The sequence below is a fragment of the Sapajus apella genome, unplaced genomic scaffold (genome assembly GCF_009761245.1).
Source record: "Sapajus apella isolate SASKATOON/1434 unplaced genomic scaffold, GSC_monkey_1.0 scaffold50, whole genome shotgun sequence".
In the NCBI taxonomy this organism is placed as follows: Eukaryota; Metazoa; Chordata; class Mammalia; order Primates; family Cebidae; genus Sapajus; species Sapajus apella.
Genome location: NW_022436990.1, coordinates 2848728 through 2920816, shown reverse-complemented (window position 1 = coordinate 2920816; position 72089 = coordinate 2848728). Strand labels below are relative to the sequence as shown.

The 72089-nt window shown below is 34.6% G+C and overlaps 2 long non-coding RNA genes across 2 annotated transcripts; one reads left to right on the top strand and one right to left on the bottom strand.

The window, feature by feature from the left end:
• Window positions 1-40821: 40821 nt before the first annotated feature.
• On the top strand, window positions 40822-46151 carry LOC116526220. Its single transcript, XR_004258032.1, has 3 exons — window positions 40822-41721; window positions 42266-42489; window positions 44489-46151. It is a non-coding gene; the product is annotated as an uncharacterized LOC116526220 (long non-coding RNA).
• Window positions 46152-50619: 4468 nt separating this feature from the next.
• On the bottom strand, window positions 50620-71139 carry LOC116526219. Its single transcript, XR_004258031.1, has 3 exons — window positions 71005-71139; window positions 65174-65185; window positions 50620-50630 (listed from the first exon to the last, which is right to left on the bottom strand). It is a non-coding gene; the product is annotated as an uncharacterized LOC116526219 (long non-coding RNA).
• Between the last annotated feature and the right edge of the window lie 950 nt (window positions 71140-72089).

Here is a 72089-nt window from a genome sequence, read left to right as displayed (position 1 = left end):
TGTTTAATATCTTTTACCAGTGTTTTATAGTTTTGTGGATAGGTCCTGTGCATATATAGCTATATTTGTATCTATTTTACTCTTATACTATTATTAATAACATTGTGTATTCATTCTTAATACATAAGAAAACAATTAAGTTTGTATATTGACCTTGTATATTGTGATTCTGCCATACATACTTATTTTAAAAACTTATTCCAAAAGGTTTTTTTTTTTTTTTTTTGGTTGATCCTTTAAGATTTGCTACATAGTCAACAGTGCCATCTGAAAATAAGTATGTTTCATTTATTCCTTCTGAACTTATATGGTCTTATTGAACTAGGTAGGACTTCCAGTAAGATGTTGAATGGAAGTGGTGAAAAGAGGTGTCCTTGCCTTTTTGTTGAACTTAGGAAGAAGGCATCTAATCTCTTACATTAGATATAACATAGCTCTAGATGTTTTGTAGATGTTATTAATAAAGTTAAGAATGTTTTCTTATCATGAATAGATAATGGATTTCTGTAAATAATTTTTCTATATTAACCGATATGATCATATGATTTTTTCCCTTAGTCTATTTAAGTAGGGATTACATTGAATAATTTTTTTTAAATGTCAAACCGGCCTTAAATACGTAGAATAAGTTTTAGTTTTTTTTATGGTATACATCTTTATGCATTAATATACTCAATTTGCTAATATTTTGTTGAAGGTTTTTGTGTTTGTATTACTGAGAAATATCAATCTGTAGCTTTTTCTTATAAAGTCTTTATCTGGTTTTGATCTTTTGGCTTCATGGCTGCTATTTTCTGGAAGAGGTTGCAAAGAAGTACTGTGCATATTTAGCTATATTTATGCCTGTTTTACTTTAAAACTATAAAATTTCTTGCAGACTTCATCAGTTCAGAGCTGGAGCCTGGTGTTTTCATTTTTGAAAAATTATTAATTGATTCAATTTCTTTAACATATATATGACTATTCAGATTCAGATTTTCTATTTCTTCTTCTTCCTTTTTTTTTTTTTTTTTTTTTTTTTTTGGTTTGAGACTCACTTTCACTCTTATTGCCCAGGCTGGAGTGCAATGGCACAATCTCGGCTCACTGCAACCTCTGTATACCAAGTTTAAGCGATTCTCCTGCCTCAGCCTCCCAAGTAGTTGGGATTACAGGCATGCACCACCATTCCTGGCTGATTTTGTCTTTTTAGTAGAGACGGGGTTTCTCCATTGTTGGTCAGGCTGGTCTTGAACTCCTGACCTCAGGTGATCTGCCTGCCTTGGCCTCCCAAAGTGCTGGGATTATCAGATTTTCTGTTTTTTCTTTTGTGAGTTTGATAGTTTGTGTTTTTTAAGCAATTGGCCTATTGCATCTAGGCTATCAATTTTGTGAGCATAGAGTTGTTTACAATGTTCTTTTATTAGTCTTTTAAGATCTACATGATTAGTAGAGATAACTTCTTTTTTATTTTATTTCTGATATTGATTATCTTTATCTCTGTCTTTCGCTCTTTCTTTTTGTCTTAGTAGCCAGGCTATAATTTCATCAATCTATTGATCTTTTCAAAAGACTATTTATGATTTTCTTGGTTTTCTCTGTTATTTACTGTGTTTTCAGTTTCTTTGAGTTCTGTTTTATTTTTTTCTTTTTCTACTACTTACTTTTTGCTTGCTTTAGGCTTCAACTGCTTTTCTTTCTCTTGTTTCCTAAGGTGGAAACTTAGGTTATTGATTTTAGAACTTATTCTCCAATATAATAATTCAATGCTATAAATCCCCCTTCTAACCACTGCTTAGCTGCACCCCACAAATTTATATATCTATATGTATATATTTAGACAGAGCCTCACTGTCACTCAGACTGGAGTACAGTATCATGATCTTAGTTCACTGCAACCTCCACCTCCTGGGCTCAAGCAATCCTCCTACCTCAGCCTCCTGAGTAGCTGGGACTATAGATTTATATGTATATTTACATATAAATTAAGATTTCCTTCTTTTTAAGTTATGTACATCTAATATTTCATTTTTAAGTTATTATTTAATATATCTAATATCTGTTATGTAATATGTGTATTTTAGATATGAAGTGCAGAACCAGGAAAGCAGTCAGAATGTATTCCCAGGCTGAGGGCAGAAGGACATATGGTGGCTGGTAGGAATCTACTGGCAGGAGGAATGGCCAAAGATCTATCCATTTAAAAGGCATGGTTCTCTAAAATAATATATAAACCATGCAACTAACTGGGTATCAAATAGAAATGTTTTATAACCTTAATGCTCCCTGCTCTATGTGGTAATCTTGTGCATCTCATTTAGATACTAAAGACTGTGTCTCATATGCAGAGGAATTAGCTATACTCAGTGTTCTGGAGTCTACCCTAAGGTATCTGAGCATCTTCAGTGTGTGTATCCTCAAAATTTTAAGTAAAAAAAATGCAAGGTGTCTTATTTGTGTGAGTCTGTCTTGATAGTTCAATCTCTTGTTATCGTTACCTTTTAGAAAGGAAAGGTAAAAGGCAAATATTCTGGCAGTTGAGCATCAGGTGATTCTCTTTCTTTCTTTCTTTTTTGAGACAAAGTTTTGCTCCTGTCATACAGGCTAGAGTGCAATGGTGTGATCTTGGCTCACTACAGCCTCTGCCTTCAGGATTCAAGTGATTCTCCTGCCTCAGCCTCCCGAAGTAGCTGGGATTACAGGTGCCCACCACTACACCCAGCTAATTTTTTTGTAGTTTTAGTTGAGATGGGGTTTCACCATGCTGGCCAGGCTGGCCTTGAACTCCTGACCTCAGGTGATATACATGCCTCGGCCCCAAAAAGTGCTGGGATTACAGACATGAGCCACTGATCCCGGTGGATGATTCTTTTTCTGTTTAAAGTTTCTGAAAAGAGTTGTAAGTATGTGGGAAATAGCATACGATACCTTCAGTGTATGGTAAAGAATCCTACCATTATATTGCTATGGAAATGGTGCTAGTATATTGAACTTTCAGTGCCTCAGAATGTGTATCTGATATCCAAAGAAAACAAAATATGCTCTAAATATTAGACTAAGCTTACAAACAAGAGATATAGCATTTTTACCTTTTTGTTTAATTTGCTTGATTTTGTATTATAGTTTTTCATTCCTCTTGTTAACTTTCATAAATGAATAAAAATCAGTAAACCAAATTAAACAAAAATGAAAAATATTATATCAGTTGAAATTCTTTGGAACAATTATAAAAGCAGAAATATGTTTTTTCTATTTCTAACATATTAGAAATTATGTTTCTAAACATCACATACTGATTTGTCTAGTTTTTCCCACCCTCAAAATAGTTTATTTGGTATTTTGTTTTGTTTTAGGGACAGGGTCTCACCCTGTTCCCCAGACTGGAGTACAGTAGTACAATGATGGCTCTCTGTAACTTCAGACTCCTGAGTTCAAGGGATCCTCACACCTCAGCCTCTCCAGTAGGTGGGACTACAGCCATGTTCTGCCATACCTAGCTAATTTTTTTATTTTTATTTTTTTCAGACGTAGGGGCTTGCTTTGTTGCACAGGCTGGTCTAAGACTCTTGGCTTCTTTCTGCCTCACCCTCCCAGATTACTGGGACTATGGGTGTAAGCCACTGTGCCTGGCCTCCAAAAATAGTTTTACTTTGTCAATCCTTATTTAAATATATTAATTATATTTTGTATTCTTAACACATTGATTATTATCTTCTAAAGTATGCTTTGCTGTTAATTTTCTGAGTTCTTTACTGGCAAGTTTTGTTTCTTTTGTGTTTTCTTATTTACTTCTGAGTGAGGATTTTGGTTCTAATGAGCTTTGTGTATAATGTTCTAAAAGTTATTTTCTGTTTAATTGTAGTGTTGATTTTCTACCATATTGAAGAGTCTGAGTGTTTTATTAATTACCAAGTGGTGGTTTTCTGTCTTGCATTTGTCTTATATTTTGTCATTATTTTTCAATTTATTTTTTAAAATTTTGTCATTATTTGTAACAAGACAATTTCAGTATCTTGTAATTATTTTAATTTTTTCCCCCAGACTTACCAATAGATTTTGCCAATGATACCTGGAAACTTAAAAAGAAAGCACAGTCTCTGTTAATAGACAATAGAACTCTGTATGTGAATCTGTGGATTACTGTTGAATGTGTTTCTTTAGTTTCCCCTTGAATTTCAAACAGATGTCAAAATAATAATTTGCATGCTACAACATGACCACTATGGATTCAATCTTAGATCAAGAAAAAAGGCCCCAATTAAAAAGAATGAGGAACAGGAGGAGGCAGTGGCAGTGGTATGAGAAAAGCAAATGGAACAATTTTAGAAGAAAATATAGAAATTTTTTAATGAATCCAATATGGGGAAGAATTTCTTAAGCCATAAAAGTGACAACCTTCAAAAAGAACATGATTGATAAATTCCATTACATTTTGTTAAAAATATTGCACATCAAAAAACACAGAAGAAAGAAACGAAAAGACACACCATAATCTCAGTACAAGATACTTTTCATACAAACATGTAACCCTCAGAGAATTGTTATTTAGATTATTGAGAAAATTACAAGTCAATTGAAAGTAAAGAAGTCAATAGGAACATTGACAAACACAATAATAAGCATTTTGCAGTAAATAGGAATGGTGAATAAATGAAATAAATAGGTTTCAACTTAATTATTAAGACAATCCTAATCTAAGTCACAGTGACATAGCATTTTACATGGCCTAGGATGTCAAAAATTAACTAATAAGTGTTTCTAAGCATGTGAATCAAAGAAAACTCATATACTAATCTTAGCACATAATTGGTACAGCTACTTTGGAAAGTAACTGGGAATTACTTGTGAAGCTGAGCATGGTTATCTGTATGCTTCAGCAGTTTCACTACTAGCATTGTAATACAGATATTATTCCAGTAATACCATATGCAAAAATGTTTTCAGTTAACAGTAACTATATTAGCAAAAGACAGGAAAAGACTCAAATTATTTTGATAGCAGAATGCACATAATGGAATATTGTTACACAAAGTAAAAATTCAATGAACAATTACTTGCAACAATTTAGATGTACTTAAAAAAATTATGCGGAGTGAATTTTATTTCTGAATATGTCACAACATTCATTTTTTATAAACATTATAAAATTATCAACTTTTTTTTGTAATTAATGTATACTCTTAAAAATCAGGTAGGAAGATTGTTTTGAAAACTACAAAAATGGATGTATTTGAGATGTATGCAAATGTACTAAGTAGAGCTATTATGGGTAATCTAGTATTTTAGTTGGAATTTGATGTTGTAGATTTGTATTTCAAAAATGGTGCTACATGTTAATTATATTTTATATTTTGCAAGCATCGTATTAAAAAATTAAGTAAATTTTTTAAATTCCACAGTTGGATCTAGGGCTATTTAATCTATTGTTTTAATCTATAGACTTGTTAAAGGATTTACAGAATAAATAATGCTGTCTGAAAAAGATTATCTTCCCATTGTCTTGATTATTTCTAGAGATAAACTGAATTTCATTTTTAAATTATTAGTGAAAACATGAATAATTCAAATATGTAAATATGTTAATTTTAAATATTCGTGGATAAGTCCATAGATTCATTTTATTTAACCATTTTTATTTGACCCTTTTCAGTGTATAATTTTAGTATTTCTAGAGAAACAGCAGTTTTAAGCCTCATTATTACTCTTTACTCATCTTAAAGAAATAGTAAAAAAGTAACCTCTGCTACTTTTCTAAGTAAATAATACAGTCTGTGATAATTGACTTGTAAATGTGTGACCCTAATACAGATATGCAGAAGGATACATTATTTTGTGATAAAATGAGGTTAATGTTGTATTCTATTTGTTTCTTTTCTCTCATGATTTTAGATAGTTTACATGCTTGCACAGGTCTGTATTTTTGCCTGCTATCAAGCTGATCTTTGCAGAATAGTGTTGAGCAAGTAAAATGAAGGATTATCCATATAAATTAAATATTTTGGCTTAATTATGGTTTAATGTTTAAAAAATTATTGCCTAATAATTTATTATGTAAACAATCATTATAAGGTTTGTTTGAGATGAAGTATCGCTCTGTTACCCAGGCTGGAATGCAGTGGCATGATCTTGGCTCACTGCAACCTCTGCCTCCCAGGTTCATGTGATCCTCCCGCTTCAGCTTCCGGGGTAGTTGGGATTATAGGTGTGCACCACCATGCCCAGCTTTTTATGTATTTTTAAAACAGGCTTTCCCCATGTTTGCCAAGCCAGGCTGGTCTGGAATTCCTGAAATCAAGTTATCCACCTGCCTCAGCCTTCCAATGTGCTGGGATTACAGGCATGAGCCACCACGTCCAACCATACAACAAGATGTTTTGATATATGTACACATTGTAAATGATTACCATAATCAAATAATAAGTATATTAACTACCTCAAATAATTATCTTCTTTGATAATTATTTGAGGTAGTTATTTGTTGCAAACACTCAAAATCTACCCTCTTAGCAAATGTCAAATATTCAATACATTATTATTAACAATAGTTATCATGTTTTACATTATGTCTCTAGAACTTTTTCATCCTATAATGACAAGTCTGTACCCGTTAATCAACATTTCCACATTCCCTTAACCCTGACCCCTGGTAACCACCCTCTCTATGGCTTTCTGGAGAGGGCATCTTCTGTGGCTCCCCTCTGCTCTGCCATCCTGGGCTGGTGCTACTCCATTTCTGCTGATTCCAAAGAGTTCCTTAAGCTGAGACTGGTGAATTAATTCCCTCCTTCCCTCCCTTCCTTTCTTCTTCCTTCCCTCCCTCCCTCCCTCTTTATTTATTTATTTCTTTGAGATGGAGTCAGGCTGGAGTGTAGTGGCACGATCTTGGCTCACTACAACTTCCACCTCCCAGGTTCAAACAATTCTCTGCCTCAGCCTCCCGAGTAGCTGGGACTACAGGTGCCCACCACTCTGCCCAGCTAATTTTTTGTATTTTTAGTAGAGATGGGGTTTCGTCATGTTGGTCAGGCTAGTCTCAAACTCCTGAACTCAGGTGCTGCACCTGCCTTGGCCTCCCAAAGTGCTGGGATTACATGGACCACACTGGCAATGTTTTCTTTAGATATATGTCTGTTGAGGCTATCTGTTGATTTTCTTATTCTGGTTATCTGTGTTTTTTCTGCTAAGTTGTGGAAGTAGTAATATCAAATTACCATGTATCTTGATATTCTCTCCTTATCATATATATGGTTTGCAAATATTTCCTCCTATTCTATAGGTTGTCTTTAACCCATTACTTTAAATATCCATGATTAAATGGGTAAGTTAGCCACTTCTCTGAAATGAATTTTATGAACTATATTATAATTATAATTCAGCATGCTTAATAGGTGTTCACAGTTTTACTTTTTGGATGATACTAAAATGGCATCAATTAATTAATTAAAAGCTGACTCATTCCAGAAAGTATTTGAGGGAGCTGAAATAAAACACAAATAATATAAAATCAGGACAGAGATTAAACAACAACAAAAAGGTAAATGAAGTCATCAGTGGAACCAATACACAAAAATGTACTACCAGGTTCTGCACAGCTGGTAAAGGTGAGTTGAAGCTCAGGGCTCATTGTTTTTTGCTCCAAAGCAGAGAGAATATAGCCAATTATAAGAGGTATGGTGTTCATAAGTTAAAACATGGAAGTCAAAATGGGATTAATCAGTAATATCAGAAGCCCTCGTGTCATAGATCGCCAAGAGGGTATGAAAGTTCATCTTTGTTCAGTTAAGAAAAAAACAGCTTTCACCAACCTAATCATGAAATAAATTGAATCAATTTTTATCTTATATGTTGCTTTTGTAATTGTAGGATTGAGGAAATGGCCAGTTTGTAAATATCTTTCAAACCTGGAATGGCAGTTGTTAAACATCTCTGAAACACAATTTGGGTTAACCCTCTGAGAATCCAATTGATGAGTGAACGTCTAAGATTGACCAACCCACCTCTATTTTTACACCTTGTGCAAACATATTTTTAAAAGTTTTTATTTGTAAACATTTGGCAGCCAAAATTTTTAAAAAAGGGCATGGGAAAATACTAGCCATCCTTTTCCCCAGTGATTTCCAGTACCTAAACTATATGCTAAAAATCTATTATCAATTATCCAAGACTTATTCTCTGACTGTGAGACATTGGGAAACTGTTGATTGTTGTTCTTGGGTCCCAGACATCAGCCCTCTGAGGTAGGATGTATAACGTTGGTTTTCCAGGGAGGTCCTAGAGCTGTGCTGTTCAACATGGTAGTTGCTGCCCACATGTGGCTATGGAGCTCTGGAATGTGGTTAGTCTTAATTGAGAAGTACTGTGTGTAGAAAGTAAAAGACTCACTATGAAAATAAGAAAAAGTGCCAGATATCTTCCTCATCATTAAAAAAAATTACATTTAGACATGATAATATTTAGACATATTGGATGAATAAAATATATTACAATTAATTTAACCTGTTTTCTTTTTCTGTTTTTGTGACTACTAGAAAATCTAAAGTCACATATATGGCTTACATTAATTTCTATTAGACAGCACTAGTCTACAGGTATAATGAGGTTGTGAGGTTGATCATTGTCCCAGCATACAAGAACATCTGTCTTTGACTTTACTGACTGACACATTGTTAATGAGATTTTATGAAGAAAATGTGCATTACCCCAAATATCCAATCCAGAGATGGATCACATTGTTAACATAATTTTGATATGTTCTCTTTTCCCGTGTGCCTTTTGTGCATGCTTATATAATGTAGACATATATTTTTGTGTTTTTTTAAATCTTAAATTACATTATGAGTTTTCTCCTATATATTACTGTATATTGACAAGCAACATTTATGGAGATATAGTATTCCAACCATGCAAGTACCATAATTTATTTAAGTATATTTCTAGTGTTGGACATTTAAATCATGTTGTGCTGATCACTATTATAAATAATTCTGTAATAAATGTATTCTACACACGCATTTGCATAGCTTATGTTTTTCCCTTTGTATAAATTCCTAACTACTGGGTCAAAGAATAAAACACAGTCAAGACTGTTGACTCATATTGGCAAATTGTTTAGCAATGGAATTTATCTATCAGGAATATATAAGCATTAGTTTAATTTTACTTATGCTGGTATTGAATAGGATTATTTTAGAGTAGCTTCCATTGCATTTGAAAAATTTTTAATAAAACAATTTAAACAAGCTCTCCTAACCATGTGCTTTTTACGAGTCTCATAACTAAAAACATTATTACAATAGGTTTAAATAATTTGACATTTCTGTCTTATACAAAATAGATTTAAAAATTAGTTCATATCCCCGTGATAGGAAATTGTGCATCCTCATATTCTTTGCCCTTCGGTGTTATTTTAGTTTGAGCTTGTTAAATATTTTTTGAAGAAAAATATTGCATACAATATAATGATCCTTCTAGGCTGAATCAACCAGATTAGTTAGAGCTCAGGGGAGAGTTTGCAAAACAATATTACTACTGTTGCCTTATACTTTCCTACTTGCTGTTTTTATTTTTATATCAGTGAAAGTACACTGCATGCCAAAGGTTTATAAAAAATAAAAGAAATGCCTCCAGCAAAGTACATTTTATGTACTTTAGAATTAAGCAAAATATTCTACCAATAAAATCTGATGTTTGTTTTCAATTGTTAAAAGGTCTTAAAATTCAGAGAATGCATTTAAAAAATATGAGTCAAATTAGGTAAACCCAAAACTTCATCTAAATTAAATTATTCTGTTTCATCTTCACATATTAATATTTACTTAATTAGTAAATTAACTTATTCTCTAAGGCTGGTATGCTATTCCAGCATTTTCTGTATTTTAAATGCCTACATACACATTGATTTCATTATTAGATTATCTTAGTATTATCTGTTTTATTAATTAAAAATGCAATTAAATCACTGTTATTTAAAAATCGATAGTCATATAGCTTAAAATAACTCAAATAATCATAAAAGACTAACCCAAATATTTTGTCTTTTGACCCAGTAATTTTACTTGATACATTACTAGCCCAGGAGAGTTTGGTAGAAATCATAAACAAATTCAGTAAAGTTGCAAGATGCAAAGCCAACATGCAAAACTCAGTAACATTTCTATAAACATATAATATTTTAAAAATATTTTTAAAATCACATTTGCAATAGCTACAAAAAAAACCTAGGAATAAATTTCACTAAGGAAGTGACAGATTTGTATACTGACAGCTATAAAGTATTGATCAAAGCAATTAAGCTAATAAATGGAGAGATAACCTATGTTCATAAACTGGGAGAATTAATATTGTTAAAATCCACATTACTAAGTGCTCCACAGATTCAGTGCAACAGTTCTCAAAATACCATTGATATTTTTCACAGAAATAGAAAAAACAATCCTCTTTTAGTCTGTTATTGATGTACAGGAGTGCTTGTGATTTCTGCACATTGATTTTGTATCCTGAGACTTTGCTGAAGTTGCTTATCAGTTTAAGGAGAATTTGGTCTGAGACAATGGGGTCTTCTAAATATACAACCAGGTCATTTGCAAATAGAGACAATTTGATTTCCTCCTTTCCTAATTGAATACCATTTCTTTTTCTTGCCTGATTGCGCTGGCTAGAACTTCCAATACTATATTGAATAGGAGTTGTAAGAGAGGACATCCTGGTCTAATGCCGGATTTCAAAGGGAATGCTTCCAGTTTTTCCCCATTCAGTATGTTTTTGGCTGTGGGTTTGTTAAAAATAGCTTTTATTATTTTGAGATACTTCCTTCGATACCTAGTTTATTGAGACTTTTTAGCATAAAGGACTGTTGAATTTTGTTGAAGGCCTTCTATGCATCTATTGAGACAATCCTGTGGTTTTTCTTTGGTTCTGTTTATGTGGTGGATTACGTTTATAGACTTGCGTATGTCGAATCAGCTTTGCATCCCGGGGATGAAGCCTACTTGATCATAATGGATAAGAGCCCACATAGCCAAGACAATGCTAAGCAAAAAGAACAAAGCTGGAGGCATCATGCTACCTGATTTCAAAATATACTACAAGGCTACAGTAATCAAACAGCATGGTACTGGAACCAAAACAGAGATATAGACCAATGGAACAGCACAGAGGCCTCAAAGGCAATGCCACACATCTACAACCATCTGGTATTTGAAAAACCTGACGAAAACAAACAATGGGGAAAGGATTCCCTGTTTAATAAATGATGTTGAGAAAACTGGCTAGCCATGTGCAGAAAACAGAAACTGTACCCCTTCCTGACACCTTACACTAAAATTAACTCCAAGTGGATTAAAGACTTAAACATAAGACCTAACACCATAAAAACCCAAGAAGAAAACCTAGGCAAAACCATTCAGAACATAGGCATAGGCAAGGACTTCCTGACTAAAACACCAAAAGCATCAACAACAAAAGCCAAAATAGACAAATGCCATCTAATTGAACTCCAGAGCTTCTGTACAGCAAAAGAAACAATCATTAGAGTGAACCAGCAACCGACAGAATGGAAAGAAGTCTTTACTATCTACCCATCTGACAAAGTACTAATAACCAGAATCTACAAAGAGCTAAGATTTACAAAAAAAAAAAAAAAAAAAAAAAACACAACCCCATCATAAAGTGGGCAAAGGATAGGAACAGCCACTTTTCAAAAGAAGACATTTATGCAGCCAACAAACATGAAAAAAGCTCATCACCACTGGTCATTAGAGAAATGTAAATCATAACCACATTGAGATACCATCTCACACCAGTTAGAATGTCAATCATTAAAAAATCAGGAGACAACAGATTCTGGAGAGGATGTGGAGAGATAGGAATGCTTTTACACTGTTGGTGGGAGTGTAAATTAGTTCAAACTTTGTGGAGGGCAGTGTAGTGATTCCTCAAGGACCTAGAAATAGAAATACCATTTAACCCAGCAATCCCATTACTGGGTATATGTCCAAAGGAGTATAAAACATTCTATTATAAAGATACATACACATGTATGTTTATTGCAGCACTGTTAGCAAAGATTTGGAACCAACCAAAATGCTCATCAATGATAGACTGGGTTAAGGAAATGTGGCACATATACACCATGGAATACTATGCAGTCATAAAAAAGATGAGTTCATATCATTTGCAGGGACATAGATGAAGCTGGAAACCATCATTCTCAGCCAACTGACACAAGAACAGAAAACCAAACACCACATGTTCTCACTCATAAGTGGGTGTTGAACAATGAGAACACATGGACACGGGGAGGGAACATCACACGCTGGGGCCTGTCTGGGGGTTGGGGGATAGGGAAGGGATAGTAGAAGGTGGGGGTATTGGGGAGAGATAACATTAGGAGAAATACCTAATGTAGATGATGGGGAGCTGAATGCAGCAAACCACCATGGCACATGTATACCTATGTAACAAACCTGAATGTTCTGCACGTGTACCCCAGAACTTAAAGTACAATAAAAAAAGGAAAAAGAATTAGTAAAATTTGAATACAAATATATGTGATGTGCCAATTCCAAGCCTAGTCATCAAAAGGCCTTTGTGCTCTTGTTCTTTCATTGGAACTGAACTCCAGGTGAACATATCTTAATCTGGACTGCTGGAGGATGTGAGACTACCAAAAGAAAAATCAGTGCACCTCTGCCAATAACCTGACAAATCCAGATGTAGAAACACCTAACTGACCCAAAACTGATTGTAGACTCTTGGGGAAAAATGGGCTGAGACCAGAACCACCTGCTGAATCCAGTGTTAATTTTGTAACCACAATAAGCTGAATAAATGTTGGTTTTATATTTTAGCCACTATATTTTGATGTGGTTTGTCACTCAGCAATAGCAAAAAAAATTGTGATTAAAAACATGATAAAAGTAAAATGCTAGGCAGCACTAGCATGGAAGTCAGGATGGGTTCCTGCATATTAAAGTACTCTGTGCTTCTTTTATATTAAAGAGATGAAAAATTCAGCTAACTAAAGTAATTGTTTCATGTTTTATGCCATGAAGTTTCAAAGTTTAGATGAATGGTGAAATTTCTAGAAAAATATCACTTACAAAAATTGATGCAAGAAGAATAAATTACCCTTTATGAAAGAAATATTAATATTAAAGCGTTCAGAAAAAGAAAATCAGAAGCTCAGAACTCTTAAAGGCAGGTTCTATTAATCATTCAAGGAACAAATCACTACAATCTATTATTATTATTATACTTTAAGTTCTGGGGTACATGTGCATATCTTGCAGGATTGTTACATAAGTACACACATGCCATGGTGGTTTGCCACCTGATTCCCCCATCACCTACATTAGGTATTTCTCCTAATGTTACCCCTCCCCAATCTCCCCATCCCCTGCTATCCTGCCCTTAGCCTCCCATTCCCCAACAGACCCCAGTGTGTGATGTTCTCCTCCCTGTGTCCATGGTTCTCATTGTTCAACACCCACTTATGAGTGAGAACATGCAATTGTAAACAGTGCCACAATGAACATACCTGTGCATATGTCTTTATAATAGAATGATTTATAATTTTGGGGGTATATACCAAGTAATGGGATTAATAGGTCAAATGGTATTTCTATTTCTAGGCCCTTGAAGAATCACCACACTGTCTTCCACAGTGGTTGAACTAATTTACACTCCCACCAACAGTGTAAAAGCATTCCTGTTTCTCTATATCCTCTCCAGCATCTGTTGTCTCCAGATTTTTTAATGAATGCTGTTCTAACTGGCATGAGATGGTATCTCAATGTGGTTTTGACTTGCATTTCTCTAATGACCAGTGATGATGAGCATTTTTCCATGTTCGTTGGCTGCATAAATGTCTTCTTTTGAGAAATATCTGTTCATATCCTTTGCCCACTTTTTGATGCGGTTATTTATTTATTTATTTTATTTTGTAAATTTGTTTTAGTTCTTTGTAGATTCTGGATACTAGTCTTTTGTCAGATGGGTAACTTGCAAAAATATTTTCCCATTCTGTTGGTTGCCAGTTCACCCTAACGATTGCTTCTTTTGCTCTAAAGAAGCTGTTAAGTTTGATTAGATCCCATTTGTCTATTTTGGCTTTTGTTGCCATTGCATTTGGTGTTTTATTCATGAAGTCCTTGCTCATGCCTATGTCCTGAATGGTATTATCTAGCTTTTCTTCTAGGGTTTTTATGGTGTTGAGTCTTATGTTTAAATCTTTAATTGATCTGGAGTTAATTTTTGTATAAGGTGTAAGGAAGGGATCCAGTTTCGGCTTTCGGCACATAGTCAGTTTCCCCAACACCATTTATTAAACAGGAAATCCTTTCCCCATTGCTTGTTTTTTTCCAGTTTGTCAAAGATCAGATGGTTGTAGATGTATGGCATTACTTCCAATGCCTCTGTTCTGTTCTGTTGGTTTGTATCTCGGTATTGGTACCAGTACCATGCTGTTTTGTTACTGTAACCTTGTAGTATAGTTTGAAGTCAGGTAGCCTGATGCCTCCAGCTTTGTTCTTTTTGCTTAGGATTGTTGTGGCTATGCAGACTTTTTTCTGGTTCCATATGAAGGTGAAGGTGGTTTTTTCCAGTTCTGTGAAGAAGGTCAATGGTAGCTTGATGGGGATAGCGTTGAATCTATAAATTACTTTGGGCAGAATGGCGATATTCACGATACTGATTCTTCCTACCCATGAGCATGGAATGTTTTTCCATCTGTTTGTGTCCTCTCTTATTTCCTTGTGCAGTGGTTTGTAGTTCTCCTTGAAGAGGTCCTTTATGTCCCTTGCTAGTAGTATTGCTAGGTATTTTAGTCTCTTTGTAGCAATTGTGCATGGGAGTTCACTCATGATTTGGCTCTCTGTTTGTCTGTTATTGGTATTTAGGAGTGCTTGTGATTTTTGCACATTGATTTTGTATCCTGAGACTTTGGTGAAGTTTCTTATCAGCTTAAGGAGATTTTGGGCTGAGATGATGGGGTTTTCTAAATACACAATCAGGCACCTGCAAACAGGAATACATTGATGTCCTCTCTTCCTATTTGACTACCCTTTATTTCTTTCTCTTGCTTGATGGCCCTACTGAGAACCTCCAATACTATGTTGAATAAGAGTAGTGAGAGAGGGCACCGTTGTCTAGTGTGACTTTTCAAAGGGAATGCTTCTAGTTTTTGCCCATTGTATGTGATATTGGGTGTGGGTTTGTCGTAAATAGCTTTTATTATTTTGAGATACGTTCCATCGATACCTAGTTTATTGAGAGTTTTTAGCATAAAGGGCTGTTGAATTTTGTTAAAGGCCTTTTCTGCATATATTGAGATAATCATGTGTTTTTTGTCTTTGCTTCTGTTTATGTGATTGATTACGTTTATAGATTTGGGTACATTAACCAGACTTGCATCCCCGGGATGAAACTGACTTGTTTGTGATGGATAAACTTTTTGATGTGCTATTGCATTCAGTTTGCCAATGTTTTATTGAAGATTTTTGCATTGATGTTTATCATGGATATTGGCCTGAAATTTTTTTTTTAGTTGTGTCTCTGCGAGGTTTTGGTATCAGGATGATGTTGGTCTCATAAAATGAGTTAGGGAGGATTCCCTCTTCTTGTATTGTTTGGAATAGTTTCGGAAGAAATGGTACCAGCTCCCCTTTGTATGTCTGGTAGAATTTGGCTGTGAACCCTTCTGGACCTGGACTTTTTTGGTTGTAGGCTGTTAATTGCTGCCTCAACTTCAGACCTTGTTATTGGTCTATTCAAGAATTCGGCTTCTTGCTGGTTTAGTCTTGTGACTGTGTAAGTGTCCAGGAGTTTATTCATTTCTTCTATATGTACCAGTTTATATGCATAGAGTTGTTTGTAGTAATCTCTGATGGTAGTTTGTATTTCTGTGGAATCGGTGGTGATAGCCCCTTTGTCATTTTTTATTGCATATATTTGATTCTTCTCTCTTTTCTTTTTTATTAGTCTGGTTAATGGTCTATATTGTTGATCTTTAAAATAAAACCCTAGTTTTATTGATTTTTTTGAAGTTTTTTTTTTTCTGTGTGTGTCTCTATCTCCTTCAGTTCTGCTCTGATCTTAGTTATTTCTTGTCTTCTGCTAGCTTTCAAATTTCTTTGATCTTCCTCCTCTAGTTCTTTTAATTGTGATGGTAGGGTGTTGATTTTAGATCTTTCCTTGCTTGTCATGTGGGCCTTTAGTACAGAACATAGAAAATGATAGATTCCTCAAATCATTCTATGATGGAGTAGATATGGGATTATGTAATCATAAAAGGACTGCATCAAAAGGCAAACATACACATCAAGTTCACTTTTGCACATAAATGCTAAGATTCCCCCAAAACATTGCCAACTGAATCTAGCAGTTTGAAAAAAACATTATGTAATGATCAAGTTACATAGATCCCTTGAAGACAAAATGTTTTATCACTAAAAGAAACTATAGATCAAATAAACACATTAACATTCTCTCAATAAATGTAGTCTTATTTTCTATTTAATAATTGCATTAACAGTGAATCTTTTTTACATTTTGCTTATTGATCCAGATTTGTCCTTACAATGATATGATTAAGCTTTTGAAGTGTCTCATTGTTTTCCTTTATATTAAATGACCTATAACTTTTGTGTGCATGCGTGCTTGTTTGAGTTTATATGTCTTGGGTGGGTGTAAGTGTCTAGGAATTTACTCATTTCCTGAATAAATTCCTGTATGTGTATGTGTTTGTGAGTATGTAAGTATCACCCTGCTATTTATTGATATATAATGATTGCATATATTTCTGGGGTACATATGATATTTTGATACATGCACACAATATATAATGATTAAATTAGGGCACTTAGGATATCAATCACCTCAAACATCTATTATTTGTGTTGGTAATATTTTAAATCTTCTCTTCTAATGATATTGAAACTTAAATTATTGTTAACTATAGTCACCCTACTGTCTATACAACACTAGAACTTATTCCTTCTAATAGTTTTTTTTTTTTACCCATTAGCCAACTTCTCTTCATCAAGTAAAAACTGTACATATTTAAGGGATACATGCATGAAGTTTATATATATATATGCACTGTGGAATTGCTAAATCAAGCTATTTAAATATGCATTACCTCATGTATTTAGCATTTTTATGTGGTAAGACACTTCAGATTTACTCTTAGCAATTTTCACATATACAATATACTGTTATTAACTATACTTGTCATAATTCACAAGAGGTCTCTAACTTATTCCTCCTAACTGAAATTTTTTATTATTTGACCATTGCTCCAACATTCTCAGCCTCTCATAACCACCATTTTATTCTCTGTTTGAGTTTGACTTTTTTAGATTCCATATACATGTGAGATCATGGGGTACTTTTTCTTAGTGCCTGGCTGATTTTGTTTAACATAATGTCTGCCAGATTCATCGATGTTGTCATAAATGTCAAGATTTCATTTTTTTTGAAGACTGAACAGTATTTCATTGTGTATATATACCAGTTTTTCTTCATCCATTCATCCATTGCTAAAATTTAGGTTGATCTCATATCTTGGCTATTGTAAATAATGTTGCAACAAACACAGTACTGCAGCCATCTTTTCAACATATTCATTTAATATCTTTTTAAAATTTTATATCTTTAAATATATACTCCATAGTGGGATTGTTAGATCGTATGGTAATTCTATTTTTAATGTTTTGAGGAAACTCCATAGTGTTTTCTGAAAGGGCTATGCTAATTTACATTCTTACCAACGGAGTACAAGAGTTTCCTGTATTCTACATCCTCACCAACACTTGTCTTCTTTCAACATTTTTTTTGTAATAGCCATTTTACACATGTGAAGTGATATCTCATTGTAGTTTTAATTTGCATTTTCCTGATGATTAGTGATTTTGAGCTTCTTTTCATATACTTAGCAATTTACATTCCTTCTTTTGAGATATGTCCATTTAGGTCCTTGGCTCATTTTTCAATCAGGTTATTTGTTTTCTTGCTATTGAGTAAAGGAGTTCCTTATATATTTTAGATATTAACCACTTATCAGTGTGTGGTGTGAAAATATATTCTCCCAATCTCTAGGTTGTCTTTCACTCTGTTGTTTCCTTTCCAGTACAGGAGCTTTCTAGTTTGATGTAGTCACACTTGTCTAGTTATAATTATGTTGCCTGTACTTTTGTGGGCATATCCAAAAGCTCATTGCTGAGAACAATGTGAAGATTTTCTTCTATGTTTTGTTTCAGTGGTTTTATAGTTTCAGGTCTTACATCGATGTTTTTAATTCATTTTAAGTTGATTTTTTATGTGGCATAACATAAGGGCTAATTTCATTCTTTATATAAATACCAGTTTCCCCAACACAATTTATTGAAGAAGCACCTTTATCCATTGCATGTTGTTGGGATATTTGTTGAAAATCAATTAATCATAAATAGATAAATTTCTGGATTCTCTTTTCTGTTTTATTATTCTATCTATCTGTTTTTATGCCAGTATCATATTTTTGATTAGCTTTACAGTAGATTTGGAATTCAGGTTGTGTGATACCTCTGGAATTTTTTCTCAAGATTACTTTGGTTATTCAGGGTCTATTGTACTTTCATCCAGTTTCAGCTTTCTTCATATGGCTAGCCAGATTTCCCCACACCATTTATTAAACAGGGAATCCTTTCCCAATTGCTTTTTTTTGTCAGGTTTGTCAAAGATCAGATTGTTGTAGATGTGTGGTGTTGCTTTTGAGGACTCTGTTATGTTCCATTGGTCTATATCTCTATTTTGACACCAGCATCATGCTGTTTTGATTAGTAACCTTGTAGTATAGTTTGAAGTAAGGTAGCCTGATGCCTCCAGCTTTTTTCTTTCTTTCTTTTTTTTTTTTTTAAACTAGGATTGTCTTGGCTATGTAGGCTCTCTTTTGGTTTCATATGAAGTTTAAGGTGGTTTTTCCAATTTTGTGAAGTAAGTCAATGGTAGCTTGATGGGGATAGCATTGAATCTATGAACTACTTTCAGCATTATGGCCATTTTCACAATATTGATTCTTCCTAACCATGAGCATACAAAATCACAATTTTCACCTATTGCCTCTTCATGCTAATCATCTAGTTCTATACAAGTAATTGACATATATTCTCAGTGCTGCTTAGATGTGTATTCTACTTCTTATTTCATTCTCTGAATCTCTTAACTCCTTCATATTTTTCATTCCCATGCTCAATGTTCTGATTCTGGCTAGTATGTTTGAGTTTACATGAGGATTTACTGATTCTCTATTCATCTGATAAAACCATTCAATTCAAAACTTTATCACTTACTTAAACAGTATTTCATTTCAAACCATTCAATTTTAAATTTCAATACTTACATACAGCATTTCATTTCTAAAAGATTTTTCTCATGTTTTCCTATCAATTTTTGATAGTCTCTCACTCTAAAATCAATGTTTATTCCATTTTAAACTTTTTAAAAGTATTTTATATTATGTTATATTGCACTCTTCTGTATCCATGCATTATAACTTTTGGGTTTAAGTTCATCATTTGTTCCTGCTGTTTGAAGTCACTCACAATTTTATTAGTGTGTTTAGTCATTATCTCATTGTAAACTTTTTTTTGTACTTTCATCACTGCAACTCTTGAGGAGCATGTGCCTTTCTCCAGAGTATTTGTATGTCAGATTCCATAAGAAGTTAGGGGTCACTGCAATCTTAGAACCATGTTATCCTATGTTAAGGATACTTGGCTTAATGTGGAATTCTCAAATTAGTCATTTTAGTGATCCCTACCCTATTGATTGCTAACCAGTTACTATTTTCTACCAGGTTTCAACATTTTTGTAAATTTATTTGCATATGAATATAAGGTTGGCTCTGGAGATTTAAATTACTTTCTAACCAACTCAGTGATGCATATATTATAATTTGTCATATTTGATCAAATATACAGTTGTATTTTAATAGAAGAGCTTTTTAAAGTATCTGGTTTGCCATCCTGTCATGTGAACAAGCATAAAAGATTATCATCCAGAATTGTTATATGCAAAGCACAATTTAAAATGGCGCATATAATTATCAGTATAATTAATTTTTATAATAAATTTTATTCATAAATATTTCATATGAATAAAGTATTTTTTAATAATTTGATATTATTGTCGATGTTACTGTATTTTTCTGTCCCGAAAGGATATCAAATATTCAGATATTAATGGACCGTTAACTACATCATTAGCATATGTAATAAATACCTTGGTGATTAATATAGAGAGAAACTGTTGCATAATAATGTGCACAAAAATTAGACAACTTAGGGGCCGTGTTCTTTGAACTAGTTATTTAAATTCTCTAAACTTCAACTATCTTTTATTTAATAATGCTAATAATAACATTAAGTACTGTTTATAAGTTGAAATTCTGAACTTAGTCTGAAACATAGCACATCTAAAATATTAAAATTAATATTTCCCACTTCATAAGCATTTACTTATTGGACACCTATGTGCTACGCATTATTTTGTGTTATTCTGGGGAATAGTATGGCTTTCAAGAATTGCATATTTTTTCACATTTGAAATTTTATTGTAGAAAGAGTATGAAATTACACAAAATGAATTCAAGAAAACAATGCGTACTAAGGTTTTAAAAATGCATACTTAGCCAACTGATGCAGGAACAGAAAACCAAATACCACATGTTCTCACTTATACGTGAGAACAAATGATAAGAACACATAGACACCTAGAAGGAAACAACACACACTGGGACCTTTTAGGGATTAGAGGGTGGAATGAGGGAGAAGATCAGGAAAAATGGTTACTAGGCTTAATACCTTGGTGATAAAATATTTTGTACAACAAACCCTCATGACACAAGTTTACCTATGTAAGAAACCTCCCAGAACTTAAAATAAAAGCTAAAATAATGTTTTATAAAGTATGTTATGATGAATAGATGATTTATTCTAACACAAACGATGTGATGAAAACACCAAAATAAAGGATGAGAATTTTATGTGATAATTGAGAAGGCTTTTATAAATATTAAATAAAACCAAAGAGCAATTTATAATAAAAAAAAAATACACCAAGATGAGGCATCTTGATAACAACATAGAGCAAGGAGAATAAGGGAAGGAAGATTCAAGAAAATCTTGTGTTGGATAAGTAAGAAATAAAGACAGCTTATAGATTCCAATTAAAATAGGAAACAAGATATTAGTATTTCCTTTCATTGCTCTATTCCTCCAGCAATGCAGGACATTTCCCAGAGTGGCCTTGGCATGGCCCAGTTCTCCCCACTTTCTTGTGTGTAGTTCTCAAAAGTAACTGTACAATGTGCTAGGAGTACAACATCCTGAGACAAGGTGAGACTGACTGGAACAGCATGAGTTCAGTGCCAGTTCCACCCTAAATTGAGGATGTTCTTCAATGCTTTCAACCAGCAACTCACATGACCTCAAGATATATAACATGGGGATGGTGGGCTACTTTCCATGCTTTCTCCTCTGTGGTGTGAGTGGAAAATGCAAGAGGAGACTTCCTCTGCCCTGGGCAGCTTTACTGAGCTTTGGGGCCAGCTCACAGTGAATCCTAGGCTTCTGTTGTCCCTTGCTGCCTAGCTGTAAGTATTACTAATAAAACTCAAATAAGTTGGTAATTAGTGCACATTGAACCTGCTACAGCAATTTTTTTTTATAATTCCCTTTATATTGAAGAATTGAAAGATTATGGAATCTGAATTGAGTAACTTTGTGCTGTTTAAGAAGATATTTGCTAGTAAAAGGTTTATAAACATGTACTAGTCTTAGAAATTCTATAAATTATATTCTTCATGAAAGAGAATAAGAGCAATTGTAAGTTATCAGATATTCTGTCTCTTCAATATAGTGGTGGATGAAATATGTTAATTTAGTAAATTATAACTATTTGGCATAATAATCTTCTAAATCTGTGGTTCCTACAAAGTTGTCTGTTTTAATTTCATTAAAAAATGATGTAAGCTAGTAAGCTCCATCCAACATTATTTATTTGTCAGAGTTGCTCAGGGCAAAAATTTCCTGGACAGCAAAAAATAAGATGGAAAACTTTAATGGGCCAAGACAAACTTTTTTTTTTTTTTAAACAGAATCTATGTAGTTTCTTTCATTTTTATTTTAACATATAAATATATTCCACCAGATTATAGCTGAATTGTAAGGCAGAAAAATGAGATGCTTACTGGAGACTTAGGTGGGAGGCATTAATTTGGTTTTTAACTGGAGTAAAATTTAAATTTTACTATACTGAGTAGAATTTAAATTATCATATTGCACATATTACCCCTGTCTTTCAGTTTGAGGGTATTCCATTCTCTCAGAAAGGAGTACAACTTGATTTCATGTGCTCTCCCAAGAGGCAAAATTGATTAGTTTCTTACAGCTTTATATTCTTGTCTTTTTTTAAAGGTTTCCTACAAGCCTTTTTAAATGTGTCTGATAACTGATGGTCATTCTTCCTTGGAGATCATCTGTAAATGAGAGCATGCTGGTGGTGGTGGTATGGGTAGTACAAAGGAATAGAACAAATAAAAATCTATTTCATGAAGAAGGGGATTATTTTATGCGTTGTGTAGTTACCTTTGTGTAATCTCTTATGCTTTTATTTATTTATTTGAAATAGGGTCTTGCTTTGTCACCCTGACTAGGGTACAGGAGCAGCCATAGCTCACTACAGCCTCAACCTCCTTAGCTCAAGCTATCCTCCCACTTTGGTCTCCCAAAGTACTAGGATTACAAGTGTGGGCCACTGTGCTTGGCCCCTTTATGTTTTTTAATTGTGATTATATTTCCCTGTGTGGTATTTTTTAAAGTGTACAAATGCCAAAAGTCTATTAAAAGAAGTTGATATTTCTATCTGTACTGAGTCATTTGGTGGGAACAAAATTACGCTAAGAAAAGCAAGGGATCAGCAACAAATATATAAAGAGGGAGAGAAAGGAATTTTACAACATATCAAAATAGGGATAGCAGTATTTTACTTTTAAAAAACATTCTTGGGTTACAACATACATGACAAAAATTCATCTATTTTAAATGTGCAATTTAATATTTCTCAGCATTTTTAAGAGTTGTGCAACCACCATCATACTCAAATTTTAAACATTTGTTACAATCCTCAAAGGAATCCTGTACCATTAGCATTCACACCTTATTCCTCTTTTCCCTCAGTTCTAAATAGCTACTGATCTACTCTCTATCTCTGAGATGTCTATTTTGGAGCTTTGATATAAATTTATTAATGCAAGAATATATTATCTTCTGTGAATGGCTTTTTTCACCTGGCATGCTGTTGAGGGCAATTGTTGTTACAGCGTTTATCAGCACTTCATTAATTTCACTGCTGAGTACTATTCCACTGTATGGATATACCATATTTTGATGATTCATTCATTAGTTTATGAATATTTGGAATGTTTCCACTTTGTGGCTGTTATTTATAATGCTGCTATGAACATTTGTGTGCAAGTCTGTATGTGGACATATGTTTCTGTTTCTCTTGGGTAGATACCCAGGAATGGAATTTCTAAGTCTATGCTTAACAGTTTTGAGAAATTGTACAACTGTTTTTCAAAATGGTTGCATCAATTTACATTCACACCAGCAAAATTTTAGATTTACACATTCTTGTCAACATGCATTGTATGTATCTCTCTTAAGATAACCCTTTAATGAGTATAAAATGCTACTTCGTTTTGGTTTGCATTTTCTATTGTATATACTTTTGAGCGTACTTTTATGTGCTTATTGGTCATTTGTATGTCTTTTTGGGAGAAATATTCATTCAAATCCTTTGACAACAATCCATTTGGATATTGAATTTTTATGTCATTGAGTTTAAGAATTCTTTATATATTATAGGTGTATAGGTGTATATATATATAGGTGTATATATATTATAGGTGATAAAGATATATATATATCTTTATCAGATATATGATTAGCAAATATTTTCTACCACTCTGTGAAATGAAATATTTTTATTATCTTGATAGTATCGTTGGAAAGTTAAAAGATTTTAATTTTGATAAAGTTCAATGAATAATTTTACTGCCATGATTTTGATGACTTACCTAATAAATTATGGTCTAACCCAAGGTCATGAATATTTATTGCTATATTTTTTCCAGGAGTTTTATGGTTTTAAACCTTATATTTAGACCTATAATCTATTTGAGTTAAATTTTTTTGTATGGTGTGAGGTAGGGTCCCAATTTTATTTTTTAAGAAATGGATGTCTAGTTGTCCTAAAAACGTGTGTTGCAAAGAGTACCTCATTGAAACTCAATTACAACTTTCTACCAAAATACCAGTTTACTCTCAGAGGCCCCTGTGATTTTTACTGCCATTATGACAAAAAAAAAAAACACATACCTCTTATAAACTTCTATGTTTTGGGGTATATGGAATATCTGGGATATTTACTGCTTGAAAATGGGCTTTATTCTTATTTTCTCCACAGAAATATGGTACTTTATGTACTCTAGAACAGCCTATGTTATTGTGTACAAGTAACTAAAATGTCTTATATTAGTAATTGATAGAAGAAAAATAAAACTGGATGCTCCATCTAGGTTTGGGCTACCAGCAGGATGGCACGTAATTTTTGAAATTTATTTTCCTTCTGCTAACAGAGAACAATAGAGGAGAGAATACTAACAAATTATTTTAAAAGAAAATTTCAAGGCTTCCTCATGTATTTTGTGAAGAATGGAGACAACAAGTAGAATTTTGTTTATTTAAGATAAAATTTTAATGACTTTTCCTTCTTATAATGTCACAGGGTGCTACTTCACTAGCCAGAAATGTTTGTGGCTGGTGGCACTCTTGCCTGGGTTTTGCTCAAGCCTGCTGGGCTCATTCAGCCCACTCAACCTGGAAGGCTGCACTTGCTGGCACTACCAGCCTAGATCTCATGCCTGCCAAGGGTGAGCCAGGTGTGGAGTGCTGAGGGTTGCATGAGTGAATGAGCATGGGGTCCAGCCACTGCAGCAGGATAGGCAGCTCCAGGTGGTGGCACTGGTACTGGATCTCTGCAACCTGCAGCTGGACGAGGTGTACCGCAAGCAGCTTCCACTTCTGATACCGGGGAATGCAGTGGTGCCTGGAAGCTTGGAGATGCCAGGAACCACAGAGACCCAAAGAGGATGTCACAGCTCTGCTTTGGGGAGCTCCTAGGTCTGGACTCCCTGAAAGGCCACAGCTCTTCTCTCCTTCTCTCTTCTCTCCTTCTTGTTGCTGGCAACATGGCAAGTAAGGGGCATGCTTCAGCCCTGTTGTGTTCCAGCTCTTGTAGTCCCATTTGGTGGGTCCCAAGTTCCTGTTCTGCCTCCAGGAAAAATGAGGTATGCAGACAACTGGAGGGTAAGGTGAAGAGGTGCTTTATTTAGTGAAAGTAAAGCTCTTAGGAAACCCAAAGTGAGTAGCTCCTTTCCGCAGGCAGGTCATCCTGAGTGTAGCTCTCAGTGGAGAGGAGACCCAAAGTGGATGGCTTCTCTCTGCAGGTAGGTTGTCCTGTGGAGTCTACAACCTTCAGCTGACAGGAGACCTGCAGTGGGTAGCTCTTCTTCACAGGCAGGTCATCCACAAATCTGCCTGAGTCTGGCTGAGTCCAGTGGTTTTTATGGGCATCAGACGGGAGAAAGTACATGCTGATTGGTCCATACGCAGCCATGGGTAGGCCTGGAAAAAGCACCATAAGTTCTCACTCAGGTCTGCGGAACTGGAAGCCCAGTCCCCAAGCTTCAGGCCATCCCAGGCCGAAACATGGGGCTCCATTGGGGATCTGTTCCTTCTCACCCAAGAGCCTATCTGCCTCTCACAGCCATCAACCTGCTTCACACGCACCCAGTCTGTTTTTGCTGTGGGCGCCTGCAGGCCCATGCTGAGCCAACCTCAACTCCATTCGGCCTCCTTCCTGTGCTTCTTGATACCTGTACTCTGGAGGGGCTGAGGCAGCCGGGTATCAGTGCTGCCTCGGGTGCCCACACACCTGGCTGGGTGGCGACAGCACCCTGGTTTGGCCTCAACTCTCCTCCAAAATCAAAGTGGGCGCTGGGATCAGGGAAAGGCCGGGCAGCGGGAGTAGGCATTTCTGAGCCTGCAGGGGAAGGGCGGCTTCCCAGGCCCCGGGAACACAAGAATGCCCAGATCTGCAGCCATAGTTGGTCCTAAGAGGGTAGGGCTCTGGCTCCTCCAACTTGGAAGGGGGCGGGGTTTCCACCTGTTCCTGCTTCCTGTAGGCTCTGTGGCATGTGCAGCCCTGCTGTGCCTCCCCCACTGCAGCTGGTATCTTCACAGCGGTGGCTTTAGACGGGTTGCTGCCATCAATCAATAAATAAACCCTAACGCTTAGTTCGGGAAGCTAAGCTGCTGAGCAACAATGTTATAAAAGGCTATTTATTCCGGTAGCAAAGGAAACCTTTCCAGATTATGTTGTCTTTAAAGAGAAATTCATTTTTTCTTATGAATTTAAATTATTTTACTCCAGAAACTCTGTGTGTGTGTATGTATGTGTTTGAATGTGTAGGAATGTGTATTTTGTTCAAGGTTTACATGGTGAAGACCTGAGGACAGAAATAAGGAGATCTGGAAACGTACCCAAGGTCTGTACTGATCTGATTTGCTGAAGAGCCTAGAGAGTGATATTCTTCTAGAGAGAATAATTAGGACTCCAGTGAATGTATGGTACCTTCAGGATGGGAGGAAACTGCTTCAAGAAAACTTGTTAATTAGTGAGATTGAAGTTTTATTCAACAGGACAGTGGAGGATTGAAAAGGTCGTACGGACTCCAAGGAATTAAAAAAAAAAATGGAACACAGTCCTCAACATAGGGAAGTTGGACTAGGAAATGGAGAGGATCTTTGAAAAGACCTATGCAAAGTGTTTAACATTCTTCTCAATTTTTTCTTGGCCTTTGTTAAGAGCAGATTTACTCTGTAGTTGCAAGAATACTTTTCTTGACTACATTGTTTTGCTAGCTAGATATCAAACTTCTAGTTTAAAAAAGTGTTATGATGTTAAGGAAAATTTAGAAATTATGTAAGTACGGGGTTACATTCTTCTCAGACTACTCTGGGCTCTATGGAATTGGCAGTATATTTTCAGTAGGAGCTATACTTTATTCATTTTGGAAGCAGGCAACTGTGTAGACTGAGTAAGTGTAATTGAAATAATTGAGACTCTCCCCAACCCCAAATCACCTTGCCTAAAATTTACTTGAAACAGATACTCCTGGAAAGGGAGGATTGTACACATTGGTTGCTCATATAAAGAAACATTAAGGGAATAGGCTTCTGGACATCAAGTAATTCCCAGCTTATCTGTTTTTAAATTTCAGACAATTTATCTGAAATTTCCCTGTTTCCGATGTCATACCCTCTAAATTGTTCTCCCCAGAGATGGGAGAGCACCAAAGTGATATCTCTGCAACTGCAAATTTAATAATCTAATATTCTAGCTTTAAAAATTCTTCATGGCTTATAATGACCTGCAGGGTACAATCTAAACTATTTTGTTGAATATCCAAGGCTTTCAAGAATCTTAACCCCTCCCTTTCTCTCATTATTTCTTTATCTTCTCCTTCAGGAAAAGTGTCCTTTGGTCCATCACACATCTTCTTAGGACACTGTAATTACTTATAGCAGCATCTATATTTTGTTGCCTTTGTTTTTCTCCTCTGCTAGTCTGTGAACTTCAAGAGATCAAAAATTATATATTCTACCTCTACATTCTCAATACGTGGCTTGTAAACAGAGTAATTAACAAGCAATATTTTATTGAATTAATTGACATGTGATCCTTCCTAAGTCCCCCTTTTGTTAGTAATAAAACACCTTCACTTGTGTGATAGCTTTTCAGATCCAGTTGATTCCCTCACTCTCCCTTTTTAGTTAGGTGGGGTCATCTGAAGGCACTCTGATTAGTTGGTGGTGAGTGGGAAGTGTTGGGTGCAAGTGTAGATAGAAATCATATTCCTAAAAGTGGGAACCCTTCACTTTCTGTTTCCACTTGCTGCAGGTTAGAAAGCAGATAAGGTGCTGGTGACCCAGATTTGACTTTAATGAGGAGTCATCACTCTGGAAAAGATAAAACAGAAGGAAACTAGATCTTTGGAAAAATTCATGGACTGATTTCCCCTGCTCTTCTTGGATTGCTTGCATGCCTCTGGACATAAGGAATAAATCTTTTTTAGCAAAGGTTAGCCTATCCTCTAACTAGTTTATCTGGGAGTGCATTGGATAAAATGTCTGTGTTGCTTCTTTTGTGGAATTGCACAGGAGTTCATTCTATTTGCTGATTTTAATTATCTACAAGAACCACAGTGTATCTTTCTCATCAAGGCAACTTCCCCAGGATTGATCTTTAAAACATACAAGTATTTAATTGTGGAGATAAGGAGAAAAATATTTCTCTCTTTGGAGTTTTTGCCGTAGTTCTTGCTTTTCTAATATTAAATAGAAAAAAAAATTCCTTCAGCTAACATCTTGGTAAGTGACTAGTGACTAAATTGTTCTATAACAATCTTTATGTACACCATACACACATATTTTCTAAAATCTTTACTCACATGCTTTTTAGAAAGATATCCTCATAATGTTACTATAGTGAAGATCTAGCATAACTAGATCTATAGATAATACAGTATAAACTGTATGTAACGGGCTTGTTGAATTAATGAACATTTTCAGTTTTATTTGTGGCATGATGACTAAGTTTTCTTTGTAGGCATGATGTCTAATGCTGAATTTTTAATGATGGCAAGCTACTTTCTAGAAGACTTTGAGTGATCTGCACCACCATTTGAGCTGGATGCTTAATAAGAGTCACTTATGCATATTTGCAAACCTATGTATGCTAGTTAGGGGGTTGCATAACAACCTTAGAAAAAGCACTTACTTTTTTTAGACTCAGCTAAAAGCACTGACTCTAGAGTTAGAGAATTTATATTTAAGTTGTGGGCTGCCACGTGTTTATTGTATAGTCTTGGGAAAGTTACTTCTCTGTTTTATAGTATTTCCTCATTTATTAAATAGGATTAATCATAGTAAATATGCCATTGGGTTCTTGTGAGGAATAAATGTGTTAATACAAATAAACCTCTTAAAGCAGTGTGTTAAAATTGTTCACTATGACAAATTGGCAATAAGAGAATTTAACAAATGTTAGCTAATTATAATTGTAATTTAATTAACTATTGCATAAATTGATGAAATTTGATAATGTGAAAAAGTTATATCTATGAAAATCAAGTTGAATGCTTTGGAATCACCCTGGAAACATAAATGACCCACACCCACCCAGATATATACACACACCCTTTGACTTAATGAGGAGTCATCACTCTGGAAAAGGTAAAACAGGCAGAAGGAACACACACACACACACCCCAAACACACACAGACCTAATTAAATCTGGTCAGGGAACTGTAAAAGTTTGGGGAAGAAATTCACAATACTCCATATGGATTCTGCATTCAAATTGTTTTGTAATTAATCTTAAATAGCCCAAATGAATACATAATTGGTGTTTATTTACTAATTTATTTTTGTTCTGTTGAGATGGGGCAGGCAGGGTGGAGGTTCTCACTATGCTGCCCAGAGTAGTATCAAACTCCTGGCCTCAGAAGATCCTCCCACTTTGGCCTCCCAGAGTGCTGGGATCACCACACCCAGAAAATTAATGATTTTTACACAAAAAAGATAATCAGATTTCCATTCTGGAGAGCCATATTCACAAATAGGGTCTTGGTCTCACTGCAAAGAAGCAATGGAAAAATGCATGTTAATATATTTTGGGTTATAGTAAAATATTAGGTACAAGTAATCCCCCCTTATACATGGTTTCACTCTCTGTGGTTTTAGTTATCCATGGAACTGTACAATGAGATATTTTGAGAGAGAGAGCTCACATTTCCAAAATTTTCATTACTATATATTGTTATAATAGTTCTATTTTATTCTTATTGTTGTTTTTCTCTTCCTGTGCCTAATTTATGAATTAACTTCATCACAGAAAACAGCATATGCAGAGTTTGGTACTAGCCGAGGTTTCAGACATCCATTCTGGGTCTTGGAATGTATCTCTCATGGGTAATGGGGACTATTTTATGTATATTTTCTTAAAAATTTTTATCTCATTAAGCAAAATAATTATCAGCCCAATGATCAGCAGTCCTTCTATGTTGCTTTTCTCTTTTAAAATGACTTAATCCTATTCTCATTGCTCAACCAGTTCTCATTACCTTATCCTATGTCATTTCTGTTGGTTTTTTTTCCCCCTAGGTATAAAATGGAAGATGAACTTTCCAAAATTTTGTTTACAACATAACATTTATTTTTTACATTATTTAAGTTATAATTTGAAGAAGATGGTAGTTCCAGAATTTAGGTAATGACAAAATTAAGAAAACAGCAACAATGGAGTAGATGAATTCTGAATTTATTCAGGTGTATAAATTGCCTAACTGACCACTCCAAATCTCTCCTACTTAAATATTAAAATTCTAATCTATGTAAATTCTATTCTTAGGAGAATGACAAAAAAAATTCAGAAGCACATTTTAGTTTTCCTGACAATTGTAAGAATTGTCATTCTTCATATTTATTATTTTAAACAAAATTTGCCCATTTCTTTAATATAGTAATACTTACAAAGGAATTTTCTTCCATTCAATATCAGAAAATTCTATGTTAAAATTAACTATGTAGAACTTGAGATTAAAAAAATAAATATTTGAAAATTCTTTCTAATTTTTATCACATTAATATGTACAAAGAAATGTAAAATAGACCCTCCCATTTAAAAGACAGTCTTTTTCTTGGCCATTATGTTAATCTATTTTTAGCTCCTTTCCTGGCATGTATTAAGTACTTTTAAACATTCATTGTATGGATGAATGAATAAATACATAAATAAATGGAGATGTGGTCACTGCTCTGAAAGAGATTACCATCTAGGTAAAAAGAAGTATAAGCACAAGCAAAAGATGACTAAATAAACAACTTAGATCATATGTGCCAAATGAATAAAACAAAAATATGCTAAAATATACTTAATCAATGTTGAAATATTTTGGAATAAAGAGTCATGGGAGAATGTGGAACTTTCTTCTGTGGAGTACTCTACTGAAGAACAGAAGTTGTCAACAATTTATGACAATTGAGTTCTAGTACAAATAAATGGCATGAGGCAGACATTGTACTCCACAGTGAAATGGAGTGTATATTTTCAATATTTTAATAATTTGAATAAAATATCTTATGTTGTCATTAAAATATTAAAAATTCTAAATTAATATTAGCACCTGTCAATTTGTTTTCTTTTTTTAAGGAAATTTCACATTGAACTAGATATCTAAATATTCAGATATCTAAATAATGAAACACACTTACCTAGTATTAGGAGGGTTATAGGAAAGGTTGGCTTTAACTTTTTAGTGCTTTACATTGCCTACTCTTTATTACTGTTATCTTATTATGCAAATTCATAAGCTTTATCTTGGATGATTTCCAGAGTAGCTACTGGAAAAATGATTTTAACTTTTACAGTGTTGATGTACGCATCAACAATGTTCATTTCCCATGTGTTTCAAATGATAAAGGCAACCAAACAGACAATTAGTTTTTCCTCCTTCACTGAATAGTGCAAACTGTCTTACTCCAGTTTTTAGTTTTTTGAATCTTGACAAAAGGCAGGAGATTGTATACGCTGGTTTTCTGTTTAACTGTTATGTAATAGGGAATAATACCATTTGTAAAAGGTTATAGTTGTAATCTGATTTGTAAAATTATAGACATCACAATTCTTAGTTTGTAAATGAAAAGTTTCCACTTTGCTATTTATGATGCAATCAAAACTGGTTTTCAAATATTTAAATTATACATTGCATATTTTTAAAAAGTTTAAATATGTAAGTTATTAATAGAAGTTGCTATAGAGTTAATAATAACATCATGTCAAAATTTACTTGGAGATCTTGTCCTTGATGGCAATTTAATTAGTCGAGGGATGAAAATAGTAAGTTGCAAAATAATTTCTTATAAATCAATGGTATGTGGGAGTATGGTTGATAAAATTCATATGCTTTATGACAAACTCAAAATGTCAAAAACAAAGCAAAGCAAAGCAATTGTGCCAGATATTTCTGTAAGAAGAAAAGGAGTTTTTGATGATGGCCTTTTAAAAATTATTTTAAGCTTTCAAGAGAAGCTGGGATATTTTTAAAAAGCTTTCTAACCAGAACTAAAGAAAGATGTTACGCATGCACAAACAGAAGCATAGTGATAATTGGATATTTTTGCCTCTACTGTGTCAGGATTTACAAGTCCAACATAGTGAGTGTGAAAGTGGTGGCCAGAGGATTTTTCTTTGTTTCTTGCTGAGGCTCTGCAGGCTTTATTACCCTACCTGAAACAATCTATTTTCTAGTAATAAAAATAGGTTTTTAAAATTTACTTTTGTTTTAAAAATAGTAGCAGTTAAACAAGAACAATTCTCAAAGTCTATTGATAATTTTAATATAAAGCAATTGAATATGGTCTCAATCAGAGATTCTAAACACATACTATACTCAAATATAAAGCCTATTTTTCTGATTCATATAACAAATGTGTGATAAATGTCTCATCTGCTTTGTTAACTGAGTTGTATCAAGACACCCCCAATGAGCTTATTCATCAGCACTATTTATTTGTCCATAGAAAATACATTTGGGACAATTATAATAATATATATGAATGTAATTGTTAATTCATTTTGGATAATCTTCAAGTAGACACCTTGTCCAAATGAGAATTGTCATAATTGGCCTTGATTCTGCCTCCCTTATTAGCTACAGCTAAATATTTTTATTGATTTTACTTTATATTTTCCTGTGCTTAAACTCCATTTTTAAATTTCTGATGTCTTTATTTCTATCTAACTGAATTCTGTCTCACAATCTTGCAAAGATTATTTTTCCCAAAGCTTCCTATCACTTCCCTTTTCCAAATATGTCAGCCCCTTCCATGCTTTGTCACCCAAGTAATAAAAAATTAATTTATCTACTGTCAACACTAAAAATTTTGGGGAGTTCTGTAATAATATTTCATCAGCCCATGGTTTTAGAGGAAAAATAATTAACTTAATGGAAATTTTGTAGGTATTTAAATTCCCTAAGCTGGTTTTAACACTAACATGTAAAAAGCTTATTACAATGAGAAAATAGCTGAACAAACCAAAAATGAACTATTTGGTTTTCTGGTGAGAGCAGAAGTTACTGGAGCAATACAGACATTTGAATGGTAATTTTGATGAATTGCTGCTGGCTGGGTGTGGACTAGCATCATAGAAACTCCTGGGAACCACAGGCTTAGGGAGTCCCAACACTTTTGTGGGTTTTAACTCTAGGAACCCCAACAGCACTTCACTGTAAAGATTTCAGAAAGATCCCCTTGTGGCTTTGGCAGAGGTTGGGGGAAATGTAACCACGTGAAATATGCCTAGAACATTTCCCATAACAAAGGCTGACTGTCCTTGGGGAAGAAAAAAAAAACCAAAAACCCCTGTCAGAAACTTGTTCCACCTTAGGGAAAGATATTTTCCTGAGTTCATCCACCTCTTACCTTCCCACTTCACCCAAGAGAAGTTAAGAAACATTTGTGAAGGTCACAGCCCTGAGACACAAGTCCATTGTGTCTGACTACAGAGAGCTTCCTCTCTCTCATATCTTACACTTCATCAACAGGGTTCAAGTATAACATTGGTTTGCAGCTGGCAGAACTGCAGAACATGAATTATATCTAAAAAGAGGAGCCCAAAGGCAACAGGGGAGACAAGAAAACTAAAGAAATTTAAAGCCTCTAACACCTACAATGATAGTAAACATTAAATGTAGCCCAAGTCCTACCCAGATTAAAATAAATCCTCACACTAGAGGCATATTTATGTCAGTTCCTATCACAAGATAAATCATGTTTATTGTTTAACAGAAAATTACAAGTCTTGTTTAAAGAAAATTAAGAAAAAAAAAACAATAAAATCACCTAAAAAGATGAAGCAAAAATCAGAACACAAAATAGGTATGACACCAATATTGGAATTATTAGAGAATTTGAGATAACTATAATTAATATGTTTAAGATTTCTATAAAAAGTAAACAACAGGCAAAAAATAATGGGTAATATAAGCAAAGAGATAAAATCCAAATAATGAATAAAAAAATTCTAGAAATAAAAAGAAAAGAGAAATAAAGAATGTCTTTGAAGAGCTCATCAGTAAACTTAACATAAATGAAGAAAATAAACAATGAGCTTGAAGATAGCCCCATAGAGAGATTCCATGTTAAAATACAAAGAGAAATAAGAATGGGATAACATGATCCAGAATATTCAAGGATTGTGGGACAATTTATAAGTGTATAACATATATATAATTGGATTACCAAAAGTAGAAGAAAAAGAGATCAGAACAGAGTAAATATTTGAAGTAATAATGACTGTTTTCAAAATTAATGACAGATATATAGCCACAGATCCTGGAAGCTCAGATAACACCGAGAAGGATAAACACCAAAAACTTACATCTAAGCATGTCATATGCAAACCGCAGAAAACTAACTGTAAAGAAAAAATCTTGAAAACAAACAAACAAAACACCAGACTTTCTTAGACAAACAAAAACAGGTAATTTATTGCCAATGAACCAGCCCAAAGGAATGTTAAAGAAGTTATTCAAGGAGAAGAATAATGATATAGGTCAGAAACTTTATATGTTTAAAGAATGGTGAGAGCATCAGAGAAGAAATAAAGCTAAAATAAAATCTTTTATTATTCTTAATTGATATAAAGGGAAACTTCATTTGCCATACTATTAATGAAAATATATTTGGTGACCATAGCATATAAATAGTGAAAAAATGAGAGCAATGTTGCAAAGGATAGAAGTGAAGGATTAATAACAGTCTGTTATAAAGTATTACATGTGAAGCAGCATAGTGTTATTTGAGGGTGGACTTAGATTGTTTAAGGTACATTGTAACCCCTAGGGAAGGCACTAAAAATGTTTTCTAACAGTATAATTAATATTCTAAAAAAAGGCATAAAATAAAATTATATAAAATACTTTATTAAAGCCCGAGAAAAACAAAAAAGAAATAAGTGCAATGAATAACAGTTAAAAACATGGTCGATATTAATCAAGGTATGTTAATATCTTTAAATGGAAATGGTCTAAATACAGAAATTTTAAAAAACAGATTACCAGAGTGGATAAAAACTACCAGCAGATATTCTGTCTATAAGAAATGACTTTAAATATGAAGATTCAGATAGATTAAAAGTAAAGAGATGGGGAAAGATATATCACACTAACAGTAATCAGAAAAAAGCTGTAGTAATATATAAATTTCAAACAAAGCAGGATGAAGAATAGAAAATTCATCATAAAATTAATGAGATTAAGAAGGTCATTATATAATTATAATGAGTCAATTCTCCAAGAAGACTTAACAGTACTTAATATGTGCACATCGAACTTCCTTGGCGTATTTCCACGTGTGTAAAATAGGAAACATAAAACATCCCTTAAAGGATTTTGTAATATTAAAAATTATGTAAATTAACCATTTAATATACCTTAATTATTTTGACATGGTGTACTTGACATTCACAAAGTGTCGTAACTTTCATTTTTACTCTCAATTACTGTTACTCTTTCCCAAACATACTTCCTGCAGCCATGTCAAATGCTAATGGTTTTATGAATAGCCCCCACACATGTTCATATATGAACTTTTTCACATGTAATTTATTCTGCTACCAGACTCAATCTGTTCATCTTAGGAAATCTTGTAAAAAATTGATATAGAATTAATTCCTAGACTCTCACTGTTTTCACAGAGATTATAGTTAACTTTAATAAAACTTATTTTATTGCATCATGTGCCATTCCCTATATCTTTTTTTTTCCCATTGAAGTGAGAGTTCCTGATATAGAGGCACTGTATGAGATTTTACTTTTTATCTTTTGCACTTAGCAAAATAACTTGCACAAGACAGTGTTCACTAATGAAATAATGCTATATTCTCATGATTTCCTATTGACACAATGAATTTACGTTTGAGGCCTATAGCATGGATTATTTTTCTTTAAATTAAATCTGTTTTCTCTCAAAGGCTTATGAAGTCTTACTCATCATTCACGATTTTGCTTACTATAACACTGCTATGCTTTCTTTTAAATGTATCATAATTTTAGCTTCTATATTTACGTTTATGAGTCATTTCAAATTAACTTTTGTTTCAAATGGATCAAGAAGAGGGGATTTATTTTTTCATCTATTATTTATTTGGTTGTTCCAATACACCAGTTGCTGAAAAGTTTTTTTTTTCTCCAGTGAATTACATTGTTGCCTGTCAAAAATAATTCAATTGTATCTATGCAGAGCTATTGCTGGACTCTCCTTTTTTTCTGCATCTATTTGTTTATCTTATGCCAGTATCACAGACTTGGCTGGTGTAGCTTTACAATAAGTCTCGAAGTCAGATGGTACAAATCCTCAAATTTTCTTTGTTTTTTAATAATGTTTGACTGTTCTATCTAGGTTTATTATATTTCTATAGAAATTTTAGCATTTGTTTTTCAGTAATGGTAGAAAAGCCTGCTCAGATATTGATTGAAATTGCATACTGTCTTTAAGTTGGGGATAATTGATATCTTTACAATATTTATTTAGGTCATCTCTAAATTTTCTCAGGAAGTCTTCTAGTTTGCAGAGTAGAGGTCTTACTCAACTTTCATTAGCTATGGTCCTAAGTGGTGTATTTTTGGTAATATTATGAATGATTCTGATTTTTAAATTTTATTTTACAATTTTTTTGCTAATTTTTAGAAATAAAATATATTTTTGTATTGATCCTAAATCCTGAGACCTCGTAGAATTTACCTATTACATCTAGAATTTTTAATATATTAATTTTTCTAAATGTAAATAATTTTGTTGTCTGAGAAAAAATATACTTATTTTTTCCTCCCTTGTTACTTCTCCCTCTTTCTTCTTTGGCCCTTTGCTCACTCTCTTTCTTCCTTATTTTTACTTTAAGGCAATAACTAGGACCTTTAAAAATACAATGTTGAATAAAAATGGTAAAAACAAAAAAAGTATACTTACCTTTCCTTGTCTCCAATCTTAGTGTTGGTGCATGTCTAATATTTCATCAATAAGTGTGATGTCAGCTGAAAGTTACTCAGAGATAAATCAAATTTTTTAAATTGAGAGTTTTATTTCTAGATCCTGAGAAATTTTACCATTAATGAGTGTTAGATTTTGTCTGATGCTTTTTTGCATCTGATAAACAACAATGTGATTTATCTTTTTTATTCTTGTTAATGTGATACATTACAGTCATTGATTTCTGAATGTTAATATAACCTTGAATTCTTGGCATAAACTTCAGTTAACTAGGATATATTTTCTAATTACACATATGTTAGATTGCCTTGTATTTTCCCACTGATAATTGGCTTTCTGATCAGTTACTTTTATTTTTTTTTCCCACTGTACTTCCTTTAAGATAACATCTATTGACCTGTCTTTAATTCATCGATTGTTTCTTTTTCAGTTTATTTCTCGTGTTAATCTCATTTTGTATTACGGATGACAGTTTCTATATTCTAATAGTTTTATTTTCTCTGTTGAGATTCACCATCTGTTTATCTATACTTTCTGTTTCTGTCAATTCTTGTACTTATTTAGATAGTTATTTTAAAGTTCATGTTTGTGAGTTACAATATGTAGTTTATCTGTGAGTTTGATGCTTTTGATTTTTTTTCCTTCATTGTGAAGTCCAGTTTTTTCATTTTTCACATAGTGTATAATTGTTATACTGCATATTGGACATTGTGTATAGAAGAACCAGGAAGGTCAGAGTACACTATTGTTTTGCTGTGCTTCCCCAGAGTGTATGAACATTATTTGTGTCTGTTAGTTAAAGTGAGAAATTAATCATTTAAATTGTACTAGTTGTTAAATGACTGAAATCAACCAAATTAAACCTTTAAGATTAAGCTCATTTCTGGCTAGTCCAGTCCAAGACATCCAGTTTTGTGGCTGCAACTTGGTGCTGGCAGCTGCCACTGCTGTGGAACAGCTAGTCTGTTCTATTAGAGCTTGAATGTGGGGTCTAGAGAGGTATTGCCATCACATTTACAGCTCCTGAAACTATTAGAATAAGTGTTAGTTTTTCAAATATGTAAGTTATGTCTGTCTTTCAGTCTCAGCATTATTGCCTTTATTACTTCAGCAAAACTGAAGAGGAGTAAGATCAGCAGAAGTGTTATACCATAAATAAATAAATAAATATATATATAAATAAATAGTATTCCTGCCTGTTTAACAGTTGTCAATATCTTGTGTCATCTCTTCTAAACTGGGTATAGTTTCTGAATTTTTTGAAGGTCTGTCTAGTCCTAGACTTAGTGTTTGCCCAGAGCTGTGGAAGGAAGCTGATTGCCTATAAATATTTTAATGGAAACCAGTTAATCAAGTCTTTCTTGCATCTGCCACTAATAAATAACCCTAAAGACTGGTATAGTTTTCAAATATTTTCCAGTTTTTTCTTGGTGTTACCAGAGGTAAAGTTATTCTTTATCCTTTTATACCAAAACTGAACTCTGGAATATATACATTTGGAATGAGTGTTAATTTCTCAAAGGTGGCCTCTGAAGAGTCTATAGACCCTTATTATGCAGGAGTAAATTTTCCTTTAGACCCAGTCATATTTTCAAGGTAGATATGCTCAGCATATTTATATTCCATAATTTATGAAGCTTTTCCACTAAAAAATAATCCAGATAGTCTACTTTGGAAGAGCAGTCTTGGATCCACTAACAAATAATGATGAAGCAAATATAAATTAAAACCTGTTTCTCAGCATGATGTGTAGTTATGTGGAAAGCAGGGGAAGAGAAGAAAAACTAGTTTTGAACCAAGGGAGATAAAAAAAAATAGTGGACACTCAGATTTTAGTGGCATAACACTACTCTTCAACCAAAAAACCAAGGAAGGTTTCTTAAAGATTGGTAGATATATGGAAGTATGCCAGTGTTTTAGTGAGGAAATATGTAACTACATGGTTGAGGGCATCTGCACTGTGGCATGGGGGTCACTGATGTAGATTCCAGTATAGTTAACCTAAAGGACTGCAATATTGCTAGAATGTATTTCCAGAATTTAACAAAGAGTTAATATTTTTAAATGGTTTTCAAATTACACAGGTAATACATATTTGTGGTAACAGTTAGTATAAAATAGCCCAAAAGTAGCACAAGTTTTATTAAGTCAAATAATATTTACCTCTCATCCTCTGAGCTATTTAATGTTAACAATTTTGTGGATGTCTTGGAACACTTTTCTACCTGCTTACATATACATACACAAGTATTTTATATTTAGAATGTTTAGAGAGAGAAGTTCAAGCTATTTCTTTCAACCGAAATCTGAATGTAGTGCTTACATTTCCTTGCAATATTAAATCATGGAAGTCTGTAACTTGAGAGATAGCTATAAGTTCTGCATGACTTTTATTATGAATTACTATGCTACTTACTTCCTCATTCTGACCCCCCACACTGTCTCTCATTCTGTCCACATAAACCTTCACTTCAGTACCTTCATAATTTATATTAACAACTTGGTGGGTAACCATCTGTACTTTGGCTCATGCTGCTGAACCTCATATGAGCAGATACTCTCACAGTGTTTTAGTTAGATAGATACAAGTGTGCCAAGCTTGTTTTTGTTTTTGTTTTTTCATTTTATTTTTCTTTATAGTGTCACAATAACAATTACTCAGACCCTAGAACTTTCTCTGGACTTCACAATGGACATCTCATTCAACAATACCTTATGGAAAGCAACTCAAAACAAATTTTGAATTATAATTATGTTTTTCATTGTTTCATATTACATAGTGGGACTCTACAATAATTTATGTAACCGTTCTCTTAATTAGTGTGTGATCATTTTGTTTTTATATATTTATAACTACAAATAATTCTGTGATAAAAATTCTTGGATGTAAGTTTTTAGGTACTGGTACTGTTATTTCTGTGGGATAGAAATCTAGGAGTGGGATTGCTAATTATGTGTAAAGTTATTATAGTAGATGTTGCTAGATTTATTTTCCAAAGAACTTAACAATTTGTGTTTTCCACCCACAATGTGAATTGCCATAGATCCCAACCAGCAGTAGGTACTAAAATCCTTTTTTAAACTTTTGTCATTTTGGTACATGTAAAATAAGAGTTCACAGCTATTTTATGGTGTACTTTGCTAACAACTAGGAAGTTTGAGCATTTCTTAACATATCTGTTATTGATTTTTTTCCTTCTGTAACTTACCAATTCAAAGCATTTTATTATTTTTCTACTGTCATTATATTTTTCTTGCCAATTTTTAGGAGTTCATTGTATATGTAGTGAAGATATCTTAATTGTAGATAAGGTATTGTACATTTTTTGTAGACCTGAGTTTGTGGTCTATAAAAAAAACAACAAAAAGAAATACTACACCTATGATTAGGTAGGACATATGAGTGTGCCTGGAACTGTCTTAGTTTGCTCCTGTCTACCCAGTGTATGTCCTGGCTAATGCCCCTTTCTATTCTCAAAAGTTTTCTGGTGTCAACTATGTGGATTACCTCAGATGTAAATAATATTTGAAGGAACTAGAGATGTTCAAACAAGAGAAAATAAAATTCTTGCTTATATATATAACATCTGTATGTGTTTAAAATAAACAGACACACACATGCATATCTACATATACACACAGGCATATTGACACACACACGTATCTATATACCTATTCTTTCTTTTACCATTATAGACCCAATGAACAGAACTAAGCCACTGTTGGAAACACAGGATGATTCCTTATCCTTACTGTAAGGAGAAAATATAATGCTTTCTTTGGGCCACTTTAGGAGATAAGTTCACTGTTTTAGGACATCAATTTTACATTTATATTTGGCGGGGCTAATATTATGGAATAAAGTCTCCCAGAAATCGAGGATGACTTTCGAGTCTATGTTTTATGATTCCATATGACTGGAATAATGGAAGCAACTTTGAAAATAATTAAAAGACATTTGGATATTCTGTAGAGTAAGTGATAGGGATTACAGGCCTTGGAGTATAACAGGGTTCTGATTCTGGCTAGGCTATTTACTTCCTATGTGGGCTTGGGAACATTACCAGACTTCTCTAAGCCTTGAGTTTCATCTTTTGTAAAATGATAATATAGTATTTACTCCATATAGTAATTGTAAGTTTTAAACAAGATTGTGAACGTGAAGTATGTAGTATGCATTTTAATATTTGGTATGTAGTACCCATCAATTTATTACTGAAACACCAGGGGTTTGGTCTAAGTCCTGCTGCTTTCCACATAGAAAGACAATCATGAGACAATGAGAATTCTGTTTATTTAACTGGGTGCTGCAGCTGAGGAGATAGGATATCAGTCTGAAATCCATTTCCCTGATCTACTAAAACTGGGAGTTTATATAGTGAGGAAGGAATATAACTACATGTGGGTAAACAGGAATTAGAGAGTGCTAAGGGAGAGGAGTTGGTCAACAGGAAGCAGGTGGTTGGATAGGCAATCATGATGAGTGAGTGGTCTGGTGTCTCATTGTCCAGATACTGTGATCTGGTAAGTTTCATTTCTTTGATGCTGTGTAGGGGGCCTAAGGGTTGGTTTTCTGAGAAAGGAACTCAGACAAGACAAATGTAATTTTTTCAAGTTTTAAAACTGGGAGGATAAATTTCTATGTTTATTCAAAAGAAACTATAAACTTCAGTTCTATGGGATGATTGAGCCAGTTTCAAATTCATGGGGATTGCTCTTATTAATATCCTTAGCTGCAATGTATTAAGAGTACTTAGTAATATGCCTCACTGGGCATCAGGGCTCTGTGGGTCACTGCTGACATTTTGAATTTTGATCTCTTATAGCAGCCTGCTTCTCATGGGGTCACACAGTAAGAGTAGTTAAAAGAAAGTCTAAAGACTATATTACTCAAAGTTTTCTTAAATCTAGAAGCAAATAATTAAATGAAACAGCAACAAACTTTCTTGTATAAAAACAACTTGGTTTCAGTGTTTTTATATCCCATGCTTAATTGTGTTTGAGGTCATTCCTGAATAACATGAGCTTAGAGATAATCTGTTTTATCATGTCCTCTTCTCTATTTCAGAAAACAACAATAACAACAACAAAAACTCAAGAAACAGGAATGCAAGATCTACGTTTTGTTAAACTAAAGACACCTCTTACTCATAACAATCAGATATGAAAAAGCGCTGCCACGAGGGCAAGAATGATGCTAAGAAAGTCTTTTATGGCTACAAGTCTTGAATCAAGCTGACCGAGCAGTTCTTACACTGAGAAGCAACAACAACCTTTTGTTTCAAGAAACAGGTATGTGTTTCAGGCAGAAACCTTTATAAGATTCTGGTTTTTTTGTCCCATGGGTAACAAGGAAGGAAGAGTAAGTGCACTGGAAATGTGTGATGGAGGAAGCTTTTCTATGTAGGACAATAGCTCTAAATCTCTTTTTAATGAGAAGAAATAAAATTAAAGCATCTTGGACATGCAGACAATCCTATGTTATAACCCAGGGAGAATTCTTGATAGTTTATAATATTACTTTAGTTCCTGTCTAATAATAATGTGAAAAATGCTGATACAGAAAGATTTCTTTGCATTCAAAGACAAGTAATTATCAATAAAGGAGCCAGTACAATTACACTGCATGGAGAAAGGAAGGAAAAGTCAAGATTGAAACGTATGCAAAAATAAATGGAAAAAGAGAACTTATGGAAAAAAATTCTCCGTGATCCAATAAACTGTGATTAAATATATCAGTGTGAATGAGCACAACTCAATGAAACCATCATAAATTCATGGCAGAGAAACAAAAGCTTAGGGAGATACAGTGCAATCACAGACATAGAAATAGCATGAGAAACAGGAGCCAGGGAATACTTAGAGGATAAAAATAAGATAATCTTAGAAAGGAAGTTAACATTGACTGTGACACAGTGACATATATGAAAATAAATATCATGGAAATATAATGACAGTCATAAAAGGCAAGATTGAAAAAAGCATGAGTGAAAAGGAATGGAAATGAACAAATTTTAAAGGGTTTGAAATAAACTGTATGTATGGAAGACAAAGGGTTCTATGTTAAATATAATTAATGTCCCTAAAGAAATAAACCTGACAATTGGAAGGGAAAATAAACATCTAACAACATATTTCAGGGAGAAATTTCACACATAAACAACTTGAATTTATAGGTTCAAATGATAAACCGTGTCTTAGGGAAAAAATTCATGCAGAATGATTAATAGTGAGACAAGCCTGGTAATGATTTTGCCAAATATTAGGAAAATTATTTTTAGTACCTAGGAAAAATAAGCATAACACCAGTGGGGAAATAAAATAGCAGTAAAAGCTATCCTTTTTAAAATACACATTCCATGTAGGATGTGGAGTAATGTCCCCAAATTCCTCAACAAAAATTTCTAAAAATGTTATGCACACTAAATCACCATTCAACTATGAAGGATATATGTATGTAGAATTAAAGGAATGAAATTTCCACAGACTCTTTTTAAAGAAAACTGTTCCTCAGCCAAAGAGGAGAAAACTGAGTAAACAGTGATGAAAAGACAGCTAGCCATCATTGGATTCAGTCCTGAAGGGGAGAGATGGAAACAAATATATGAATTATTCTTATTGAACACAATTTAAATGCCTTCTATGAGGACAATGTAAAAATAATGTAACTAATAAAGAAAGTGAGAGAAAGGAGGGATTAGGAGAGATATGGTATATGGGTAGAGTTCCTCCATTCTTTATAGCCAGGGATTAAACAATATGATTTACAACTGATACATCAAATAGCCAAGCTATAAATATGCTTGGAGATACAAAGTAAATACTGGAACAACAAAGAATAATACAAAATTGAATAGCAAAAAAGTGAGAAAAGATGTGGGAAGAAGTGGAAGTATGCAAATTTTATCATTGTTCACAGTTAAAAACCAATAATTATGCCAAACTATTCCTGGGCACCCTGATTCTGCTCCCACTTCCTAGCTACAATAAAAACCAAATCCAACTTTGCTCCTGCCAGCCAGTTAGACCAGCTTGAACTTGCCTTACTCTCCCCAGAAAGTCCAGTTGTGTAACTAAAAAATCTTTTCATATTATTTTGGTGTACACAGCATCATGGGTCCCAATATACTTTGAATATTTTTAAATGTTTCTGAATATTGAACATTACTAACTATAATGATTACACAATTATATTTTATTTTCTATATTAGCTATTTCTTCAAGGGTTAATTCTTCTGTTCCTTAAACTGGATATTTACAATGCATCTATTGGTTTCCTTATATATTGTAGATTCTTCATTGTCCATCTTTTTTAATGAGGACTTAGAATGAATATTATTGACAGATGGAGCAAGTATCATCTGCATAAGTACAATTTCTTTCTACAGTAATGAATTGAGTTATAATCTTAGAAATCTTCATTCTGATTATTGGGAATGAGAGGGTTGTATGAAATTTTCTGTCAGTTTTCTTTAGGATGTTGAGGCAGTTTACTTTCTTGGTGCATGCTGTACATATACTATTGTGTCCAGAATTAATCTGGGCCTCTGCTTGATTTTATCTCCAGCCCCAACAACTTGTTTGGCAAATCTCATGTCCACTTGCCACCTTACTGCCCAAGGGCAAAAGCTATTGGCAGCTATGCTGAAATCTGATACAACTGGTTTGCAGTTCTTTCACTGCAAACCTAATGACAAAATCAAAATCTACTTGTACTTTTATATCTTGATCACTCTGTTCCTAGGGTGATTATAAGATTTTTGTTTAATAACTCGATATTTAGAAAGTCCTTTTGATCGCTGAGTAGATTTAAGTTCCTATATTTTAATGGGCTTCTTTTAATTCTCTTATGTCTACCTTATATTTTCAGAAATTCTTCCATGTTATACTTGCTAATGACTTGTGTCTCAGCTCTTTATTAGGGCTATAAATATATTTGTACTTTTATTTTCCTTCTGTCAGTCCAATGAGATTTTTAAGAAGAAGAAGAGAAAAGTGCCTCTCAGATTCCTTGAATTGTAAATTTTGACCTTCGTTCTTGTTTTATTATTTTCTCCCTTAAGTTTGCCTACATCTGATCTGTTCCTAGGTTTAACTATTCTTAACTAGGCTCTATTTTTTTAAGACATATTTCTATTCATTAGATTTTATGCAATTATGCTTTGGACATTTTTTTCTTACATAATTTTCATAAACTATAAGGATACAGTCTATCTGAGTCATGCCATAACATTGTGTCCAAGTTTTGAATAACTGTCTTTTTTCCTGGTTGACAAGATGTTTATCATTAAAAGAAATTTGATCACAATTTTATGATATCTAAATATACTCATTTTTTTGAGAACTGATTTGACTTTCAAATTGAAGCAGTGTAACAGAACAACAGAGTTGTAGCACTGACCATACTGGATTATATAATCATACCTTTTCTTCTAAAAATAATTACCAAATACAAAATCTTATTTAGTTAATTCTTACACAACAAACATCTGTATTTTAATTCTACACGTTTTTCTCCATTTTCACACATCCAAGATCCAGCCTAGAGGATGAAATATGATCTACGTTATTATTAGGAAAGAAATCAGAAGTGAAGGTATGAGTCAATGTCATTCCCACAAAAGTCTTCTGAATTAGGGATACTTGAGATGAAACAGGACAAAATTAAGAACGAGAGTAGCTAAAATCAAGAAGTAAAGGGTCTGTACAATAGAAATCAGCATCTCAAATAGGGACCCCAGAAAGCTCAGCATAGATATTAATAGACAGCATGTGGACAGTTGGCAATAGGACAGCCCTTTTCATTAGGCATAAAAGACATATTGTTCCTTTTATAAAAATAATGGGACATTATTGAAACAAATACACATATTATCTCTGAATCCCATAGGATAATTGCATAAAAGGAACCTGGAAAAATTGCTTAAGTCCCTAGAACTTTATTGTTTTTTTTTATTTTATTTTAGGGGACAAGAAAGGAAATGGCAATAGTGGTTTTGGAATCTCCATAGACAATGGGAAGAAGAAATTAATACGACTTGTGACTATTACGGTATGCATTTTTTTTTCCTGACTCATCTTTGCTCTTTTTAATTTCAGTTACAGATTTGTGCTCTGGAAAATAGAAAATACAAATGTAACATTCCTGTCTCATAGTAAATAAGCTCACTAAGTGGAGTCCTGAGCATGACCTCATTTTGGTGGTATCATGACTACTGTCATCCCCACTTTGGCCTTGATCATTTTGGGAGGATCCTGGGAGATCTTCAAAGGGATGTCCATGATTTTTATAAGCACTCATCTAGACACTGTCAGTTTTTAAGTTTTTAGGTAGCACATCAGAATAACACGTTTCTTTCTGAATCTGAAAACCTTCACCTCAGTATGAAAGTACGAAATGCAGTATTTCCACCAGAGAGACAGCTTAAAATAACTTTGGTCATAATCATTTCATGTTACTACTACTTGGTGAGATGTATTATTGATTGTATAGAGCATTATGCCAGAAATCAGAAAGCCTGCACTTCAAAATATGCTTTACTCATTGCCTTCAAAACATTTTCCCCACTTAAATTTCCTCTTTTTTCTCTCTAAAATTATGATACCGATTTTTCTAATGGATTATATAGAATTATAATTATCCATTATTTACTATATAGAAGATGTAGAATGAAGGGAAAACAGCAATTAGAAAATAAGTATATATGGTTTCAATGGAGTTTGTAAAGGTTAAAGTAGAAAAAAGTTTTTGGAAATGTGATGTTTTAAAAATGTGTTTTAGTGGAATGTTCATATCTTAAGTGATTAAATGAAAGGAAAGTCCGTTATATTAAACCTTCAAATTATTTTTAATACATTTGGCTTTAGCTACCTTTTGGATACAACTGAAACTTCTTATAAGCTATTTTCTACTCTCAAAGGCCTCTAATTTGTTGCATTTATTATAATCTATGATTCTTGTTCAATAAATGAGTGATATGTTTGAGTTCATAAATTAACATATTTATTTTGTTAGAAAGCAGGTTTTGATTTTTTAATTTTGTAGGTAAAAGTGATAATGGCGTTTCCACAGGAATAATTTCTATTGTCTAAGAACCGTAGTTTCTTTGCTTGGTAATCCTTCATATATAAGTGACTTGAGTGAGAAGAAAATTAAATGAGAAGCTGAGATGAGTAGAAATTAATGGCTCTGGTACATATACACTATGGAATACTTTTAGTCATAAAAAAGAACAAAATCATACCCTTTGCAGCAACCTGGATGCAGCTGGAGGCCATTGCCCTGAGTGAATTAATGCAGAAACAGAAAACCAAATACTGCATGTTCTCACTCATAAATGGGATTAAGCATTGGGTGCACATGGACACAAAGATGGAAACAACCAACACTAGAGATTACAAAAGGGGTGAAGGAGGAAGGAAGGTGTGGCCTGAAAAAACTACCTGTTAGGTACTATGGTCACTTCCTGAGTAACTGGATCAATTGTACCCCAATCGTCAGCATCACACAATATACCAATGTAACAAACCTGCAAATGTACCTCCTGAATCTAAAATCAAAGTCAAAATTAAAAAAGAAACCACTCCATGCTTAGATTTAGGTATTTTTGCAAAGATTTCATATCGTATTATATATGACTGATAAAATTTATTCTCATTGATTTTAATACATACTTACTGTATATTTGAAAAATGTAGATATTATTAAGGAAAAAATTATACTTCTGTTTAACCAGAAATTACCTTTATTACTGTTTTGTGACTCTCATCCCTTCGTTTTGTTAACTTCATCTCATTACATCTCTGCCTCTTTCCCCTTCTCCATGTACATTTATGTTTATAGCATTGAGATCACACTGAATTAAGATGGTGGTTTTAAGTAAATATAATTTTAATAATGTCATATCTATTCATTACGTGAATGTACTAAAATTTACCTAGATGCTCTTATTGTTGGACATTCAGAATGTTTTATGTTTAATCATGAGGTTTTACATCATTGCTACATGTTCTATGTTGAAAGCCTAAGGATCTCTCTATGGTGACTTGTAAGATTGAACTTTTTTAGGGGTCTTGATGCGTGCTGCCAAATTTTACTGTAAATCTTGCACATTAATTTCTACTTTCATCAATAAATTCAGATATCACACGTTTCCAGAAATTCTATCAAGGCAGAATAATTTCTTTTTTTTCTCTTTGTAATACAGTTAGGAAAAAAGAGCACTCATGATTTATTTTTTCAATTTTTTTGATTATTAGTGAAATGAGTATTTCCTTATATAGTCAACATTTATTTTTATCATATATTAAGTAATATCAAATATTTTCATTAACATAACAAATTTTGATTATCGATTTATAGATGCTTGATTTGCGTATTGTGACATTTGCCTATTTGTTACTGCACTACTTTAAAAACTTTCTTAACAGTGCAACTGGTAATCCTGTCACTGTATGTTTGTGTATATATAAATATATTATATATATATAATGCATATATACACATATATAATATATACATATTATATATAATATATACATACTATATGTATATATACATATATGTATAATGTGTATATGTATACATTATATATATATATATATATAAAATGTGTGTGTGTGTGTGTGTTTCTGTTTCCTTCAGATTATTGTTTGTACTTAAATTTCAAGATTATTTTAATGGATAGAAATGAGAAATTTTTGGTAGTAAATTATATATTCTTTTTTGAAGATTTTTGGCCTACCTCAAGTTTTGAAAATCTTTCCTCACTGCAAGATTATGTGCATCTACTTTTGTTTAATTTGTACTTTTATGTTTTAATTTTGACATTTCAATTTTTAATACATATGGACTTAAATGTTCGTAACTGCTTTTCCTATGTGAGTAACAAATTGTCCTGAAATCTTTATATGGATCATTTCTACTGAGTTACATTGTCACTTTTACCAAATATAGTAACTAGAGCTTTGTAGATACTCTAAACCTTAGAACATCTCTTGAATCTAAACCATTTTATTGGTGTCTGTGTCTATAGTCCTAAACCCTATAGAGGAAAGTTCTAGAAAATCACAGCCTTCTAGTGACTTTGCTTCTCATCTACCTGATGACAACCAAGCTGAACACATCACTGTTCCTGCTACAAGAATGCAAAACCACTCTGTGACCCTTATTCTGAACATGATCTTTCCTTTTTCCACATTCCCTTGGCAGCCTTGGTACCAGTAGCCTTGTATCTATTTTCAACTTCTCATTCAAGCCAAATGATTACCTATATTTTCAGGAGTTCTGGTATTTCCTCATCTACCAAATATTTTAACCCACACACAGATTTGAACGGATAACCAATATGTTGTTCTAAGAACACCACTCATTATAGCATAAGCTTCCAAAATTACTTCATTTGCAGTGATTTTGCTCCTGCAGTTATTCTCTTTGGTCTGCTGTTACCTTTCTCTCCCTCTCTCCTAGTTTGTTCCCATAATACCAGTAGCATAACCAATAGTTTCATATTTATAAAAATAACAAGCAACCAACAAAATAACCTGTTCAACTCATATTTTATTGCAGCTATTACTACATATTGGTACTCCATTTTTCTCAAAAAACAACAAAAATAAATCTAAAAGTATGGTTTATATTCACTGTTTATAAGTCATCACTTAAGGTCCCTCCTTAGCTAACTCTAACTGGGACTCTGTCCCGCAACTTTCCTGAACTGCTGTAGTCAAGGCATATCAGGTTGTCATGGTTCTCTTTTTGTTTTACTTGACTTCTGAGCAATGTTAATTATCATTGACAATTCTTCTTTAAGACACTTTCTTTTATTTTTTACTTTTTAAACTTTTTAATTTTTATGGATGCATAGTAGGTGAATATATTTGGGGTATTTGAGATATTTTGATACAAGCTTAGCATGTGTAGTAATCAGGGTAAATGGGGTATCCATCAACTCAAGCATTCATCATTTCTTTGTGTTATGAAGATTCCAGTTGTCCTCCCTCAATTATTCTAAAACTGTACAACAAATTATTGCTGACTACAGTCACCCTGTTGTGCTATCAAATACTGGATGTTACTCATTGTATCTAACTATATTTTCATACTCATTAACCTTTTCCATTTCCTTCCCTCTTCCCACTACCCTCCTGAGCCTCTGGTAACCATCATTCTACTCTCTATCTCCATGAGTTTAGTTGTTTTAATTTTTAGCTCCTACAAATGAGTGAGAACATGCAAAGTTTGTCTTTCTGTGTGTGGCTTATTTCACTTAAAAATGTTCTCCAGTTCGATCCATGTTGCCAGTGACAGAATCTCTCTCTCTCTCTGTCTCTCTTTTGGCTGAATAGTACTCCATTGTGTTTATACAGATTTAGGGCTATAAGTACAGTTTTGTTACATAAATATTGTGTACAGGTATTGATCGACTTACAACCTATGCAACTTACGACCATTCGACTTTACGACCACAATCGCTAGCCATGACTGCTCCGCGTCTGGCAGTGCAAACGTTGCCCAGCTGGGTGTACGACAGTACGGACCAGCTTCCGGCAGCACTATCATCTCCGCGTGCGTATAGCCTACTCAACTTATGACCAAATTGTGTTACGACTGGCCTGTTGGAACCAATCGTGGTCGTAAGTCGAGTAGTGAAGTCTGAGCTTTTGGTGTAGCCATCTCCCAAATAGTGTATGTTGTATCCACTAAATTATTTCTTATCCCTCACCCACCTCCCACCCTGCTACCTCCAGTCTTTTACTTCACATTCTATATACCTGTGTATATTTCTTCTTGATTTCCTCCTACTGTAAATATATAAATTCTCCAGGCTCTCCGTGGCCTCTTTTCTTTTACTACTCTGATTATGATTATATAGTTTTAAACATGCATCCAGCTATCCTTCTCTGTATCATGGTTCTGAAATATTTATATCCTGCCATAAATTCTTTGCAGAAGTCTGAACACATTTATTCAGTAATTGCCCTCCTTGGTTCTCCCTGGGGCTGATTAATAGTTATCTTAAATTATATATGTTCTGTTTTTATTTTTATTTTTTATTGTATTTTAAATTCTTGGGTACATGTGCAGATCTTGCAGGATTGTTGCATAGGTACACACATGCCATGGTGGTTTGCTGCCTCCATCCCCCTGTCACCTACATCAGGCATTTCTCCCAATGTTATCCCTCCTCAACCTCCCCACCCCCCATCGTCCTTCCCCTAGCCCCTCAACCCCAAACAGACCCCAGTATGTGATGTTCCCCTCCCTGTGCCCATGTGTTCTCATTGTTCAACACCCACCTGTGAGTGAGAACATGTGGTATTTGGTTTTCTGTTCTTGTGTCAGCTTGCTGAGAATGATGGTTTCCAGATTTATCCACGTCCCTACAAAGGACATGAACTCATCCTTTTTCATGGCTGAATAATATTCCATGGTGTATATGTGCCACATTTTCTTTGTCCAGTCTATCATTGATGGGCATTTGGGTTGGTTCCTGGTCTTTGCTATTGTACACAGAATATTCTCGTCTCTTCCTAACCAAGTTCTCTCATTTCCTAATCTGCACGCTCTCAATAGTGAAACTACCCTCTACTTAGTTGCACAAACTGATTCCTTTCTTCTTCTTACCACTTATGAACAGTTAGCTCACTAGAATTCTTCTTGATCTTACTGACCCATTCTCTTTTTAAATGTAAATTAGATCTTGTTATTACCCTTGTAAAACCTTGCATCTGATACTTAAAATCTAGGCAAATCTCAATTGTGGAATATTTTACAAATAAAACAAATTTCTCTAGGAGTAAAGAAGCAAATAAATGGGATAGAATAACTCACTGAACTTGCAAAAACTGTTCACATAGTAATATAGCTTAATTTTACTTTTTTGTATCTATCTGTTACTTTTCTATCATCTTGCTTTAGTCATATTTTTGTTGCTTTTTTCAGGATATTGATATCAATCCTTAAGTACATTGTGACTAAAAAATATTCTTTGAAACAATTGCTAATCATATATTAAGGTTCTTTCCTCTTAGTAATCAGGAAACAAACTTGATTTATTACAATGTCTGTTTCTGAATTTATTAGTTATAGGTAATGGACAGTCACACAAACCAGCTTCATAATTTTCTTATTAGAAAATTATACGAATATGGGAGTAGCTCAGAAAACAGGCTGTTTTTGCACCTTTGTGACAAAGGTAGTTAGGCCTAGACATTAGATCGTACCAAAACCAAATAATTTTTCTTGCTTTCTTACTATGCCCTAGGTGTTTCTCTCTCTCTTTCCCTCTCCTCTCCCCTCCCTCTTTCCCTTATCCCTCCCTTCGCCCTCCCTCGCACACCTCTTGTTTGTGTTCTGAAGATATGTGTATTTGTACCTCTGTTTTGTAGTGCACAGTTGCTTTTTTATTCCATCTCTGTAGGACTGACTTTTCTTGCCTCCCATGCAAAAGGCAGAAATCATTGTACAGACAATTTTGACAGCAGTTTCAAGTTATAAAGACCAAACAGACAGTAGCTAGTGTCTTTCAGTTCTGATTTCAATCTGAAGCAGAGGAGAATCTGTTTGGCCCTGCATGCATCAGCTGTCCAACTCTTGAGTAATCAACCATGGCAAACAAAGTGGGATAACTGGCCTGTTGCCCACTTAGTGAGAGCGGGTTCTCTGAGATAGAGTTCGTGGCTGGCTAAGAGATAATAGGCACCTCTAATTTCTCCTAAACAAAAGGCAACTGAAATAAAAGTACCTTGTATTTATCTAAAAATAAATGATAATCAAAGAAACCAAGACATTCAAGAACATGAGAAAATAAACCAATTCAAATAAAAACAATCACAACAGTAACAATTCCTAATTTCCATTGAGGAAAATTTAGTAATGTCTATCAAAATGTAAAAATGCCATCCTTTGATAAATATTTAATTTGCAGGAAATATATCCTAGATATATTTTTATTGGACAAGTGCCTATTTTGCATATATTAATTAAAATATTGATGCAAGATCAATAGGTGGAAAACAACCTAAATGTTATCAGTAAGCATCTGGTTAACTTGCAGTACAACAATAAAATTGTTTATTAAATAATCAGGAAAAATGATGAGGTTAGAAGTATATGAATTGATGTTAAAATGTCTTCAAAGTATGTATTAAGAGAAAAAGAGGAAGCCATATTATAATATAAATATTAGGGCTCCATTTCTGTAGGAAAAAATTCAGTCATGCAAAGTAAGTTCCTTGAAAGAGCAAGACAGTAGTGACATAATGATAAAATAGTCCCCATCACATTAATGCTTTCAAAAAACGGACATCAGATCTTTACTTTCCTTCACTTGGGTGAAAATATTTCATGGATCTAAGAGCTTCTTCTGTCATTTTCTGGTTGTCAAAAATATAGTACAAAATAATGTTAATACTTAAAACTTAATTTTGATATAAAAACATAAAGCTTATGCCCACAGTGCACAATTGGGCATGGCCAGTGTTTCTCTATTCATTTTCTTTCCAGGAAGACACCTACAACCAGCTTCTTGATTTTCAACTCATTTCTTTTCCTTCTGAACCCCAGCTTCACAATGTCCATGTTAGTCAAGTTCTCTAGGAACTTTTCTTGGACTCTCTTTACTTGTGCAGGTAAATAAAGGGTACAGTGGTGATGGTGGTAATGTGGCTTTTGTACTCCTGTAGTTCTCTGGGCAGGAATATTGCAGCTCTTCTACTCCAGCCACCTATAGCTTGGTGAGCAGGAGCATTATAGCTCCTTCTTTCTCACAGTTCAGTGAGTTCCAGGTTCTTGTCCTGCATGCAAGAGGAATAAGGTACATGGAAACCAGAGTGGGTAAGGCAAAGTAGGATTTATTGAGTAAAAGAAAGGCTCTCAACAGTGAGAGGGGACCTGAAAGTGGGGAGAATTAGCCATCTGTGAGGCTGAGTTCAGGGTTTTTATGGGCCTACAATGGGGAAGTGTGTGCTGATTGGTTTGTAGGTGGGCTTGGAAAAGGCACTATTCAATTGGTTAAAAGGCATTATTCAGAAAGAACCAATTGAGAGAGAGTGGGTAAGACAGGAGTGGAAGCTCTCACTCTGTTCCATGGATTCTATCTGGAACTCGTGGAAAACTGGAAGCTTCATTTTCAGACTTTAGACCATACTTAGCTTGAAGGTTGAGTTTTACCAAGGACCCGCTCCTGTCTACCTAGGAATTTGTGTGTCTCTTGTCACTATCAGTGGGGAAGTATGGGGAGATATTTCTAATGCCTCTATTTAAATTAATTATTTCTATCGTACTGCCTTTTGACTTCTCCCTAAAACTCATGATATGTCTATTGATTTTTTACCAAGATCATAATATATGGCCTGCTATATTGTTGTCAGTCTTTAATGCCTGTCTTATATAATAGTTTTAAAATATTATAATAGTAAACATACAGCACACAAGCATATAGATTTACATGTTTTTGTATAGAAGAGATATTTCTGGGAGGATGATAAGGAAACTAGAATTACTGATTATATCAGAAAGGTATGTGAAACTGGAGTATTCTTATATATTATTTTGGTCCTTAAAAAATGTGTCAAGTGGCCGGGCGCGGTGGCTCAAGCCTGTAATCCCAGCACTTTGGGAGGCCGAGGCGGGTGGATCACGAGGTCAAGAGATCGAGACCATCCTGGTCAACATGGTGAAACCCCGTCTCTACTAAAACTACAAAAAATTAGCTGGGCATGGTGGCGCGTGCCTGTAATCCCAGATACTCAGGAGGCTGAGGCAGGAGAATTGCCTGAACCCAGGAGGCGGAGCTTGCGGTGAGCCGAGATCGCGCCATTGCACTCCAGCCTGGGTAACAAGAGCGAAACTCCGTCTCAAAAAAAAAAAAAAAAAAAAAAAAAAAATGTGTCAAGCATGATGTTGCACACCTATAATTTCAGCTCCTCAGGAGCCGGAGGTGGATCACTTGAATCCAGGAGTTCAAGACCAGCCTGTGCAACATAGGAAGATCCCATTTCAAGAAAATAAAGTATTAATATTCACATACCCTTCTCAATTACAAATTAAATGAACTTGTACTAAATTATATTTCAGTGTACCAACACTACAGTTGACTTAGTTTTCATACTCATCAGTATAACCAGCTTGGAATTTTTAAAAAGTACTTTTAAAAGTGCAATATAAATCTATAGATTAATCGCCAAAACCTAAGTGATCCTTTACACACACACACAAACACATACACACTCATGCACACACATACATGCAAGGAATTCTGTTTGAGTTATTTTACTTAGTAACAGCCACAAATAGATGTCTGATTGTTCTAGCTAGCTGGGACTTCCAGTACTATGATGAATAACAGAGGTGAAAGCGGGCATCCTTGTCATGCTCCAGATCTGAGAAAAGGCTTTTCATTTTTCCCGCTTTGTGTGCACTAGCTATGGGTCAGTCATACATGGTTTTTTTTATTATGGTGAGGTATGTTCCTTCTATACCCAGCTTTCTGAGGGTTTTTATCATGAAGTGATATTGAAGGTAATCAAATGCTGTTTCAGCATCAATTAATATGGTCATATGATTTTGTCGTTTATTCTGTAGATATGCTGTATCACATTGATTTGCAAATGCTGAACCATCCTTGCATCCAAGGGATACATTCCACTTGGTAATCAGTGATCTTTTTAATGTATTGTCAAACTTGGTTTGCTAGTATTTTGTTGGGAATTTTTACATCATTATTCATCAGAGATATTTGCCTGTATTTTTCTTTTTTAAATGTGTCTTTGTCTTGTTTTGGCACCAGGGTACTACTGGCATCACAGAATGAGTTTGGAAGTATTCCCTCTTGTATTTCTCAGAACAGGCTGAGTAGGATTGTTATTAGTTCTTCCTTAAGTGTTTGGTAAAATTGAGCAGTGAAGCCATAGGGTTTGGGCTTTTCTTTGCTGGAAGACTGTTAATTACAAAGGCTTGGATCTTGTTACTTGTTACTGGTATGTGCAGTTCTTGGATTTCATCGTGGTTCAAACTTGGTAGGTTGTATGTGTCTAGGAATTAATCCATTTATGCTAGATTTTCCAATATATTGGCATATGATTGTTCATAGTAACCAATAATGATCCTTCTCATTTCTGTCATATCAGTTTTAATGTCTGCTTTTTCATTTCTGGTGTTTTTTTTTTTTTTTTTTTTTTTTTGGTCTGCTATTAAGAGACTCTGATGTATTCTTAAGCATCTTGGTTGCATTTTTCAACTCTAGAATTTATGCTTGGTTCTATTTAATTATTTAAATCTCTGTTAATTTTATCTGATAGAATTCTGAGTTCATTTTCTGTGTTATCTTGAATTTCTTTGAATTTTCTCAATACAGCTATTTCAGATTCTCTCTCTGAAAGGTCACTTATCACTGTTTCTCCAGGATTGGTCCCTGGTGCTTTATTTAGCTTATTTACTGAGTCATGTTTTCCTAGATGGGGTTGATGCTTGTAGATGTTTGTTAGGGCATTGAAGAGTTAGGTATTTATTGTAGTCTTTATAGTCTGGGCTTCTTTGTGTCTGTCCTTGTTGAGAAGGATTTTCAGTTATTTGAATGGACTTGTGCTGCAAGCTCAACAACACTGGATTTGCAGACTCTTAGAGGTACTGATTTGGTGGGAAGAAATCTATAGGTTATCTGGAATAAACTCTTTCTTTTATCTTACTCTGTCTCAGACAAATGGAGTGTTTCTCTCTATGCTGAGCCACCTGGAACTAGGAGAGTGCTCTAGTATACTGCGGCTGGGCTGATATCCAATATGCAAGACAAAGGTCTCTTCACTCTTCACTCTAGTCTCCTTACACAGAAGGAAGGGGTTATGTTTATTGCAGTGGGAATCACTGCCTGGGGTTGGGGGAAGGATGGTGCAATCACTCTCTTAGCCATGCCAGCTGGTGTCTCCCGAGGTCACATGCCACTCTAGTCTTCTGGCTCTAAGTGCAGCCTAGCACTAGGGTTGCAATTCTAGTGTCTGAGATTGCCTTTCAAGTGTATCTAGGACCCCAGAGCACTTTGGACCATGGCGGCAAGGCCTACTGAGAAACTCAAATACTGACTGCTGGGATAGCTGATTCTCTTCTGACTGTGGCTGGTCCAAATGTTCCCTCCATACAGTCACTGGCTGTGCCTAGCATGGCTTTATTCTCCTCTGTGATAGGGCAGCACTGAGTTCAGTGTAAAGTCCCCAAGTTCCTGTGCTTTCTGATATGGTTTGGCTGTGTCTCCACCCAAATCTCATCTTGAATTCCTGTGTGTTGTGGGAGGGCCTACTGGGAGGCAGTTGAATCACAGAGTCAAGTCTTTCCTGTGCTGTTTTCATGATAGTGAATAAGTCTCATGAGATCTGACGGTTTTAAAAAGAGGAAATCCCTGGGTAAGTGTTCTCTGTCTGCTGCCGTCCATGTAAGACATGACTCTTTCTTGCCTTCTGCCATGATTGTGAGACTTCACCAGCCATATGGAACTGTAAATCCAATTAAACCTCTTTGTTTTGTGTGGGCGACGGAAGATTTGCCGGGGAGTCTTGGCCAGCAAGAGGGTCCCAACCTGAAAGAGAGGGTTCATGGAAATAAAGAGAGACAGAAAAGTTGGGGTCTGGAGGACTGAAAAGGCAATGCCTAAACAGCGAAATTATTTTTGTCCAGGGTCTCAATATATACCTTAAGATCAAAGGTGTTTATACAATCAACAATAAGACGAATGGAAATTTACAAAATATAAGATCACAAAAACAATCTTAAGCATGACATTCAAGGATCATAAAAGTGGGCAGGTGGTATGCTTTATCTGTTTTTACCAAAACACACTTTTGTAAATAACAATACCTAAGAGTCACAAGCTAAGCCATAAAGTCATTATCTAGGATTCAAGGCAGTCATGCGGATAAGGTAAAACTTCTTGAAAAACAAAGTCGTAAAGGTCATGCAGAGGCCTAGTGGAGACATAATGTCTGACAAAACCACACAACCCTTGCCCAAGCGTCATTGCAGTCAGAAGTAGAAACTTTTGCAACATCAGTCATTTCTTAGTTCCTTCTTTCCCATAGCTCAACTGCCTCCAGCAGGAAACTGTGTTTGGGCTCAAGCTCACCGTCTGGTGAGGCCCACACATTAGGTGGGGCCTCTCATGGGAGTGTTCCCCACAGTTTTGTAAAGTACTCAGCCTCAGGTATCTCTTTACCAGCAACATGGAAATGGACTAATACACTTGGTCTTCCCAAAGTTCACAAACTCTCTGTGTGGCCGTGCTGCTTCTGGGGAATTGGGATGGGGTGGTATCAGTGATTCCAAGACAATTTTCTCCTACCCTCTTCAATATCTCTTTCAGTGATATGAAGTTAAAACCAGTACTGTGATGCTTTCCTGATTTTTGGTTCTTGTGATGGTGTTTTATGTGTGCATATAGTTGTTAAAATTTGGTGTCCCAACAAGGGAAATGAAAGTGTAGGCTTCTATTCTGCCATCTTGCTCCACCCCCTCAGCATTCCTATTTCTTGATCTTTCTTTCTCTGTTTTTTTTTTTTTTAATTGGACTAATTACAAAAGCTTGTTTTCATGTGTTACTCATGTACTTTAAAAAATGTTCCAGAGTTTTAGTGTCCATAATCATACTGTGAGTCAACCTTGGGGTCAGCTACGAAAATTGAAAAGTCTTTGAGGTGGAATGCATAGATAGATTTTAGGCTTCTGAGGAGTTTGCCTAAGGGCTCCCTAGGGGAGGTGGAGATTGAAGAAGAGGCTAAGAAAATGAGATTCCTGGCCCCCCGCTCCATTTCAGCCAGAATGCCCAGTTTTTATGTTTATTAAAGTGCCACATGAGATGTTACTTTAAAATAAACCATGGAGGTGGAGCTGCTGTTAGAAACAATACTTTGAAATTCACTAACCAAGAATAAGGGTGGTGTTGGCCTCCACTTTGCTTTTATCTGACCACTCCTGCGGGTCTGGTTTATTTCTTGGCTTTCATCTGAAGGTGGAATTCAAGGCAGTGAATGCACTCCAAGGAAAACATGTAGGATGGTGAAGGGACTGAAAACTAGAGAGATTGGTTAAGAAAGCCAGGCTTGGAGAGAGTACAAGAGAACTGACTTAATTATTTGAAGAGCTCTCAGGCGAGTGGATTGGTTATTCAGAGTGCTTGGGTTAGGACTAAAATGCTGGGTAAACAGAGATTTCAGAGTTGTCCAAAGATAAAATGGGTTGCCTTGGGAATTAGTAGGATCCCCATAACTTGAGATGTATAAACAGAAACTCTTTGTCTATGATGTTTGTGGCAGGATTTTCAACAACAGATGAGGGCTTGAGTAGAGAACCTCCAAGGACCTCTAAACACAAATATTGCTTAGCTCCTATGATTCAAAATCTGTAGTGGGCACTGGAAATAGATAAGATGATTGAGAGAGACAATTTTTCCACTCTCAAATGAAAAAGCAAATAAGATAAACAAGTAAACTTTTAAATTTTAAATATTGCTTTGAGGACAAGAGAATGTGGTGATGTGATAAAGAGTAACTGAAAATGGGACAGTTTCAGATAGGAATTCAAGAAAGCATCCTCCGAAGAGATATCTTATCTGAGGCCTGGGGATGAGAAGGAGTCATTTATGCAAAAATATTCTGAGCAGAGAGAACAGAACGTAGTAATAGCACTAGAAAGCTGTTGCAGAATTTAAAACAGGAGAATTCTGTGATCTGATTTAGGGTTTACAATGATTATTTTTTAAAAAACAAATGACACACCAAAACCAACTGAGATTGGGTATGCCAGATTAGTTCAACATTTGAAAGCCAGTTAGTGTAATAAACTGCATCAAGAGGCTAAAATGGGGAAATTATATGATCATATCAATTGATGCAGAAAAGGCAATTACAAAATTCAACAACCATTCTCAATAAAAACTGTAAGCACACTAGGAATATAGGGAGTGTCTTCATCTTTATAAAGAATATCTACAAAATAATCCTACAGTGAACATCATACTTGCTGTTGAGAAACTGAATATTTGGTCATATCTAAATATGAACCAAGTAAATCCTATCTTACTACTCTATTTAATAGCATACTGGAAGTCCTAACAAGTTCAATAAGACAAGAAAGGGAAGTAAATACAAGGTATAGAGATTTCAAAGGACTAGATCTGTCTTTGCTTGCAAATGACATGATTGTCTTTGTGGAAGATTCCAAAGTACAAAACAAAAAGCAAAACCCCTCCTGAAACAAATCTGTGAGTATAGTGAGGTCACAGGATACAAAGTTCTTATATGAAAGGCAATTATTTTATTTTATACCAGCAATAAACAGTGGTAATTTAAAATACAAAATTTATAATAACCATTCATCATTGCATATAAAAATGAAGTACTTGGGTACAAATCTAATAATGTATATATAGAATCTATATATAGAAAACCATAAAACTCTAAAGAAAATGAAGGAAATATAAATAATTGGAGAGATGTTTTGTCTTCATAGGTTGGAAAACTCAATATTGTAGTATAAATTATTTCCAGCTTGATTTATAGATGCAACATGTCCTCAATCAAAATTCTGTAAGTTATTTCATAGATATTGAAAAAAGTAATCTAAGTTTATATGGAAAGATAAAACATCTAAAATATCCATACTGTATTGTAAAAAAGCAATAATTTGGAAAACTCAACCCAATCTCAAGATTTGCTATACAGCTAGAATAATAAAGACTGAATGGGATTGGAAAAATAATAGACACATTGACAAATGGAATAGAATAGTGAGCCTAAAAATAGACTACAACTACAGTTAATAGTCTTCAACAAGGAAGCAAAGGCAACTAAATGTAGAAAGAATCGTTTTTTCAACAAACGATACTAAAACCATTTGATATCCATATAAAAATGTATCTAGGCACAAATTTAATTCATTGCACATAAATTAACTCAAAATGGATCATTAAGTATACAACTCTAAGTTCTAATAGTTATAGAAGAAGCTGTAGGTGACAAGGTTTGGCAATGAGTTTTTTATTTTTATTTTCAGTTAATTAATTAATTATTTGTTTTAGAGACAGGGTCTGTCTCTGTTGCCCAGGCTGGAGTGCAGTGTCACAATTATAGCTCATTGTATCCTCTAATTCCTGGGTTCAAGTAATCCTCTTGCCTCAGCCTCCCTGGTATTTAGGACTAGAGGTGTACCACAATGCTTGGATTGGCAATGGCTTTTTAAATACAAAACCAAAAGCATGATCCATAAAAGACAAAATTGAAAAGTGCAAATTATGAAAATGTTGACCATTGTGACATACCTTGCTAAAATATCTTTACATTTTATATATGTATTAAGATATTTTCTAATATCTTTCTTTAGATAAATATCTAAAAATATCCTTCAATTTTCAATCAGGAAAGTGGCAGTGGCACTTGTGTACATTTTTATATTAGCTCAGGCTGCCATAACAAAACACCATAGTCTGGGTGGTTTAAGAACAGAAAATAATTTTCTCACAGTCTGGAGGCTGGGAAGTGCATAATCAAGGTGCTAGCTAATTTGGGCTCTGAAGAAGGCTCTCTTCTTGGCTTATAGATGCCTGCCTTCTTTATGTGTTCTCACAGGGTAGAGAGATGTGATAATTTATCTCCTTATAAGGGCACTAATGCTGTCAAATTAGGGCTCCTCCCTGATGACTTCATTTAAACATAATTACTTCTTAAAAACCATATCTCCAAGTACAGTATAGTCATGTTAAAGGTTAGAGCTTTAAATATGAATTTTGGTGGTCACGATTCAGCCCATAGCAATTTCCATCTGATCTTTTATAATAATACTTACTTATTTGCATTTTTTAGACAACAAGCTTTGAGCTTTGCAAAAAAGCACACTATAACCACACACTTAGAAATGTTGGCTGTCGCTCAAAGGACATTAGCATTCTGATTCAGCATAGGAGTGCGGGTGTCTTTGGGAACATATTTGTTGTGAGCCATATTTTTTTGTACATTGTGTTACATATTCTTGGGGATAATTTTCCTTCATGAAATCCAAACCAGTTTGTAATAGGAACTTACTAGATTGATAGTCAAAGCAGTTTGAACCAACAGAAGGAACAAAGGAAAATTACACTCTAAATTCAGAAACAGTTTCTAACACATATTTTCACCACAGCTATCCTTCTTTCCTGAGAATTTTATATCATGGTGTTAAATTTATTTAGATTCTCACAGTTAAATAAGAGTCATGTGCTTTTTTTTTTTTAACAGCCTAAAATATTGGCTGCTCTAACACACAAAATAATATGGGATATTTAGGAAACTACATAATTCAGGGTCACACATATATGTTCTAATGACTTTGATTAGCACTTCCTATTACTTTAGAAATATATAATTAATAGACTTCTAGCTAAATGGCAGTTTTAATGCAAGGACATGGCTTTCTACTTTTCAAAATTTAAATAATTATGTAGGCATCAATATATCCAAGTTAATTCTGGAACCTCTTATATTTCAATCTTACTGCAATATTGAATTCAGAAATACTATATACAACCTAGAAGTAAAATATATACTTTCATCTCCCCAAATCCATGTAAGGAAAACTTATAGCCTACAGCATGTATTTATTGAATCCTTTTGCATTCTCTCTGCAAGTGTCCTGCAGCCTTAAACTCTTTCAAATTATCTCACTCTCTAATTCTTACTCTGAATTCTCTACCAAGCACTCACCCTTATTTAGCTCCCTTGTCTGTTCAGTCTGTCTTTTGCAATTCTCATTCTCTTAGGTATCTGTTATCCACACTCCTCCTGTTGCATGCATTCATCTTTCTCATATATTTAATATCATGTGAGCATTGGAGAGGAGCTGGGATCCCTCTGACAGCAGTGATGCATGGAGGACCTGGGTAAGTGGGATGAATGGCTCTGAGTCCCTGCATTTGGGTAAAGGAGGCTGCATACTACTGGGCAACTTGGCATGGGTAGTCTTTTTTTTCACTACCGGAAGTGTCTGAGTTCATCGGTTTATTTACTACTCACCACAGTATTAAACACGCTCTCCACCACTGTATGATTTTTTCAGTATTCAGGAAACACTACAACCTGTTTGACAGCTAAGCATTCACCAAACATTAATGTTTTTTTGAGTGGTCTATTAAATCACCAGGTAAGATGCACATAAATTTTAATTAAGAATTTTTTAAATTAAGAATATTTTTACCATAATAGCCTACATTAAATAAAAGTTCTTTGTTCCTTCCCAACTTGACAACTTGCTGAAATCTTCAGGTTCCAACCAACATCACACCTTAAAAGTATAAATAGTTCTTGAAAATATCTAGGTCACCTGATAACAACATAAACATAAAGAAAGTACAAAATAGTAAAGAAGCTCTGTGAGACTATTATATAGAGATTCTGCTACTTCTTGTACCTGCTTATTGAATAAGACCCTTGCATTTGCTCTTGCTTGACCCAGACTGTGTTCAGAAACTACTCTCCTGTGATTAGTGTTTTTAAACACGTTTTTGAAATCGATGCAACAAATGCTTCTTGTTTTCAAATCATACACTTTAAATTGAAATTTATTTTAATCAAGGATGATAGCACTAAATATTTTATCCTAGCATTACATATAATAAATTAAAAAACAAATGGCTCATATGGTATTTATTGACACCTGTATAATTAATTGGAGCAGGCTGATAAGTAGATGGTGTTTTTTTTTCCAAAAACCTTCTACTACAAAGTCATGGATTGGCAAAATATTACAATGTTTAGCAATGTTTCAATGTCTTATACAACATAATCTTTAATGTGTTCTCTCAGCTGATGTAATGTGAAAGGAAATAAATCTCAAGACCCCTAAATCACTAAGACAAAGGGAATAGTCAAGCTGGGAACTGTGTTAGACAAACCTGCTTTCCGTTTTATCCCTAAATAAGATGGTTTAGAAGTAAAGATTAAAAAACTACATACATGTCTCACAATTTTCCCACAGAGAAATTCATTGTGGGCAAGGTTTTCACCCTAAAATACTTTTGTAGAATTTCACTCTGGCAATATAAATTGATAGCTTATCTTCACAAGTACAGGACAAAGGACAGAACTTGAATTCACCCCTCCGCTGACCTGAGACAAATGGATATCTGATGCTTCCACTGGCCTGTTGTTTATGTAAAAATGCAGATTCCCTGAGTCAGACTAAGGTATAAATGACATTTCCTCTACTCTGTTCTCACATGTAAATTGTGTATTTAGTAAAAGGCTAATCAAAGACTCAAAATAATGCAATGATTTGCCTCTTATCTACCTATGACCTGGATGACACCTCCCTAACTTTCCCCCAAACTTTGAGTTGTCCCGGCTCTCCAAACCAAACCAATGTGTATATCTTACATATATTGATTGATATCTTATGTCTCCCTAAAATGTATAACGCTAAGCTGTACCCCAGCCACCTCGAGCACACGTCGTCAGGACCTCTGAGGCTGTGTTACAAGCACATCCTTAACTTTTACAAAATAAACTTTCTAAATTGATTGAAACCTATCTCTGATATTTTTCACTCACAATACTTAACAGCACTTTCAGTTTCTCTGGTACAGGGAAGTAATCTTTGTAAAGAAAAAATAGATAATTTTTCTAGATACTCCGTGATGCTTAGTAAATCATTAAGAAGATTAATAGCAATCAGACAGATACAGTAGAAATTAATGAAATGATGGTAGAAGAATGGAACCAAACTCTAAAATCAATCCTTTTAGACCCTATGATTCTTGATATTATTGGCAGAAGTTAATCATCGTGTAGAAGACAAAATGACAATACTTTTGCCATTATTTTAAAGCTTTCACTGAATATTTATCTGATATAGGTAAGTGATAGATTTCAATCTAATACTCTGAAACCTAAATCCTATATCCCAGAATTTTCCATGTCATTAACTTTAGAAGGTTAACTGCCCTTTAACTCTCTCTGTGAATACAGATTTCTCAGCCTCACTTCTTGTATATTTATCTCTAAGTAGCTGTGGATTTTATATGGCCTCAAAAATCTTTGCCTCTTTTAGGCTTTTTTAAGGGTCCAATTTATCTTAAGAGCGGAAGTATCACTTCACTGTAAAATCATATTTGTATATTGACACATGCACACACACACACACACAAACACATTTATTGAGAAAAGAGTATTTTAAAAGGTATTCCAAAAGGTTAGAATCACAAAAATATGTATCTAAAGTATCAGTGCTGTATAGGACCTGAACCCTTTTTTGTGACCCACTGTTTCTGTAGAAGGAATTCTGCAAAAAATTTCCTTGTTTTATGTTTTTATTACAATGTTAATCTTTCTAATTCTTATAACTTAAAAATACTGGATTGTGCTATAATTACATTCGATTTAAAATAATTTAAATGAATTATTTTTATTGAAACATGATTTCTCAACCTTGGTACTATTAACATTTTGGGCTCCAAGATTCTTATTGTAGGAAGATGTCCTGTGCTTTGTAGGATGTTTTGCAGTATCTCTGGGTTTTATTCTGTAGATCCCAGTAGAATCCCTCAGGGGTGACAACCAAAAATGTTGCCTTGACATTTGTCCCTGGGGGCCAAAGTCACTTCTAGTTGGAAATCACTGCCTTATTTAAAAGAAGGGTGTTAAAAATATTTGATTATTTGTCATAATTAATATGTGATATTAATAATAATAATGTCCACATTTGGGTGGCCTACTCTAGATGTGTCCAAAAAAAAATCATACAGCTTGTCTCCATTTAATAGACAGTTCTCAATTTTAGTGAATTTTTATAGAAATAAATACAAAATCTGAAGCTCAGTCAAATAATCTTCACTTTTGGATTAAAATTTTGAGGGCATTTAAACTTCTCTTTCTTTATGTATGCCTTCTTCCCTCTTTGTTTTGTATATTAAGGTAGGAGGACATGATTTCATTATTGTCTCTGCATAGCTTATTGATGACATCTACTGCTTTGCCCTCAGCACCTCACAGAAATTTCAAGGCAAATTAATTTCCAGATGGTTTCATAGGTATAAAAAACTTTTCTAGATATACAGCCTATTTTAGCATATTATCTTATGTCCTGGAAGGAAAGCCAAGAGTAATTGAATGCCATTAGGCAGAGTATAACTTAGAAAATATGATCTAATTAGTCCTTAAAATTCTCTGTCTTCTAGTTTTACATGTTCTTTCACTTCTATATAATGCATCATCCCTTTATGATGCTCTTCTCTAGTTAATATTGACTGGTGTGAATATTGTATTCTTTCTCATTATATTTTTGTGAAACATTATTCTAGCAACTTTCCAAGCCAATTTGGTTTTATATAAAGAAGAAAGGTGTATCCATATTTAAGAAGCAGGTACATGCAAATATATTTACTAAATCTAAATGTAAAACTCTAAAATTATTGTGTAATCAATATTTTTATTAAAAATTTTTATATTGTGATAAAATACACATAATTGCCATCTTAGCCATTTTAAATGTGTAGTTCAGTAGTGTTATGTTCACACTACTGTGCAACCAATATCCAGAACTTTTTTATTTTGCAAAACTGAAAGTCCATACCTGTAAAACAAAAACTTTTCACTTCCTCCTGCTCTTAACTCCTAGATACCACCATTCTATCTTCTATCTCTATGATTTTGATTACTCTAAATACCTCATATATGTGGAAGCATACTGTATTTGTCTTTCTGTGACTGGGTTATCTTATTTATCATAAAATCATCAATATTCATCTATGTTGTAGCCTGTGTCAGAATTTTCTCCTTTTTAAAGGCTGAATAATATCCCATTTTAATGATATACCACTTTTTTATTCATTTATCTGTCAGTGAATATTTGGGATGCTTTCACCTTTGTATTTATTGTAAATAATCCTGTTATGATCATGGTGTACAAATACTTCTTCAAGGCCTTGCTTTGGATTGTTTTGGCTGTATCCAGATGTTAAATTCCTGAATTGCTGGATCATACAATATTTATTCATTTTAATATGAATTTTTCACATGTACTATTCTCTAGACTGCTTTCTAAAATAATATTACCTGGATGCTTTTCCGTGTAAGCACTTAAATATCCACATTATTCTTTAAATGGTTGCATAATATTCCACCATGTCTGTTTACTGTGGTTTATTTCCCTAATAACTCTTTGAGAGACATTTAGCTGTTTTTAATGCAAAATCAATAGTTCTACACTGAACATTCTCATACATATCTCTTTGCACACATGTGGGAATAAACAAATTTCTAAAAGTATAATAGCTAGATCAAAAGCTATGTATTTTTTTTGTAATAGAAATTAACAAAAGACCCCTTGCCGGGCGCGGTGGCTCACGCCTGTAATCCCAGCACTTTGGGAGGCCGAGGCGGGTGGATCACGAGGTCAAGAGATCGAGACCATCCTGGTCAACATGGTGAAACCCCGTCTCTACTAAAAATACAAAAAATTAGCTGGGCATGGTGGCGCGTGCCTGTAATCCCAGCTACTCAGGAGGCTGAGGCAGGAGAATTGCCTGAACCCAGGAGGCAGAGGTTGCGGTGAGCCGAGATCGCGCCATTGCACTCCAGCCTGGGCAACAAGAGCGAAACTCCGTCTCAAAAAAAAAAAAAAACAAAAGACCCCTTAAAGAAGCACACTGATTTTATGTTCTCACCCAGAGGGTATGAGTGAGGAATTTTAAAACTTGCCTTTCTGTTTCATTTTTGAATTCTGAGGAGGCTTTGAAAACTAATTTGCTATGAAAAATAATTTCTTTAATTTAAAAATGATAATTGCATATATTTATGGGGTACATAGTGATGTTTTGATATGTGTAGTGAATAGTAATCAGACAATAGTAGTTTGCATATTCACCATCTCAAGCATTTATAATTTCTTTGGGAATGTTTAATGTCCTGTTTGAAACTATATATTTGAAAGCTATTTGAAACTGTATAACATATTATTGTTAATTATATTCATCCTACAACTATATAGAACACTAGAACTTATTCCTCCTATTGAGCCAAATTTTGTATCCTTGAACAAATCCCTCCATATATCCCCATTTACCTATATTTTCCAGCCTCTACCCAAAGAAGTCTGCAGATTCAGTGCAATCTCTCTAAAAATAGCAATGACATTCTTCACATACACACAAACATCTTAAAATTTGTATGGAACCACAAAAGACTCCAAAGAGCCCAAACAATCCTGAACAAAAAAGAACAAAGCTGAAGGCATCAATTATATTACCAGACTTCAAAATATACCACAAAGCTATAGAAACTAAAACAGTATGATCCTAGCATAAAAAGCAGACTCATGGACCAATGAGAGAGACTAGAGATGCCAGAAATTAATCTACATATCTGCAACCAACTGATATTTGAGAAGGCACAAAGAATACTAATTGGAGAAAGGAAGTCTCTTCAGCAAATCATGGTGGGAAAACTGGATATCCATATCAGAAGAATGAAGCTAGACCTCCACTTCCCATACTATGCAAAAATCAACTCAAAATGAATCAAATACCTAAATGTAAGATTTGAAACCATAACACTACTATAAGAAAACATAGAAGAAACATTTCTGGACTTTGGTCTGAGAAAATTGTTATGAATAACACCTCAAAAGCACAGGCAATGAAAGCAAAAATAAACAATTGGGACTCTGTCAAACTACAAACCTTCTGCACAGCAAAGAAAACAACACAGTAATAGGGGACCTAAAGAATGAAAGAAAATGAGACTTCTGCTAAGATAGCCAATAGGAACAGCTCCAGAGTGCAGTTCCCAGTGAGAGCGATGCAGAAGATGAGTGATCTCTGCATTTCCAATCGAGATACCAGGTTCATCTCAATGGGACTGGTTGGACAGTGGGTGTAGCCCAAGGAGGGCAAACCGAGGCAGGGTGTGGTGGTGCCATACCCAGGAAGTACAAGAGACTGGAGAACTCCCCCTCCTACCCAAGGGAGGCTATCGGGGCCTTTTCCAGGCACTCCGGCACACCGGCTCAGATGCTACACTTTTCCCACGCTTTACAGCCCAGAGACCAGAAGATTCCTGCTGGTGCCACCAGTGTGGCAGGTTTCCAGCACAAAACCGGGTGGCTGTTTTAGCCAGCGCTGTGGTCTAGCACAAAACTGAGTGGCCCTTTTAGCTGGTGCCTGGAATACCTGGGTGACAGAACCACTCTTTCCCCTGAAAAGAAAAAAAGGGAGCTGAGTCAGGGAGCCAAGTGATCTCGCTCAGCAGGTCCCATCCCCACAAAGACCAGCAAACTGAGTCCCACTGGCTTGAGATTTTCGCAGCCAGCACAGCAGTTTGAGCTTGACCTGGGACGGTCAAGCTCAGAGGGAGAGGGGTGTCTGCTATTATTGAGGCAGTTCTAACCTTGCTTGTGTAAACAAAAGTGCAAGGAAGTTACACAGCAGCTGGGTGTAGCCTACAGCAGCTCAGCAAGGCCTTTGCAGGCAGACTGTGACTAGACTCCCTCCTTGCTGGGCAGGTCATCTCTGAAAAAAGGCAGCAGCCCATCAGGGACTTATAAATCAAGCCCCACCTTCCCAGGTCAGAGCACCTGGGAAAAAGGGTGGTTGTGAGTCCCACTTCAGCAGACTTAAATGTCCCTGCCCAGTAGCTCTGAAGGGAGCAACGGAGCTCCCAGCACAGCATTTGAGCTCTGAAAAGGGACAGACTGCCTCCTCAAGTGGTTCCCTGATCCCTGTATATCCTAAGAGACAACCCATACAGAAGAGCTGTGGCTGGCATCTGGCAGGTACCCTTCTGGTACGAAGCTACCAGAGGAAGGAACAGGCAGCAATCTATGCTTTTCTGCAGCCCCTGTGGGTAATTCCCAGGCAAGCAGGGTCTGAAGTGACCTCCATTAGTCCTGCAGCAGAGGGACCTGTTAGAAGGCAACTTAAAACACAAAAAGAAACAGCTTCAACATCAGCAGAAAGACATCCACTCAGAGACCTCATTCAAAAGTCACCAACTTCAAAGACCAAAGGTAGATAAATCCACAAAGATGGGAAGAAACCAGTGTAAAAAGGCTGAAATCACCAAAAACCAGAATGCCTCTTCTCCTCCAAGGGATCACACAACTCCTCATCAGCAAGGGAACAAAACTGGATGGAGAATGAGTTTGATGAATTGACAGAAGCAGGCTTCAGAAGGTGGATAGTAACAAACTTGTCTGAGATAAAGGAGCATGCTCTAACCCAATGCAAAGAAGCTAAGATCCTTGAAAATAGGTTAGACAACATGCTAACTAGAATAACAAGCTTAGAGAGGAACATAAATGACTTGATGGAGCTGAGAAACACAGCACAAGAACTTCACAAAGCATACACAAGTTTCCATAGCCAAATCAATCAAGCAGAAGAAAGGATATCAGAGATTGAAGATCAACTCAATGAAATAAAATGAGAAGGCAAGGTTAGAGAAAAAAGAGTGAGAAGAAATGAACAAAGCCTCCACAAAATATGGGATTATGTGAAAAGACCTAATCTGCATTTGATAGGCGTACCTGAATGTGATGGGGAGAATGAAACCAAGTTGGAAAACACTCTTCAAGATAGTATCCAGGAGAACTTTCCCATCCTAGAAAAGTAGGCCAACATTCAAATCCAGGAAATACAGAGAACATCACAAAGATATTCCTCAAAAAGAACAACTGCAAGACACATAATCATCAGATTCACCAGGGTTAAAATGAGCAACAAAATTGCTAAAGGCAGCCAGAGAGAAAGGTCAGGTTACCCACAAAGGGAAGCCCATCAGACTCACAACGGATATCTTGACAGAAACTCTATAAGCCAGAGGAGACTGAGGGCCGATATTCAACATCCTTAAAGAAAAGAACTTTCAAGCCAGAATTTCATATCCAGCCAAACTAAGCTTCATAAGTGAGAAATAAAATCCTTTACAGATAAACAATTGTGGAGAGATCTCATCATCACCAGGCCTGCCTTACCAGAGTCCCTGAAGGAAACACTAAATAAGGAAAGAAACGACCACCTAGCAGCCACTGGAAAAATGTACCAAATGGTAAAGACCATTGACATAATGAAGAAACTGCATCAACTGACAGACAAAACAACCAGCTAGTATCAAAATGGCAGGATCAAATTCATACATAACAATATTAACCTTAAATGAAATGGGCTAAATGCCCCAGTCAAAAGACAAGTGGGCAAATTGGATAAAGAGTCAAGACCCATTAGTTTGCTGTATTGAGGAGACCCATCTCACATGCAGACACACGTAGGCTCAAAATAAAGGATTGGAGGAAGATTTTCCAAGCAAATGGAGAGCAAAAAAAAAAAAAAAAAGCAGGAGTTGCAATACTAGTATCTGATAAGATGGACTTTAAACCAACAAAGAAGGGACAAAGAAGGGCATTCCATGATGGTAAAGAGATCAATGCAACAAGAAGAGCTAACTATCCTAAATATATATGCATTCAATACAGGAGCACCCGGATATATAAAGCAAGTTCTTAATGACCTACAAAGAGACTTAGACTTCCACACAATAATAATGGGAGAAGTTAACACTCCACTGTCAATATTAGACAGCTCAATGAGACAGAAAATTAACAAGGATATACAGGACTTGAACTCAGATCTGGACTAAGCAAACCTAATAGACATCTACAGAACTCTCCACCCCAAATCCACAGAATATACATTCTTCTCAACACCACGTCACACTTACTCTAAAATTGACCACATAATTGGAAGTAAATCACTCCTCAGCAAATACAAAAGAAAAGAAATCTTAACAAACAGTCTCTCAGACCAGAGTGAAATCAAATTAGAACTCAGGATTGAGAAACTCACTCAAAACCACACAACTACATGGAAGCTGAACAACCTGCTCCTTGA